The 72,089-nt window shown below is 38.5% G+C and overlaps 2 protein-coding genes across 2 annotated transcripts; one reads left to right on the forward strand and one right to left on the reverse strand.

Moving 5' to 3' along the window:
- Window positions 1-20,278: 20,278 nt before the first annotated feature.
- LOC135466658 (flavohemoprotein-like) lies at window positions 20,279-21,114 on the forward strand. The gene is made up of 2 exons (XM_064744276.1): window positions 20,279-20,393; window positions 20,845-21,114. The coding sequence occupies exons 1-2, from the start codon at window positions 20,286-20,288 to the stop codon at window positions 20,992-20,994; spliced, it is 258 nt and encodes an 85-aa protein (XP_064600346.1). The 5' UTR covers window positions 20,279-20,285; the 3' UTR covers window positions 20,995-21,114.
- Window positions 21,115-22,249: 1,135 nt separating this feature from the next.
- LOC135468230 (triokinase/FMN cyclase-like) lies at window positions 22,250-40,356 on the reverse strand. Its single transcript, XM_064746363.1, has 17 exons — window positions 40,328-40,356; window positions 38,142-38,404; window positions 36,719-36,823; window positions 35,870-36,054; window positions 34,407-34,485; window positions 33,700-33,789; window positions 32,919-32,953; window positions 31,318-31,402; window positions 30,616-30,705; window positions 29,509-29,625; window positions 28,451-28,573; window positions 27,948-28,082; window positions 26,327-26,445; window positions 25,731-25,834; window positions 25,268-25,301; window positions 24,893-24,985; window positions 22,250-23,894 (listed from the first exon to the last, which is right to left on the reverse strand). Exons 2-17 carry the CDS (start codon window positions 38,350-38,352, stop codon window positions 23,736-23,738), a joined length of 1,764 nt encoding a protein of 587 aa, XP_064602433.1. The 5' UTR covers window positions 38,353-38,404; window positions 40,328-40,356; the 3' UTR covers window positions 22,250-23,735.
- Window positions 40,357-72,089: the final 31,733 nt, after the last annotated feature.

Genomic DNA, 72,089 nt, shown 5'->3' on the forward strand with positions numbered 1-72,089 from the left:
ACAGTGAGGGCGGGCGAAAGTATAAATTTCCAGACTACCGACGGTTTTGAACTCGTACCTTTGACACATGTATGATTATTCCAGTTGTACAGTCAGGAGAATATAGCGGTCAGATATAAGTTATCAGCCGGATATAAATAGCAGCACAATGTTTGTTTATTCAACTTTCGAAGCATATTGGTAAATTACAGAGTAAATATACGCTTTAAGTTTGCTCCCTGGAAATTGTACATTTGATTTTCATAGGCAAATAAAGCCACAGACTGGACATGTTGATTTGCTGTGGGAAGATTCCAAAACATTAATAATAGCCCGTCTGTTAGTTTGGGCTGTGTGACCCACATTTCGCAGGCTGGAGTGTCCCCAACAATTCCTGTAGACCTCATATTCCTTTACAATTAAACTGACCAAACAGGTTTGCCATCGCTGTCTGTATTTTGGACAATTGTATCACTTGATGACCTTGTCTAGCCTTCATAGCCCACTATAAATCTTTTCCTACTGGGAAATGACCAACTTACGTAACCGTCCATTAGCCCTTTGTATACTATGTTTGTGAAGAAAACGCATCTATTTATTTATTTGATTGGTGTTTTACGCCTTGATCAAGAATATTTCTCTTATACGACGGCGGCCAACATTATAGTGGGAGGAAACCGGGCACAGCCCGGGGGAAACCCACGACCATCCGCAGGTTTCTGGAATTCCTTCTCACTTATGGCTGGAGAGGAAGCCAACATGAGCTGGACTTGAACTCAGAGCGACCGCATTGGTGAGAGACTCCTGGGTCATTACGCTGTGCTAGCGCGCTAACCGGCTGAGCCACGGAGATCCCCTAAAAACACGTCTATGGGGACTTCAGACAGAACAAACACAAGTGCTAAAGTGTACAGCAAGCGACCATTAAAGATTTCTGTAATAAAACACCTGCATGTTTAATAGTTAATAAAATATGTCTATTTCTTTTAACAATTATATAAATTAGCTAGATGTAATTTTGAAAATGTCTTGTAACAATTTACAGTTTTCGTGGATTGATATGGAATGTTAGTGTTTTCAAGTCATCGATTGTAATGTAATGCATTTATTGGCGTAAAACACCAATCAAATAAATAAATATACAGTTTATGCGGCAATGTTAATTACTTGGACATAGAAATTACATTACACAATTGCAATTGATTTTCAACCTATTTCCTTGGTGTTTAACATCTTTCTCAAGAATATGACGGTGGTCATATGTACAGATAAGAGGAGGAAGCCGGTGTGTCGAGGGTACATCATTGACCTTCGACATACATCCTGACAAACTTCGTGAAATAAAGCCGAGGCCGCAACAGCGAGAGCTGGGAGTGCGTTAGTAGCCTGAGATGGCGTGTTCGAATCTGGCTATCTCTGTTTCGGTCGTGGCCTTAAGTCAGAACGTCTGTTATGTGCCTTGAGAAGGTCGGTGATTTAAACCTGGCAGTGTGGATTACTTCACCCATAAACCGGACACCATCTAGTAAGGAGCAGTCACTTGAGTACGCCGTTAATACTAACCAGTTAATGAATAATTTTGTATTCGAAAGCATACTGTTTAACATGTGGCCAAATGGTAGGTGTAGCAATGCTTAGATTCGTTAACTGCATCACAGAGGAATTTCTTATCGTGACCAAAAACTTGCCACGACATGCAACATGGTTTGCATATAAAGTTTGTCAAAAATGACGACGCATCATGGCACTATATCCCAGGAGGCGTTATTTTCGGCAAAACGTTACGAGAAATTTGAGTTTCGTTTCATAAAATTTACCCCAGCTATTGTGCTGCCATCATATTTACCGGATACATACATTAGAATTACTACTTAGCAGGAGGGTGTATCAGTCAAGGCGTGGATGTTTCTCAAAGGCTCTGCTCGTTTTTCTCTACCAATAAATTTGACCGCTGTCGTACAAGTGAAAAATTCTTGAACGTATCAATTTCATAGTAAATGACTGAATAGTTTACTTGTGGTCCATACTTGCAAAGTTGTGCAGCCTGGTTATTGTGATTTCCACTTGCGAAACCACTGTACAAGTTTAACACAGATGATCCAGTTATTCAGTCAGTCAGTCAGTTAGTCAGTCAGTCAGTCAGTTAATCCGGCAAAAACATGTCTTGAGTTGCATGTATACAACACATACCGTTCAGAGAATATAATGCACTATTAAAGCCAAATCTATCAAAATCAACAACAACAATTTTTATTAGACAGCTGATGGAAAGATAAATCTAAAAAAAAAAAACAAACAAATGTGAAAGGGTGAGCTTGATCTAAAAAACACCAGTAACATATTTTAGTGTTACAGTGACAGTAACATGGAATGTGTACCTCTGTTAGAGGAAGATCAGTGAGTCACCTCAACAGTCTTATCATAGAACTTCAATTTTCTAATTTACATATGTACAAAAAGGGGCAGCAGGTTTTAGCGTACAGTTCATCAGTCTTCAAGCCTTGTCCATGTCCGTTTCCGGTCTTGTAGCCTTTGTAAGGGGGAGCATTTCCTGTAGTTGTGGCGCGGCTGGCAGCGGTTTACTTGGCCTGGTCGGCAGTGTATTCCTTCTGGCCGGCGGTGATCTGGTCTGTCATCCAGCTGTAGAGCTCATTCCAGGCATTTTCCGTGGTTTTGTTGAAGGTAGACACGGTTGATTCCATTTTGTCGTTCATGGCACGTCCCAGGTACTGCAAAAAGGAAAGTACCAGTTTACATAAGCTGGCCCAGAGATTTTTCATTCCAATGGTTTTATGCTGATCACATACTTTGGGTCCACATGATCAAGGAAATTCATACAAAAACTCTTTGCAAAGATGGATGGCGCGAAAAAGAGCTGAGAGTTGAATTTACTTACGGGAAAGTATTCCTGTGGAATGTTGTAGCCCTGGGTGCCATGGCGACCACCAAGCTGCTTCAGGATTGGTACAACGTCTTCCAGATTGTCAAGGTGATCCACGACCATACCCAAGTATTTGATAACTCTAGTCACGTGAAATATCACGCGAGAGTTGTTCTGGAACTGACCAGCAGCGGTTCCTCTGGCGAAGTCGAACTTATCCTTGGTGCGAGGGTACAGCTCGAACAATCTATAAAGATCATAACTTAGACAGTGAAACTTACAAGTGCAAAGGATGGCTTAATGTATCTCAGTTTGTATCAGTTTACTGAGAGATTTACGGAAGAGTTATCGAGAGTATTGACAGCGCAATTCAAGTGATAGCAGTGGTATAAAAATACCATGAGCAGCGACGATAGTAGTGTATATTTGATCCGATTAAATGCGACCTATACAGCATTTAGGATTTGACTCTGGCTGTTAGTTAATTAGTTGAAAAAGTGCAGTCCTGTTAAATTAAAATTTACTAGACGTCACTACTCTAGAATTCTTCAAATGCTGTGTTGTCATTAAGAAAACGGCTAAACAAAAACAATAAAATAGACGAGATTTCGTGAACTTTTGGTAGAATCCTGTTTCCTGGCCGAGCCCATTCCCTTTACTATACAGTCAGCAGCTGTAATAACTTTACCTCAGAAAGAGCTGAATGCCAGTCTCTGTGGGGTCGCCCTTAACATAGGAGGCCCATGATGACCGGATCATGTTCTTTTGACTGTCATCAAGTCGTGGGTATCTTCCTTGTTCCTTGAATCGGATGCACTCGAAGAGCCTGTAGACCAACAAAGCTTTATTATCGCTGATGTTGAGAGTTTAGCACTAAGGATTGATTTCAAGTGCATATGAAGTTTGTTAAAGGAATCGTACCAAGTTAATTTGACATCGAATTAAAATACCTGAAAATACATTAGAAATACATGTATATTAGTTTATGAGTTTTGTGAAACTTTTGAATATTCAGGACAGGTTTAAAAATAATATCAATGTTTAGAAAGTGACCATGTCGATAGGAGCACTTGGTATACTTACTGAAGGAACACAGCCTCGGCTGTTTTTTCAATGTAACTCTGAGACTGAAAGAAAAGCAATGTAAGAAATAAATACATATCCATACATCGTTTTACCCCATATCATGTAGCCATATCGACTAACTGATGCATTCTCAATTTTACCTTTTTAGCATCATTCGTACCCAAAAAGTTACATTCATTATTCAGTAATGTCAAGTTTTTCGTGAGATGAAGAAAAGGCACACTTCATGGAAAACTAATATTTACAGCAAATTTCTCCGGATAAAGTCGCAAACAATGAGAGCTGGACTTACACACTCGGCACACAGGGAACTTTTGCCGTCCAATGCATTATGTTAAACGACTTTTCTAAACTTGTCTTCATTTTTTAAATAAATCCAAAGAAAATTTAATTGCAAGGAGCACTAATCCAGTGACACACGTGCATGCTAACAATTGGTGTCATTAGTTCGGGAATGTTTGCTTTAAAAATGCTGAAAAAAAAATTTAAAAAATGATAGCAAACATGAAGAATATAATACATACCATTTTCCGTTCAATCCGCTGCCCAAGAAAATAGGAAGTGTTCAGTTTGACCCTTGGAGAAGTGAAGTTTATAGGAGATATATCTGTTATATATAGGTTATGCCAGATAGCGGTAGCCACGCCACGCCCACAATCTGGACGACAGACAAATGAAAAAGAGTTTCACTGATGTCTGTCACCCGATATTGACATGCGCGTCAGTAGCCTACACAGGTGGTATGGAGATGAACACAAGTGCAGTGGGGTGTGAAGTATCACGTTTCACTTCATCGCGGAACAATGTCTGTGGCTTAAAGATAAGACAGGTCATTTTTGGAGACACGCTGTGTTTTTGTTCAGTTCCTTTACTTGTTGTGATAATTAGAAAACATAGTGAAGGAAATCTCTGGCATTATAGACATTACAATGAGTTTTTACTTATTTTTGTACTTAAAAAGTTTTTTTCTATAGCCATCTAACAATGCCTTCGCTTTACCATAAATATTGCCTTTATACATAGACCATAAACAAACCCTAGGTGCCTTTTCAGGAATGAATACACAACCTGTCAAGTCTGATTATTTTCATTCATTAGAATAACATATCATTTAAAACAGCAATATTTATATTACTTGAAATTCAAACCGACCTTGACTTGGATCCTCAGAATATAAAATAGTAAATCCTTGCATAAAGTTTTGCAAAGTGAATTGGCAAAGTGCCACAAGTGCTGTCGGCAGAGATTGTATATTATTATCAGTAGAGGTTGTATATCTCACATCACTGTCGGTAGAGGATGTATGCTATATCACTGTCGACAGAGATTGCATGTCATTGTACTATCTGCTGCAGAGATTGCATGTCACTTCACTGTCGACAGAGATTGCGTGTCATATCACTGTGGGCGGAAATTGCATATCACTGTCAGTAGAGGTTGTATATCACTACCGGTAGAGGGTGTATGTCATATCACTGTCGCCAGAGATTGCATGTCACTTTACTGTCGGCAGAGATTGCATGTCACTTCACTGTCGACAGAGATTGCATGTCACTTCACTGTCGACAGAGATTGCATGTCACTTCACTGTCGACGGAGATTGTATATCACTGTCGGCAGATACTGGATGCCATATCACAGTGGAATGAGATTTTTGACTTTGTGCAAATTACTACTAATTTATTTTTTTGTTTGGTTGGTGTTTTACGTCGTATTCAAAAATAATTCACTTAAACGATTGTGGCCACTAATGATGGAATATTATTACTGTGTTACAATCTACTGGGCATGCGCTGTTGTTTATTGATACATAAATATGTATGAGGTTGGAATAATATAAATCTGTGCTTCAAAACACACATTCCTACATCAGCCGTCAACAAAAACGGACGTTTGCTGTCAGTGATCGCAAGACGGAATTAACCATTAAGTTCATTAACATGAACAGTGTTTGGCTCAAAGCACAAAGGACTTGTACATAAATAAAGATGTTTAGACGTCAGTCATTGCTGATATGTTCAGATCGTCACAATTAGAACCGTCTAAATTTACTTTTTCCATAACAATCAATGCTCTTTTTGTTTTGTGTGTTTCTGTTTTGTTGTTGGAAGATTCCAAACACCAGTGAAAACTATTATCTTTCACCCATGTCTCTATGAACCAGATTTCACAGACTGGAGACCTAAGCGTCCAGAAGAGCTACAAACTCCTCAAGGTCTGTAGACACTGCCCTATATAGCAGCACCATGTTTGTGTATTCAACAAAAGTTATAGGTAAATTATGCAGTAAACGTAGCCTTTGATTTTCTGTCATTTGTAATTTTGGTCAGGGAATCGAAGCTATTTGTAGAAACGGATAGTGTTCTTACTCCAAAAAGACAACACAAGTTCGTGTTTTAGTGGCGCCTTTATGACCCACATTTCACGGTCTGGAGAGCTAAGAGTCCCCATCAAGGTGTGTATAGAGACTGACCTGGGCGGAGCATCCTAGCTTTTGTCAGGACTTGTGTCATAACTGTACTACACTTTCTGTTTCCGCACAGTAGAGGCGATCAAACCGGTTTCACTATCGCTGTTTGTTTTCTTGAGAATGGTATTATGCAATAACCCTGTATAGCCTTCACGGACCACTAGTCCATATTCTCGGAAATGCCAACTTACTTCGCGCTCCGTTAATCTTCTGTATACCATGTTTGAGAAAAAGACAAGTGGAGAGGAAACCCGAAAATGATAAATGATAGATAAAATGTTCAGATGACACCTTTTAAAGACTAATTCTAGGTACCTGTATATTTCATAGCACTTTTGAGAAATTTGCCAGGGTCTTGTTTTGCTTCAATTTTTTATATAGATTATAACGTAATTAATTACGTGTAATTTACTCTTAGTGAATGTAGACAGTTCTGAAGTTTGTTTTATTAGAAGTTATTCTGGAATCTTGCACCTCGGACAAGTTGTTATTGATGTGTTTCTTTAGCATTTCTGGTATGGAATTTAAGAGGCAGATAGGAAATACATAATGAAATTGTTAATCGTAAAAAGGCAATATATCCGTTAAAACAATAAAAACAGTAGTCTTCACAAAAGCATGAATCCGAAAATGCAAGTTGCAGAACAAATATATATGGTTTATTCTTTTATATAATTGATTGTTGTTTAACGCCATTGTCAGTAATTTCCCATTATACGTTTGTGGTCAGTGTTAGGAATGGAGGGAAGCAGAGTGCACAAGGTAAACAAGGTAAAGTTACTGACTAACTTTCTCACTGGTAGCTAACCATAAGTATGCACACCATACTGGTGGAAGACAAGGGTTCTTCAGTGGACGTTAGACCTATTGTCACGAAGACTACACAAGCACTGAAAGCGGGGGAATGTACAAATTCATAAACCCAAAGCTGGTTTTGAACCCACACCTTGTGATACTTAGAGATTAAAAAGGCTAGCCACCTATCTGTTTATTTCAATGGGAAAAAAGTACTTGAACAACACTGCAGTGAAATATAACTTATTTCATCCAGGTTTTATTTCAAGCTACAGTATGTTTATCTATTCAACGTACGAAAAGGGTTAAAATTGTACAGCCAGTATAACCTTCAGTTTACTGCCTGTAAATTGTACTTTTGGTGTAGAGTATCGAAGTTCTTTGGAGAAGCAGATTGGGTATGTTGTTTTGATGTTGGAAGTTGCTAAAAAATAAAATAAAAGCTCGTCTTTTCAGTGGGAACTGTGTGGCCCACATTTCACGGTCTGGGGAGCTAAGTGTCGAGATCAGCTATAAACGAACTCCTCTAGAGAATGTCCTTAACGGAGAACCCCGGCCGCTATTGTCCAGGTTACTAACTCTACTAGGCTTTATGATTCTTTGCATGTGTAATTAAGCGGACCAAATATGCTTCACAGTGTTTGTCTCTTTTTTCTCTTTGTCTCAGTACCATTACCTGAGGACATGTACAGCCTTCACGGCCCACCAGTCTTTGTCCTACTGGGAAATGACCAACTTACGTAATCGTCCATTAACCCCCCCGTGCACCAATGTAGCGCAGTAGACAAGACGAGGAGTGGGGTGGGTGTTGCTGGGGGTTGTCAGAAAGAACATTCACAAAATGTCAAGATAGCCAATATTAAAGAACACTCTAGGTAATTGTATGTGTTTAACAGGGCCTTTTACAAAGTTCGATACCTTTTGCTATCCAACATTTGTTATTCTTCGTATGTTTTATAACATGCATATGGAACAGATATAGATATGTCCTTATTTATCCCACGTATTTTACATTTATTTATTTTTTTATTTATTTCTTTATTTATTTATTTATTTGATTTTTGTTTTACGCCCTACTCAAGAATATTTCATTTATACGACGGCGGCCAGCATTATAGTGGGAGGAAACCGGGCAGGGGAAAACCCACGACCATCTGCATGTTTATTTTACATTTAGAATATGTCGACTATTCTGCAATCGGTTTGATGGCAAATGTTCAGTTTGAATAAATATCATGAAGCTGACTGTTGTGGCTTTTTCCAAAGCATTCCTGGTATACATTTTAAACATAAGTTAGAATATAAGCGTCACGTTCGACATTGATATACCACAAGTAGACCATGACGGAACATTTCAAGTTTATAACCGTAAAATCCATTTATAAAGCAACCTACATTCCTCATTTTCCAAAAGAATAAGTAAGAAATAATGTATAAATAGTAAATAAAACTGGTAATATGTAAGACAGGGGCAATCGTCAATTTTCATTGATTGACAGGAAGACATTGACAGGAAAGACAGCCGAATATTATTGGCATGACATTCAGTTCAAATTTTAAACCCCTAGGCCGTGAATAATTTGCACCTTGAACAAAAGTAGAGGCATTACAGTTGAGGCATATGTCAAAGTTGGTAGGTCTGGTTTTTGATATTGATATCTGTGCTGGAATGTTTTCACACCACTCAAGGAATACTGTTTAACATTTGGTTAAATGTTCAGGTGTTTCAATGCTTGGATGCGCTAACTTAACTAAGCCATGTTATGTAAAAATTTCCATCGGTTTGACTCATTGCTGTAAGTGGTTGAAAATTTGGGCTATACAAGAAAGCAATACAGAGTTACCAGCCTGTCTGGTAACATAAAGGTACTCGATGTTTCGTCATTGGGTTTGATTCAGGAAAACGTCTTAAACATGATTTATCTCGTAACTTTTCTCGAAGATGACGTCAAAAAAGTTTTCTTTATGAATATTTGTTTAAGTGACCCTATAGCTCGAGAACTGACAATTCGGGTAGTCTCTCTAGCTGAAATACGCCCTCATACGCATGTATGTAGACAAACAGGTAATTTTATCCAATCAAAATGATCAGAGTAATCTGTCCCTAATGTAATTTCCTCCGGGTGTGAGATGAAACGGTCTGAGAGTTCAACAGAACGTGATAAACGTGATTGTGTTAAAGCGTGTTTGACAATTGAATGTATTACGCCACGCTATGCAGAATAAAGTAAGAGAACGGGGCAATACATGTAAAGAAAAGCAGTCAACAGTTCCAAAATGATGCCACATTTCCAAATAGAGACACAAGAAATGAATTTAATCAATATCGAAAGCGTGTACCATGCTACTTCATAAGTTTTCGTCAATCAAAATCCAGCTTTGGGATAACCTGTTTCTACGGCTCATGTGTCCTTGGTGATAATATGTGGCCGACGACACCCGTGTGGCGACTTGAGGAGTCTTCTAATTACGCTTAACCTGGTTCTAAAAAACATGTATTCATGGTGTTGAGTCACATTGCCAGATTGGATATATGAACAGTTGGAATCAAAGCGCAATTGAGATACATATTTTGTTATCGACAACTGATATTCTAGCGTGGCACACGATCTGTCTAACATGATTGAAAATTGTTGACTTCGCTTTGCATGATTCGGTCCTATTTTCGTTCTTTATAGACTTTCTTGATTTTTTTGGTGGTTTGTGTTATAAGTCTTTTTGTGAAATGGCTTTGCGATTATTGACCTGGAATGTCCTTACTGATTGACGACTGGTATATGAATGTGTGTTTCGACGCAAAGATTCCATTAATATCTTGTGTGCATATCTGTATTCCAAAAGTGAGACAGTTCGTCTCTGGATTGGGCACTAGCCCTCCACGTCTATAAAACTGATCGCCATCATGTGACTGAAATATTTTCAGAGTTCGGCGTTCAACAAGAATGAGGAAATCAATGAAATAAATTAATAAGTAGTTTGTTCATTATGCAACGGTGCGCAGTCTAGATTTCATCACACCCTCGTGATGTGCAAGATATCACCTGTGTTCTTATGATCCATGCTAGGGGCCTCCGTGACCGAGGCGGCTAGCACACCAGCGCGGTACAATGACCCATGAGTCTCTCACCAACACGGTCGTTGTGAGTTCAAGTCCAGCTCATGCTGGCTTCCTCTCCGGCAATGGGTGGAAAGGTCTGGTAGCAACCTGCGGATGGCCGTGGATTTCCTCCGGGCTCTGTTCGGGCTTCATCGGATTATAATACTGGTAGCCGTTGTATAAGTAAAATATTCTTGAGTTCGGCGTGAAACACCAATGAAATAAGAAAATAAATATCAGCCATGCTTATACCAAAGCATTTTAAAGTATGATCAGCCAACCAATCACTCTGTCTATCCATCTAATGTTTGTGAACTGCATGTAATAAACATAACCTCATCAACACAGTGCGACATGAAAGCCAAGTTTAAAAAATCATCAACAACAATTTTATTCGACAGCGGATGGAAAAATATATGCAATACAAACAAAAGTGACCGGGTGAGCTTGATCCAATAACCACCAGTAACATATATTTGCGTTAAAGCGGCAGTAGCAAGGAATTTGCATGTCTGTTAGAGGAAGAAGATCAGCGGGTCAACTTAACACGATAACAATCTGGTCATAGAATTTCTATTTTACATATATACAAACGGGGCAGCGGGTTTTAGCGTACAGTTCATTAATCGTCAAGCCTTGTCCATGTGCGTTTCCGGTCTTGTAGCCTCTGTATGGCGGCGTTTTTCCTGTAGTTGTGGCGCGCGGCTGGCAGCGGTTTACTTGGCCTGGTCGGCAGTGTACTCCTTCTGGCCGGCGGTGATCTGATCTGTCACCCAGGAATACAGCTCATTCCAGGCATTTTTCGTGGTTTTGTTGAAGGTAGACACGGTTGATTCCATTTTATCAGTCATGGCACGTCCCAAGTACTGAAAAACGCAAAGCATCAGAATACATAACTACCAAGTGAATATCCCCAATGGTCTATTGCGGTTTACGAACATTTTTACTTTGCGGCAACATAGTCAAGAAAAATTCATGTAATAAAACAAACTCTTTCCAAGGATGAATAGTAAAAAATTGAGCTCAGAGTTGAATTTACTTACGGGAAAGTATTCTTGTGGAATGTTGTAGCCCTGGGTGCCATGGCGACCACCAAGCTGCTTCAGGATTGGTACAACGTCTTCCAGGTTGTCAAGGTGGTCCACGACCATACCCAAGTATTTGATAACTCTAGTCACGTGGAAGATCACGCGAGAGTTGTTCTGGAACTGACCAGCAGCGGTTCCTCTGGCGAAGGCGAATTTATCCTTGGTATGAGGATGCAACTCAAACAATCTGTAAAGATCATAGAATAAGGACTTAATAAAAGTGTATGAGAGATGCAAAGGCAGAGTCTGAACGTCCGGAATTTCAATTTGACACATCGAGAGGGCATTTAATGGGAATCTTAAAACATAATACAAAACAATGAATGTTCTTTAAAGCCAGGCTTAGTGATGAGTTATGAATGTTCTGAATCATTGTGTATTATTTCAGCCAGCAGCTAATGATAGCATACCTGAGGAAGAGCTGAATGCCAGTCTCCGTGGGGTCCCCCTGAACGTAGGAGGCCCAGGATGACCGGATCATGTTCTTTTGACTGTCATCAAGTCGTGGGTAGCTTCCTTGTTCCTTGAATCGAATGCACTCGAAGAGCCTGTAGACATTCACGAGTCCATTAAGTTTATGAAAGGAGTTTGACGATATCATAGTTTTTCATCAGTGGACAAGGTTGTAAGTATCGTAAAGCTGGTTCCTTTGCGATGTTTTAATGTGATTCTGCATTAAATGTAGTTACAACACAGCATTTGAGTCACTCTAGACTAGAGATATCTAATAAATTTCAATTAACATCAATGGATTCTATTTTACCTAATATCCCTTGGGCAAGCGACCGGATTTCACAGGTATTGTGTGACTATTTGCCATCTATCACCCTCTGACCACTGCTCTGGCTTTACTCTCTATGCTGTAAGATTTTTATTATTTTGAATCTTCAAAGTAAGATCTTAAAACAACTGGCAAAGTGTAGTAACGGACCACTTCTTCGCGGTATACTTACTGAAGGAACACAGCCTCGGCTGTTTTGTCAATGTAACTCTGAGACTGAAAGAAAAGGAATACAAAACATTCATTTTCACGGCTCTACCTCACATTATTGCATTAACTGCTTTATAGTAACTTTGTATAAAAATAACAATAATAATAATAACAACAATAATAGTAATTATTATTATAATAGGAAGAATAATAATAACAAATGGATCGGTATAAACATGAACAGAAGTGTATATGGCTTAGATAGCAGATTTATCTATTTTTGACTATAATATTCAGTATTCTGTCCAGTTCATTGTTAGGTAAAGAACACACAGACTCTCTGGAAAACCATCTTAACTACATGTAAGTACATAGCAAGTAAACTGAGATAATGCCGCAAAGGCAATAATCGAATCCAGAATTCCAAGTGCACACTGCATTTGGTGGTATACTTTCAGTTATGTTTGCCTTAGAAAACAGGAAAATAAAAAAAAAAATAATAAAAATATTGAGAATATGTCAAACATACCATTTTCCGCTCAAATCCGCTGCCCAAGAAAACAGGAAGAGTTCAGTGTGAGACGTTGGAGAAGTGAAGTTGATAGAAGGTAGGCGTCTTAAATAGGGTTTATCAGATGGTTTTAGCCAGGTCCCGCCCATGCTCTGGGTCACAGACAAAAGGTAAAGATTCTCGTTACTGCCAATCACTCCATGACCGCATGCGCATCAAGAGAATAACGAGAGAGTATGGAGGTGAACACATGTGCAGTGGAGCGCGAAGTGTCACGTTTCGCTTCATCGCGGAACAATATAATGCCATCACTGCGGCTTAAAGTTAGGTAATTTCCGTGGACGCAATCTATGTTCAATTCTTTTTACTTATAAAGGCTATATTGGAGATGTGTGGCAAAACCTAAGTCCATATTTACTAATGAAAACAAATTTTCTATCTTCACAAAGTATAGCTTAAAATTATATACTTCAGTAAGTATCAGTCTTGTACCTACATTTCTTAGTTTCCAAAATGATTCTAAAGTTTAACAAACGTTATAATGCGACCTTATATAGGTTTTAGGAGCTTACTCACTTTAAGCGGAAATACATTTACAGACGATCGAAGCTGATATTTTGTGAATGGTAATTTTATCAGCTATTCTAAAATAATAGCAAAATTCGACTGATCGCTTAACTGCCACAAATAGCCGGTATAGTCTCTTTAACTGTGATTAAGTTGGGAGGCGTACTGCTAAGCTGAGGACAATCATCATGACTGCAATTCTGAAAACAGAGATCTGTATAAAATGGGCGATACAAAGTCAAGCAAATACAGCCTGTAACAACTAAAAGGAGACACTTTGGTTGTGCAGAGTTGTATTTAGCCCAGTTTAGAAAAACAAACTTTTTTGTTTTCGTTTCAACGTCCCTTCCACATTATACTACTATACAAATGAAAAATTTGTTTCATATGAAAATATGTGTGGCAGTTTGGTCCAAGGAATATACTTGCCCTAAAAGAATGTTCCATATATTCATTTACTTGTTAAAACATTGCTTACACTTAACTTACACTATACACTGGAGAACAGTGAATACTTTTTTTTGAGGTGCCATGAGAAATAATTAATTTCTGTAATGCAAATATTAGTGTAAAATATCTGTGGAGGTATATTAGGTTAGGTGTTTCGATTATTCATTTTGTAAGAGTATTGAGAGTAGTGAAAACATTAAGTACTTCAGAGGATATTGTATGCAAACTTTCTAGAGTGTGGAGGATATCACACCTCTCGTTCTAGAGATTGTGTGAAACTGAAACCATATCGTTGTAAGTAAAAGCTGCATGTAACTGCACAATATCTCAGTCGGCAGAGATTTTGCGTGAAACCGACACTATATCGTTGTAAGTGAAAGCTGCTTGTAATTGCACCACATCTCTGTCTGCAGAGATTGCGTGTAACTGGCACTACATCGTTGTAAGTAAAAACGGTTTGTAACAATTGAGAGTAGTGAAAACATTAAGTACTTCGGAGGATATTGTATTCAAACTTTCTAGAGTATGGAGGATATCACTCCTGTCGTTTTCGAGAGAGATTGCTTGAAATTGGCACAATATCGTTGTAAGTAAAAACTGCTTGTAACTGCACTATATCTCTGTCTGTAGAGATTGTGTGAAACTGGCACTATATCGTTGTAAGTAAAAACTGCCTGTAACTGCACCATATTTCTGTCGGCAGAGATTGCCTGAAATTCGCACTATATCGTTGTAAGTAGAACCTGCTTGTAACTGCACCATATCTCTGTCTGCAGAGATTGCGTGTGACTGGTACTATATCATTGCAGGTAAAAACTGCCTGTAACTGTACCATATCTGTGTCGACAGAGATTGCGTGTAACTGGCACTGTATCGTTGCAGGTAAAAACTGCTTGTAACACCATAGCTCTGCTTGTAGGGATTGCATGTATAATTGGAGTAATATCGTCATCGGCAAAGTGTTCATTCGACTTCGATATTTTCGTACATATTTACATATCTGGATATTAACGGTGCATTTTCTTCTGAAATATTGCATTATTTACAAAAACCCAATTTTTCAACTGTTTTGTTTATATTTTTTGGACTTTAGGATATTTTAGGTAACTATCTTGAATAAATTGTTTATTCCTGGATTTTTGAAAATCATTAGTGAGGCTGTAGGGTTATTACTATGTACTGAATATTAGAATCTGCAGGAAAATGATATTTATTATTACAGCAATCTTGGACATATGTTGGTGATGTCCGTTCAGTAACATTCACTATCCGGAAAATTCCTTATCATATTACTGAAAACTCATTAAAATCTAAGTCAAAAGACAATTTGGATTAGTCAATGAACAAATATATCCTCGGGCCCTTGAACCTTCTAATGTACTCTTATGTATCATTTCATTTTCTTTAAGTTGTACTTTTGCTACATACAATAGAAGCTGTGTAAGGAACCGGTTTGGACATTTTCTCCTCGGAAGATTCCAAAACACAAGAGGAAGTTCTTCTTTTACTCGGTATTGTGTGACCCCCATTTCACGGTCTGGAGAACTAAGCGCTCAGAATGGTTACAAACTCCCATGCAAGGTTTGTAGAGAATATTTTAGGAGGAGCACTGTGGCTATTGTCAGAACTTCTGTAATAGCTCTACAAGGCTTTATATTCTTGTACAATGAATCGTGTCAAACAGGTTTCCCCATCTATGTCTAGTTTTGGACAATGTCATTATCTGATGGTCCTGTATGGACCCACTAATCCCCATCCTTATGAGAAATGACCAACTTACTTCATCGCCCATTAATCCCATAGGTTAAATTCTCTTACGTACAGCCCGATCACTATCTGCAGTGTATGGGGTAATCTCCTGTCAGATTTACAGAATATTACATGATCACAATGACACAATTCCAAACGCTATCACGGAGCCGATGTACTCTGAACCAATTCTAGAAAAGTTTTAAGGAAATAAAAATAAATTTCACAGTATGAGACGTTTATAAATAGTTTTCAGAAGACCTATAACTTTATGGGCAGTAGAATGTGTTAAAATAAACATATACGGTAATAATTGACTAACGGAACTACTTTCAGAACAGCCGACCTCTGCCAGGATTTAGACATTTGGTGTGACCTATTTTATGTTTTATTTAGATGGGCAAAATATAAGAAAAAGAGCACAACAAGATGGGGACAAACTTGCGGAAGAGCAACAAAGCACACCGGTACCTCGAGATCTCTTTAATATTTGTCAGCTGGGCATTTTATCTTTCATTTGTAAACGTTTTTTTTTCTGAATTTCCCCTTGTCGTACCTTCATCACAGTCATGGGATTGAAGGGGTTAATGGACGGTTGATTTAGTTGGCCATTTTCCAGAAGGACTACCGTGGTCCATGTAGGCTATAGAGCGTCACCAGAAATAGCAATGTCCAAGAAGCAGACAGAGGTGGGGAACCCTGTTGACCAGCTTGATTGTACAATAATATTAAGCTTACAGTAGATAATTAGCTTGGCCCCTGCGCGAGGTCGACACACAAATTCAAATCTAGGTCCTGATCGACAATAGCCAGGGTGCTCTGCCCAGGGGAAGTCTCCACGGCCCTTGAAGAGTTTATCACACAATCCCGACGGAAAGTGTTTTGGCATGTTACAACAACATAAAATAAAAATAAAAACGGTAAAAGCTGTATTGTTTAAAGAGCTTCGGCAGTCAGAAGCAAAATAAAGTACAATTTGCAGGTACACTGGTAAACTGACAGGCAATATTTTCTTTAGATTAAAGGATTCAGTTTTGAAACACTCAGCGTATTATTAATAGTTCACAAGTTTAAATCTGTATTTGTGTCCAATGCACGGACTAAGAATTACTATAAATGTTCTTCATACACATTAAAGCTATGTACTGATTAACATCAGTTTGCTATAAACTATAATGTTCAATACGTCATTGTAATAAAGTTACACTAGTTGTAAAGATTTGCATAGATCCGTTAGCTGAACAAAGTCTACGTGACATTAAACTTAAAATTCAAGAAGTGTAAAAATAAACAGCATGTGCACATGTAATCCCTACTGACAGTCACATGGTGTCAGATACATGCAATTCCTACCGACAGAAAAACGATGTCGCTTACTATACATTCAATCCCTACCCACAGAGATATGGTGTCAGTTACATACAATCCCAACAGACAGAAATATGGTACCAGTTACATACAGAGATCTGATGCCGGGTATATACGATCCCCACCGACACAGACAAGGTGACAGTTACATGTAGGTGCATTCCCTACCAACACCCGTGGAGGAACGGAAGAACTCTAATACTCTGGTTAAAATATCCCCCAAGAAATTGAATGTTTTCATTGTTCTCTATACACTTTTACAAAATGGTGTATGTACCTATATACTGGGTTCTCCGTCGCACTAAACAATATTTCGGTCAAATAAAGACGATTTGCAAATGAATAATGGAAGCTATTACCCTAATACATATCTACACATATATTTCATACGAATATCTGAGTCAACTTTTAAGAAAATGTCATCTGGGAAAAGCATGAGATGCTCTACTATAAATGCTTGCCTACATGGCCTTCCCTGATTACTAAAAACTGACTGTAACAATTCTATGTTCCGTGAATCTTGTTAAAATAGCAACAATACTCTTCACGTGAAAACACTAACTTTTATAAAGTTTTATAAAACATATTTAGAAACGTGAGCAATTTTATAGGAATATAAAGCCAGATTGATTTTCACATTCATTAAACTTTTTAATCCATTTTATAGGCCGGTAAGGTAGATATCAATGTACGATGAACATAGAATTTAAAAAAACCCCTTTTTCTCGCCATTTTCACCCATGGCATGATTGTCCAAAGTTTACCCATCCCCCCTCCTCCCCCATGACGACTGTCTACAAAAATGATCATGGCTATATACAATAGAAACTGTTTAAAGAACCGGTTTGGCCATTTTCTCCTTTTTTTATTGTCGGAAGATTTCAAAACACAAGAAAAAGTCCATCTTTTACTCGGTATTGTGTGACCCACATTTCACGGTCTGGAGAACTAAGTGCTTAGAATGGTTACAAACTCCCATGCAAGGTTTGTAGAGAGGAGGAGCACTGTGGCTATTGTCAGAACTTCTGTAATAGCTCTACAAGGCTTTATATTCTTGTACAATGAATCGTGTCAAACAGGTTTCCCATCTGTGTCTAGTTTTGGACAATTTCATTATCTGATGCCACTGTATGGCTTTGACGGCCCTCTTTTATACGAATATCTGAGTAAACTTTTAAGAAAATTTCATCCAGGCAAAGCAGAAGATGCTCTACTATAAATGCTTGCCTATATGGCAATCACTGATTACGTACAACTGGCTGTAACAATTCTGTTCCGTGAATCTTCTTGAAATTGCAACTATACTCTTCACGTGAAAACACTAACTACAAAGTTTTACAAAACATATTTAGAAACGTGAGCAATAACGTGAGTACAAAACCAGATTGATTTTCACATTTATTAAACTTTTTTATCCACTTTATAGGCCAGTAAAGTCGAAATCAGTGTAAGATGAATATATAATTTAAAAAAACTTTTCTCGACTTTTTCACCCATAGCATGATTGTCCGAAGTTTAACAGCGCCCCCCCCCCCCCCCCGCCCCTCCGGTGCCATCACGCCTGTCTACAAAAATCACATTTCTTATCTTTAAGCCAAAGTTAAGACACTGTTCTGCAATGAAGCGAAACGCGATACTTCACGCTTAACTGCTCTTGCGTTCATCGCCATACCACTCCTATAGGCTCTCGATGCGCATGTCATTATTAGGTCATTGACATCAGCGAGACTCTTTCCTATTTGTCCGCCACAAGCGTAATGGGCGTGGCTTGCCTACACCCATTTAAGATGCTCATTATATAAGTCACCTATCTGCTGTAGTCTTCACTTCTCCATCTGAACTCTTCCTGTTTGCTGGGGTAGCGGGTTGAAACGGAAAAATGGTATGTTTGCTTTATTCGTCATCTCTTTTCTTTATTATTACAGGTATGAATTTTGTTTATTATTTCGTTATGAAAAAATCTTGGAAATGATGCCGCCAAATGTAACGTGTGCAAGCAGGGATCTAAATTAGGGCTCTTATCACCATTAAATTTGTTTGGAATTAATGGGAGATAAAATACGAAAATGAAGCATCTATGTCAGATGAAATACCATTAAAACCTATACAGAAAAACAGTTTGATTTAATTCTTAGAATTAAAAGTAAAATGATTTTAAAGCACAGGATTGGAAAATATTAAAAGAGGGCATGAATGACGCCACATCCAATCGAGATGTTTTTCTTGAAGTAGTTCGTTTCAAGGTTCAACGATTGGCAACGTCTTTCAAAATATGAAAAAGCAGCAACAACCTGGCTTCACAGAACATGATTTATATGAAGTTTAATTGGTAGTGCTCTAATTTCTTTCATTCTGTCTTCCCCGGTACAACTGGTGTGAGGCATACCCATGGACATTAATTCATTTCTTGCATTCTTTTCTTTCAGTCTCAGAGTTACATTGACAAAACCGCAGAGGCTGTGTTCCTTCAGTAAGTATACCAGAAGCTAACACCGACATAATTCATGTCCGAAATTTTTAAAACCTTACGTTCAATATTCAAGTCTTGCAAAACACATAGTGGTATAAGCATGCCCATTTGTTTCAGAATCAAACTAAAATAGTAAAACTCCCTTTCACAAACTTGACGTAGACTTGAAAATAACAAGTGATATGACAGAAAAGTTATTGTTACAGGCACGACCTTAAACCCCAAGCACACATACATATACGTTGAAAATAATGTTCAGTGCTAAACACCAGCGGTAATAGATTTTGTCTCTCTACAGGCTCTTCGAGTGCATCCGATTCAAGGAACAGGGGACATATCCACGCCTTGATGACAGTCAAAAGAACATGATCCGGTCATCCTGGGCCTCCTACGTTCAGGGGGACCCCACGGAGACTGGCATTCAACTCTTTCTGAGGTAAATGGGAGATTAAAATAATACACAAAGGTTCAAAACAGTGACAAAACATCTGTAAAGCTTTTAACAGCCTTTATTGTTTTTCATTATGTTTCAAGCTTTAGGTTTTAAGTAAGATTATTGACGGCTAGTAAATTAAATAGACCAAGTTTCTAAAATGCTGTTTAAGCGATGATACATATCCAAATTCTTCTAATTTCTCATAAAACCCGATTCTTCACTAGTCATGCTGTCTGCATTTGTAAGACAGTTTTACCAACTCCCTACCTGATGATCATTACAGATTGTTCGAGCTGTACCCTCGCACCAAGGACAAGTTCGACTTCGCTAGAGGAACCGCTGCAGGTCAGTTTCAGAACAACTCTCGCGTGATCTTCCACGTGACTAGAGTTATCAAATACTTGGGTATGGTCGTGGACCACCTTGACAACCTGGAAGATGTTGTGCCAATCCTGAAGCAGCTTGGTGGTCGCCATGGCACCCAGGGCTACAACATTCCACAGGAATACTTTCCCGTAAGTAAATTCATCTCTAAACTTCCATCCCTACAATGAGTCTGTTTACTTTGAAAATTGGTCACGATGTTATGGAAAAGTAAATATAAAATTATTTATTTATTGGGTTGGATTTTCACGCGGTACTCAAGAATACTTCAAGAATACTATGGCTGCCCACAATATGGTGGGAAGAAGTCAGGCAGAGACCGTGGGAAAACCCACGACCATCTGGAGGCTGCTGGAAAACCTTCCCGCGTTCGGCAGGAGAGGAAACCAGCATGAAATGGACTCGGACTCACAACAATTGTTGAGAGGTTCGTGGGTTATTGCGCTGCGCTTGGCCGCTAGTCACTAGGTTATGGAGGCCTCAAGTAAATATGAAAGGAATCGACCATATACGTAAATCAAAACAAAGTTTGAGAAAAATGTCGCTGGGTTATTATGTAATCTGGTAATTGCCTTTTTTCAGTACCTGGGACGTGCCATGAACGACAAAATGGAATCAACCGTGTCTACCTTCAACAAAACCACGGAAAATGCCTGGAATGAGCTGTACTCCTGGGTGACAGACCAGATCACCGCCGGCCAGAAGGAATACACTGCCGACCAGGCCAAGTAAACCGTTGCCAGCAGCACCACAACTACAGGAAATGCTCTCCCATACAAAGGCTACAAGACCGGAAACGGACATGGACAAGGCTTGAAAACTAATGAACTGTAGGCCTACGCTAAAACCCGCTGCCCCTTTTGTACATATGTAAATTAGAGAATTGAAATTCTGTGACATGATTGCTCCTCAGTCACAAATGTTTTTTTTTGTTTATTTTTCCATCCGTTGTCGAATAAAGTTGTTATTGTTAATTTTTCAAACTTGGCTTTTATGTTGCATTATGTTCTCTGGGAAGTACCCGTTTTTGTAATAACTGCGATTTAAAACTTTAGATGGACAGGTTCACTGACTGATTAGTTGATTTGTGACAAACTTTAAAATGCTTTGGTATAAGCATGATGTCAGTTTACTTGACTGATGTAATGACTGATGCCAGTAGGGTGAAGAACATAAGTAGCCATTCTATTTCCATCCACGGCCATAAGTGGGAAGGTCTTCCAGCAACCTGCGGATGGTCGTGGGTTTCCCCCGGGCTCTGCCCGGTTTCCTCCCACCATAATGCTGGCCGACGTCGTATAAGTGAAATATTCTTGAGTTCGGCGTAAAACACCAATCAAATAAATATAAATAAATATTTCCATCCATGATGTGTTAATGTAAGTGGTAATTCTCCTTGTGCTTGAGAATATTTCACTTATACGACGGAGGTCAAATTTATATGGGTGATAGATATTGATGGAGGGTACGGAAAATAAGTAGGACAAAATGTCAGTGATGTATTTATGAAACTGACATATTTACCCTGTGCTCAAGAACAATTCAATATCCCCTGCATATAGAGGCTGGTATTTTATGAAAGGGTGTTACTTGACTTCTAAAAAGATTGACCGATCTCAAAAATTTGAATGGACATGCGTTGATCGACTTTTTGGCAATTTCTGATATCCATGCCGTATATGAGTAAGGCGATGGCTACGGGTGATGCTTGGATAAACCAGCAATCGGCTGCACTATCAATGTATGAGGTTTGAATCCTTCAACCCCTGTTTAAAGATTTACGTTTGAAGGTTTCCTAGATAGCAGTAGCTTGGAGGGGTGGGAGTGAAATATTCTTAGATGGCAAAACCGGAAGCATGTAAATGAATGAAGAGCCTTTGATTAAAGGAGTCTGATTGTCTATCTGAACTTGACAATTTTAATGTTAAGACTGAAGTCATTGACGTTTAAATCTGTTTTCTCATACACGTATCAATAGTTTCCCCAACTACTGTTCTGAGTGAAGTAGTCTTGGTTAGTGTGTAAAACAGGAATCATATAAATTAATGAAGAAACTTAAACTGGAGGCGAAATTAGTTTACGAATTCTACAATTTTGATAAATAGACTGTCATCACATTTATAACGCTGACTTGTAAATTTCTTTTCTCATAATGATATGTGTATCAATAATTTTATTGGATGATAAACCAGGAATTCATGATATAAAAGTTTTGTGTGTGATACATGCATATCGCACTCCTTAAATAGGTCAAATAGTATCACTAAGTAGCATACATGGCACTTGTTCCATCGGCAAGTGAAAAAGAAATTTACAAAGTTAGCATTTAAATATGCATAAATTTAGATTACAGGGAGAATATGGCAAATTTTCAATATATCTCAGTGATGTAATAAAATCTGTTCATCTTCATGACAAAAACAAAGTTGCTTAACATACAAATGCGTAATATTTTTGTTCATGTCAGTTTAAAATTTCATACAATTTACACCTTATAAAATAACATCTTGTATTAATGCATGTATAAAGTGCATATAAAAATATCATAAATTTGTTCACATTTTGTTAGTGAATAATCAAAAAAAGAAATTAAAAATACATTGCACATATCATTTTTCTCTGTCTGGGAGAATTGTACCATTGAACAAATTGTCATGAAACCCAATTTACTTGTCCAAATTTAACTGTAATGTAATGTGGTAATGTAAGTGATTTTCACTGGTCTTACAAGGCATAGTGTGCGTATTCGAATAAGCATTTATAGTTTGGCTAAAACTTAAAGTATATGTAAGGACAAAAACACTTGGAGTCAGAAACAGATGAAGTCACACTTCCTGCTAAACAAAATTATTTTTTTAAATCATGTTAACTACAGGCTCAGTTATAATTGTGATGTTGTGAGGCAAAGTATGCAAACAAATAATGCATAGGCCTCATTCCAGGACTACATGTTGTGAGAGAAGTCAAAATTTAAAATGTTATTTAAATGCAAATTTTTAGAGACTGAAAGAGTCAAAATTGGGAACATGTGTTAGGCCAAAGCAAATCTATTAATGGTTTAAAATTCTTCGTTCATTAATCATGCCTAATACTGAAGTTCTGAATTTTAACTTAGGCAATGCATATCACCTTTTGTGTACATGAAAACAAAAGTATGTTGTTTCTACTGTCCTCATGGCTTTGTAACACTCTTTATAAAACTTGTCACAAAGTGTCAAGTGACAAATCAAGGTCTTTGTATTATATTTGAGAACTATGGTGTGTGTAAACTTCCAAAAATAATATTTGAAAACAGAATGACTTGTTAACTTGGGAAAAATCAGAGAGGTATTTCAGAGCATTTGCCTAGCTCCACTTCACTTCACATGCAATAGAAATATATGTTTATGTATATATTCTTGGTCCTGATTGCAAAAAACATGTTGAAGCCCAAACGTAATCAGCCTAAGTATGTTTTGTGGCACTGTGCCCTGTTATTTCCTGTTCTTCAGGGTATCACTGGCTGCCCTCAAGATGATCGCCACGCCACTGGCCCCGGGGTCAGCCTGGGTTAAGTGATCACCACTGACGTAACTAGCTCGACCTGCCTGAGCTCTCATGCCCACAGTGGTCTTAGCACCGGCCTCTGCTGCCTGAAATCACACCAAGTGTGCAGTATTTATTTTTCACTTACATGTGATGGCTGTAAGTTTTACAGGTGGAGGAAACCAGAGTGAGTGGATTGATCCACCGACCTTTGCCAGGAACCTGACAAATATCTTGACTTAAAAATCTCAGCTGAAACAGTGAAAGTTGGATTTGAACTCACAACATCATTGGTCAAGGGCCTAAGACTCAAAGAGAGCAGGTGTTTGAACCAATGGAGTCAGTAAGGCCTCTGTAGGTGCATTTTGAGAATTGTATGATTGCTCCACAATACCTTCACAATTATTTCAGTACTATTATGCTGGCAAAGAGTTGGAATAAGAAAACCCACCAACATTGACCTGCACAAACAGCCTGCAAGACAACTTCCAATATGCATTCTGTTCTTCAGAAGAACACAAATGACTAATTCCTAAATAAACCTTCAAATGTGTTCTCTGCAAGTGACAAATGAAGAAAGTCATATTACAATCATCCTGAATATGTCTGTGGCAAGATCTGGCCTAATAAGCTCTCGGTTCCACAGAAATCTCTCATGGTGAGAGCCATGAGGATTTTGTAGGTAAAGGCAACAAACCATACGAACGTCTCTCACTTCACTTTATACTCGGTGGTTTAAGAGCTTATAGTGGAAGACAAATGACCCTCTTTCCTTCTGTATCATTATGAGTCTACAAAGTACCCCATGGATATTTAATCATGGAATTGATGGGTACATCAGTACCAAAAAGAAATATTAAGGGGTACAACTGCTGTTCATGCAAATCCAGTATAACGCCACATGCTTTCCTGGACTATATTTATAATACCTATAATTATCAAGTCCAGTATAAAGAGACAGCCTTTCCTGGGTTATGTTACTGCTAATTCGCAAGATTTCAGCAGAAGTCAAATAGGTCTTGATGTAGCCACCTAAGCTACATCAGTGATGTTTACTATCACATATGCACTGTAACTTTTCACACCACAATAAACCAGTACCCACCTCTGCCATCTGGGATAGTATTTCAGCGCTACTCTGCGATTCTCCTCCGGCAAGAGCAGCTAGTTTGTCAGCAGCCGGGATTAAGGCGTCTAGCTGAATTTAGCAGGAAACAATAACAAACATTTAATTGAATACTAAAGTCTATAGGTGTTGTCCACTATATATAATACAGGGTTAATCTGACATGCAAGTCTTCCTTGTACTGGCAAAATGAAACATTTAGAGAGGCTTTTTTTTTAAAGAGTCAGAAGAGTTCTTTGGTGCCAAAGACACAATGTGCATGTAACAAAATGATGAACTTATAAAGCCTACTTTCACAATCATATCTGTTATCAAATTTTCTACACCTGCCAGGAGTCAAAGAAGTTTATTTACCAGAGTTCTGTCTCCTTTGCGAGCACCACCGTACCTGTTAATTAAAAAAAATATGATGATGGATGAGCAACTATTACCAGAAAATAACAAAGTACACCAAAACCAAGGATATGCAGAGGGACTCTTTTAAAAATAGTGACTTTAAAAAAATTATAACTTGAAATATTATATTAAATCTCCTCTTCATCGACAGGGTGGTCTCAAATAAATCACAATTACATGTACCAGTATAACATGTACAATGCTACCTCACTCAAACACCATGTCAAGGACACCAGGCATACATGTATGACACCTCAACTGAGTCACAACTTTAAGACACCAGGCCAAACAACCCTTGTGCTGCATGTCATGCCAGGATGTACATGTACCAAAGAATTATAAAGCCAGGGGTTAAATGCTGGGCCTGACCTGACTCAGTCAGCCATTACAATACTGTTATGGTAAGGCCAAATATACTTACGTCTGTATAGCCTTAATACCTTCGGCGATAGCTGAGCTGAAGGACTGTGTGCTGACCCCTGAGGTTAGTGACCGAGAAGCTGCGGTCAAGAACAGGCTGTAAAGCTGAGGTCAAGAACAGGTAATGTTTCAGTCACAGTCTCACAACATGACAAAAGTATGATTGAATTCATTTTGCCTTTTTCACCCCTCCCCATATACATCTTACACAGTGTTGGCAGTCCTCTGGATGACACATAAACGTAGAAGACAAGATAAAAAGCCTATGACTGCATTTACAATACTTATTTTTTTTTTTTAGTTTCATAATTAAAGAGACCATATTTATAGCTTTTGGCCAATGCGGTTGGTGTGAGTTCAGATCCAGCTCATGATAGCTTACTCTCCGGTTGTGGAAAGGTTTTCCAGCAACCTGTGTATAGTTGTGTGTTTTCCCTAGGCTCTGCCTGGTTTCCTCCCACCATAATGCTGGCAGTCAATGTGCAAGTGAAATATTCATGAGTACAGCATGAAAACCAATCAAATAAATCAATAAATTAAAGCTTTTGTTATAAACAGGAACCTGACCTCAAGCCAGCAAATTTTTTAGTAACTTACAGCCCCTGATGATCCACCCATGGTTTTCTCCACCGTCTCAGCCAGAACAACAAACAAGTTTGCTGCGTTACTCATCAAGGGCGGGGGATCTCCACTAGTACCCAACACCTCCAATATTGCTTCAAACAAAATGCAGTTTAAAAAAAAAAAAATTCATGACAATTCAGCAGGGATATTTAAATTAAACTACACTATCCAGACCTGAAACATTAAAACAGCAGAAAGTTTGGACCTCTTCATTATGAGGATAATTAACCTTGCAAACATTGTAGGAGCCTTAGAATCTTATCAGGTGGTATTTGGTATCCTGTTTACATGAATCTTACCTCATGTACCAGATACATATGTGTATAGTACAGTGTATCTCATCTCACTCTCTATTTAACACTGTGCTCATATGTTAAGTCACATCATACACTCTATTTCCATACACCTATTAAGACAGGCATCTATCTCAATCCCAGCATGCATGTATCTTACATTGGGCTACCTCACTAGCTTTAAATACCTTTTGTCACTCACTGTGTACTTACGTATACTTTCTGCAGGCTTATCTCCTGAAGTCACAGCACATTCTCTCCCCCCTCAGTGTGTATCTCACTACGTGCCCTTCTCCTAAGTAATGTAACTCTCTATTCCCTCACAATGTATCTCCTAAAGTCACACCACACTCTGTTCCCTCACAATGTCTCTCCTAAAGTCACACCACATTCTGTTCCTTCACAGTGTATCTCCTAAAGTCACACCACATTCTGTTCCCTCAGAGTTTATCTCCTAAAATCACACCACATTCTGTTTTTCTCACAGTGTATCTCCTAAAGTCACACCACATTCTGGTCCCTCACAGTATATCTCCTAATGTCACACCACATTCTGTTCCGCCACAGTGTCTCTCCTAAAGTCACACCACATTCTGTTCCCTCAGAGTGTATCTCCTAAAGTCACACCACATTCTGTTCTCTCACAGTGTATCTCCTAATGTCACACCATATTCTGTTCCCTCACAGTGTCTCTCGTAAAGTCACACCACATTCTGTTCCCTCAGAGTTTATCTCCTAAAATCACACCACATTCTGTTTTTCTCACAGTGTATCTCCTAAAGTCACACCACATTCTGGTCCCTCACAGTATATCTCCTAATGTCACACCACATTCTGTTCCCCCACAGTGTCTCTCCTAAAGTCACACCACATTCTGTTCCCTCAGAGTGTATCTCCTAAAGTCACACCACATTCTGTTCTCTCACAGTGTATCTCCTAATGTCACACCATATTCTGTTCCCTCACAGTGTCTCTCGTAAAGTCACACCACATTCTGTTCCCTCAGAGTTTATCTCCTAAAATCACACCACATTCTGTTTTTCTCACAGTGTATCTCCTAAAGTCACACCATATTCTGTTCCTTCACAGTGTATCTCCTAATGTCACACCACATTCTGTTCTCTCACAGTGTATTTCCTAATGTCACACCACGTTCTGTTCCTTCACAGTGTATCTCCTAAAGTCACACCACATTCTGTTCTCTCACAGTGTATTTCCTAATGTCACACCATATTCTGTTCCCTCACAGTGTATCTCCTAAAGTCACACCACACTATGCATTCCCTCGCTGTGTACCCTACCTTGTGCCCCTCTCCTGAGGGTTGATCCGCAATCTCCATCCCCACTCTGTTTGTCAAGAGCATTTAGTTCCAACTCGCTGGCAATAAGTATCACACACGCACCCTTCACAGCCTGATACAGATCGGACTGTTGATCTGAAGGAAACAAAGAACATGCTTTATTTTATGTAGTAGATATTGGGAAATTGGCAATTTCACTACCATGGCAACTGCTGAAATGGCCCAATATCAATGTATCCACCAAAAATTAAAACCAAACCATACAGACAGGAGGACAAAGTCACGATATCCTTATACAGCACACCTAATGTCAGCCCTACAAAAAAGACAAGCTCAAAGTAGGCATTCTCAGCCCTGTTGTTCAATTTATTTATTTGATTGAAGTTTCATGCCGTACTCAAGAATACCCAGCAGGAAAGTGAGCGAATGTAGTCATCTCAGAAATGACTTAGAACTAATTACCTTTGAAGACAAAACGCATTAAAGTACATTTGTGTTCAAACCTTTAGATAACTGGACTTCCACAGTGGATTGGTCGCCCTTGTTCTGTACAACTGGGCTCTGCTTGTGAGTGGCTCCTATGGGGTTGTGAGGTAACACCCAGCCTGGGGCTCTTGTGGGGCTATCTGAAATGACAACACAGAGAGTCTATAGTTCCACAAGAGGCCTTGCTGGCTAAAAGAGTTAAAACTCTAGCCAGCTGTACCCATCAGGTGTTTGACCAATGATCAATTTCAGATGCAGCTTTAAACCATGAAGTTTGTCAGGTACCTGGTGGAGGTTTTTGGTTTACTCCAGTAACCTAAAAATCCATGCTAGAAATTAAATAAGTATTGAGCATGGCTAATAAATAAATATAAACTGAAATATTATAGACAGGACAAAGCCCATGTGAAAACCAGGACCTTCCGCACGTTGCTGAAAGACCTTCCCAGATACGGCTGGAGAGGAAGCCAGCATGAGCTACCGCTCAGGAACCACAATGGCGAGAGGCTCCTGGGTTAATGCCCCGCACTAGCACACAAATCATTATCTCAACCATACATACATTGTACATATACAATACATGTCACTGTTTATAACTTATCACTGAGTTCACAACACCAAGATCACTTTCTCTGTTCACAGTTTTGATACTGCATTTGCCACAGCAAAATACAACTGCTCACTCCCGCCAACTTCCCACAACTTGCGTGATTTTGCGCTGGTCTCATAGCTCTCCTATGTTGAAGGTATTAAAGTAACCATTAGACCCGGAAGTGACTGTTATCAATACAGTACGGAAATGTACATACTGTGTTCGGAACTTTTATACATATTAATATCATGCAAAGATTAAAAAAAAAATGTGGGTCTGGCAGCAACCTGCGGATGGCTGTGGGTTTCCCCTGGGCTCTGCCCGGTTTCCTCCCACCATAATGCTGACCGCCGTCGTTTAAGTGAAATATTCCTGAGTATGGCGTAAAACACCAATCAAATAAATAAATAAAAGATGTGTAGAGAGTTTTTGTCTGATGCCAAATGGTCAAATCTACAAACTTTATGTGGAAATATGTTTTACCCAAGCACTGCTTCAGGAAGTCGTTGAGGACCAGAATTGTGATGGAGAACCCAGCCATTTCCAGAGAGCTCATAAACGTCCCGTTATATAGTTGGGTCACGGACACGCCCTTTGTATCTGATTATATGAATAATAGAAAGAAGATGATTCAAACATAGGGTGAAGAAATCCAACCTCTCAGAGTACACAAGTTTTTTTCAGATTTAATGACGTTACTGAAGATAACTGAAATTACAATTTTGAAGTTTCCAGTTACAACATCATTGTAGCATCAGTGCATTTTAACATAGGAGTGCATAAAATAATTAATACTGTCCATTACTGAGGATTTTTATTTCCAGAAAAATGCAGATGAATTTATGGACTTACCTGCTACCTAGGAATATACTAATCTCATCTTCTGACAATTTTCAATACTGTATGTACAAACACTATTGATTTGCCCTAAAGTGATCACCATTATTGGATCATGCTGAGGGCGGAAAAGTTCACTTGCTATGTGCATTTATTCATTTATATATTTATTTCATTGGTGTTTTACGCCGTACTCAAGAATACTTCACTTATACGACGGCGGCCAGCATTATGGTGGGTGGAAACCGGGCAGAGCCTGGAGGAAACCCACGACCATCCGCAGGCTGCCGGCAAACCTTAGCACGTACGACTGGAAAGGAAGCCAGCATGAGCTGGACTTGAACTCACAACGACCGCATTGGTAAGAGACTCCTGGGTCATTACGCTGTGCTAGCACGCTAACCGACTGAGCCTTGGAGGCCCCTGCTATCCACATACATGTACACATACATACTGGATCAAGGTCTGGTTTCATGAAACTTTCTAAGTTCAGCAAATTCCTTAAGTTTGTAGTTTTTTGCGCAAGTCCAACACGGAGTATTTCTTCCAAAAAAAAAAAAACAGCCAAACACTGCATTAGTGTATTATGTTGCTGAAGCAAAACACTTTTGCTAAAGCAAAAAAAAAAATTTCAAAATTTTACGAATCCAAGGCAAGGGATTTAAGTCAGCTAATTCCTTTATACAGCACATGATCAAAATACCTGTACATATAGATACAAACCATGACAGACGCTTCGTTACAAAGTGTTACCTAAGTAGGAATAAGACTCCATGGCTAGAATATTCATTTCCAGGACAGAGGTTCCTCCCAGGTTATTCACCATGCAGGCCACTTCATCCCCTGCAACAAGCAAATTAATAACGATTAAAGTAATTAACAGATCATGGTACAGATCATATCCGAATTGTTTCAACATTATTCTACAACTGTTTCAAACCTAGATCAACATCATACAGATACATTACAGAGAAAGTTAATAACCATATTCAGGAAAGAGTGTCTTTTCCATCAAAATCAGCTGAAAATTCTTCTTCATGTATTAGCTGACCACCATTATTAGTTTTGGTTATTTTGGTCGAAGAATATATAATTTAAAATTCATGATTTCCCTTAATATCAGCCGTAAACTCTCATCCCTGCATATTACAACACTTTGAATACATTCTGACGGCATGACTCATCATCTAGCACAACTGGGGCTTGACCATTATCTATTAAACACAAATTATGTAAGTGTACTAAGAAGTACAACATTACCACAGTTGTCTTGTAAATCCATCAATTCAGCCCATTTTTCACCGCCAAAATGTCAATCTTAAAACAAACTTAAATACACTGTGACATTGACTTTCTACGTTTCGTGAAAAGATTCTAGCGCATCATTCAAGAATGTTTAAAGACTACAAGCAACCGAAAACTCATAACTATAATCAAGAGTTTCAAAGTACTTACCAGATTTGAGTTTTAAGGAAGTCTGATTGGCTGGATTGGTCATGTGATTGATCATAATCTGTACAGCTTCCTTGGCAGATGTTAGCTGATACAACAACAGCACAAATTATCGATACATCCAACATGTAGCTAGTATTACAACACAAACTGTTAAACGTAAGAGATCTTTGTACACTTAACTCAGACCACTAATAAATATCAAAAGTCTTTTAAATAGAAGGCTGCCACTCTGAATTACAACTACACAGCACTGGGGACAAGAAAAACCGTGGATGTCAGATATTTGCCAGATCTGACCATTTAAAGAGGGAGTGAGTGCTTGGGGTTTAACGTCGTATTTAACAATTTTTCAGTCATATGATGATGAAGGAATCCTTAGAGGACCATTTAAAGAGTTTCTGATACAAAGCCTGGCCTTTGTTATTTCTCACATCAGCCAATCAGAATCGGTTCAGTATCTCTTAAAAGTTAAAAGATGCATGAAAAGGAGCTCTAAAACAAAAACTATCATTTAAGGAAACTGAACAAAGTTATGCCAACAACGAAGTTTCATTTTTAGGCATGTCTTAATTGCCCCTCTCATTTATGCATATTTTCCATCAATGATTGATTCAACTTAGTGCCCCATTCCCCATCCCCATTAGGGCTCTCATCACCATACAACTGTTTGACACCTACAATCACTGATTTCAAAACTTCATGCTACTTAATTTCTGGACTGACAGTGTGCCCCTGAGAAACTTCTTTTTTGTACTGTTACACGTTAGGACACATCCTAAACTGCAAAATAAGAAATACAAACCAACAACTTCATGTACAAAATCTCTTGTGAATGAAATTATCATTTATGGTTGAATACTAATGTATATATTTGTATCACACATCAATCCTACACCTTTCTACACACACCTCGGATGTGATCCTCAAGTTCTCACATTACAACCCTCATCAAATTTGAAACAAAAAAAGAAAATGTTTAATGCTTCCAAGAAACGGCAGCACATACTGACCTGCAGTATCATATCAACTCAGACCGTACAGGAAAAAGTAATAAACAATTTCTGAGAGGGAAAACTCTGCAGAACATTTGATCAAAAGCTGATGATGCAGTAACCTGGGTGACCTTTTGTGATGTGCAATAGGGAGTTGAGATGCTGAGGTTTAGGGCAGCTTGTTGCACCTTCTGCAAAGATGGTTCGGGAGTTTTACTGGGTCAGACCTCTTTGAGCGAAAGATGTAATGGGAGACTGTGAGAGAGCTGTGTGAGAGCTGGGCATGGAACAGTGTGACCTAAGACAATCCGACCATGATGGGTGTATAAGTAAGTACAAGTAAGTATATGTACACAACTGGCTCACATCTACAGTACCTGTGTTTGTTGATGACCTGTTTCTAATACGTTCATAGTGAAAATCAAATTCTTCAGTAATAGATGGTGACATGACCTAATGCTTTACCACTCCAAGAATCAGGTTTGTCTAAATTTCATAAAAGATTTGAGGTTGCTTGTAATTACTGAATAAACATGAGTAGGACAGATGTAGATCTGACAGGCATAATTACGTACATGTATATAACTCGGGTAGCTGTAGTATACCTACTTTCATCCTCTTCACTCCAGCCTCGCCATGGATGCCTAAAGAAGAAAATGCACACAAAAATATTAAATTAAAAAATTAGCTATAAAGGATCATAGTTTAAATGTTAGTTAAGTGTTGACGAAAACAATTGTGAATACATAAATAAAGTTTTATTTATTAAATTGATTCAATGAAAAAAGAAAACTGATTCTTACAACATCCTTTTCTGAGCCTGTGTTCTTCTGAATATGTAAAACTAACATTAAAGGATAGAGGAAAAGAGTATACAAACGAAGAGTATGGTTTTAGGTAATATGAAGAGAGATATGACAAAAGAAAACAAATGAGAAATATACTTTATTTATTTTTGAGGCATATTTTTTTATATTTTCCTATTATATTCCTAACCCCTCTATTTCATGTACACTGTCTGTCAATGGTCAGGAATATTTGGAAATGATGTACTATGAACATACTGGGAATGCTGGACCAGCTTAGCACCCCCAATTCGCCCCCCCCCCCCCCCCCGCAAACCCCACTTCACCCTTAAACAAAAGTTCTCTTAATAGCTATCACCACTGACATCCTCACAACACTCTACTTAATATCCTGACTGACCCTTAGGAAAACTGTAGTTTAAAGCCATATTTACACCTAAAAAAGAAAGCTTTTCACTACTTCTGTGTTTTGCGCTTATAGGCCGCATCCTAAACTGCATATTAGGAAATAAAAAAAAACAAACAAGTATTTCATGTATCCCTTAAACTGAGGGAGTGAACTACATGTATCGTGCTGTGCTCACCCAGCCCGAGCTCCATCTCATCTGCTGCCAGGCTGAAGGAAGGGCCAGAGCCTGGTACACTACATGGGGTCAAGCTTAGCCCGATTGTCCCTAAACAGAAAGAGGCAAAACACATTCACATCATCATTATTGATCATCAGGCTCCATAACATTTATTTATTTGCTGATTCATTTGCTTGGTGCTTCACACCCTGCTTAAGAATATTTCACTTGTAAAAAAGGTGACCAGCATTATGGTGGGGGGAAATTAGGCAGAACTGGTGGGGGGGACCTATGATCATTTGCAGGTTGATGCCAGACCTTCCCATGTACGGTCAAGGAGGAAGCCTGCCCGAGCTGGACTATCACCGATCGTTAATCTTTAGGCCATGGAGGTTTATTCATAACAACCTCAAGGTTGTCAAACTAAATTCAGTTTTACTGTGCTTTGAAAACTGGGTAAGGCGTCTCAGTGAAGCAGTTCTACATAAAAGAGCAGTGGAAATTCGTCCTGCAACAAGGAGGCACATTACATGCACTGTAAGGATTCCTTCGTCATTATATGACTGAAAAATTGTTAAGTGTGACATTAAACCCCAAGCACTCACTCACTCACTCACTCTGAAATAGAAATAATACACGTCAAGGGAAAATGAAAATTGTATCTGCAAAATTATGTCAAAGTTTACATACCTATACCTGTACATGTATGTCAAACAAAAACTTACCCATCTGCCTAATAGACTCTTTCAGGCTTGTCACAATCTCTTCAAGAGGCTTTCCCTGCTCAGCCATAGCTCCTGCTAACTACAACAACAACACTATCAGAACAAGCAAAAATTGGTTTACACTCATTACACTAAAGTCAGACGGAAAACTTTGCCACCAATGACCATGGTTCTTGTATTGCAGTCTGTGTATATGTTATTGTTGAAGAATTTGATTGGACACAGGATCATTCATTATTACTCATCAGCCACCAATCTCATGAATACAGCCACAGAAGAGATTTGGGATTGCTAGAGATACATGTAGTGTAATACACTGTATGTCACCTAAAGTTTAGCATTTTTCAAGTGATCTCATCACTTTGACAGGCCGCTTTGGTGGCCTCATGGCTTAAACGGACAGACCCGGGGTCATACCAAAGACTTTAAAATTGGTACTGGCAGCTGCCTCCCTTGATGCTCAGCACTAAGTGGTTAGAGCAAGGAAGCAGGACTGGTTGACCCAGTGTCTGTATAATGTGAGTCAGGTGGAGTCTCATGTCTAGTGATTTCGACTTGATACTTCAGAGGCAGCAGAATTTTGGTGGCATGGACTCGACCTGCCACAAGAAGACAGTACATGCACACACACCTAATGACACCTCATTGCCATATGACTGAAAAATTTGTGTTTTTTAATAAAGTTTGATAAAAAAAAAAAACAAAATGTTAGTGTGGAACAAAATTTAGCTGTGACAACTCCAGGTTTTGAACAAAGGACATCAGAGTCAGGCCCCTAATCCTCAACACGACATCTCATCCATACAGACAATTACTATGACTTAAAAAAAAAGACAATAAATAATATACTCTAAATTCACAATATTTTTGCATATGAAAACGCAACCTTAAGTGTAATTTAAGCACCTTTGTACTTTTTGATTTAAAAGTATATTGCTTGGGCTGGTACAATTTCTACACTTCAGAATATTGCCCTCAGAATACGTTTGAATAAACATCTGCAAACACGTAAAAAGTTGAAGATTGACAGTAACCCAAGTTTTTTAGGAAGAGGGGTGAAAACAGATCTCAACGGTCACAACCATTTTAATCTCATGTCCTTGGTAACTCAATAAATCATTTATAATCTGGAATTCTTGTGAGGCCATAGAATGTGTTATGTAAATGGAACCCAAATCAAGATGTTGTGTCATTCCTGCCTCTAGATCATATGGTTAAAAGGCAAATCATGGTGAGGTAAGCAGAAATAGCTGTGTTCCTGAGTTTTAGAAAACACGTAGGCACTTTCCATTTATTCAATCTATGGGATTTTCCTCACTTTGAACTTCAATATCTCAGACTCAGTTATGCAAAGTCACAAAGACAAAAAGTTATGCTTTTTAGACTTCATACGGATTACTTGATCAGTGGAGATATACATTTAGTTTGCAGTTTTCTTTTACAGCACTTGCTATCAGACAAACCTTGTGGGCAATGACAGTACCACAGAGTCCACGTCGGCCCGCAGTCTTGTCCGCGGAAGCTAAGGCACAATCCTCATCAACGATCACCATGCCCACTTTATACCCCTCATTCTGAGCCCGTTCAGCAGCCAGACCAAAGTTCAATCTATCTCCTGTGTAATTCTTCACTATCAAAAGCGTACCAGCTGAAATCAAACATAAATAGCATTATCACAGTTCAGTACCCAAAATTTTGCTTGATATTTTGCGTAAATGTCAACTGACAGAATTATGGTGGGGAGGAAAATGGGCTAAAACTCATTGGGTGAAAAGTTTTCAATGTACTGCTGTGCATGTTGTTAGTTTGTACAAACATGCTGACGTCCTAGGGTATAAATGTCACCAAGTGGAGTAAACAGGCAGTTGTGTTGATTTATGTCATGTCAACTAATGTCTGGCGACGACATGACATAAAGTCTTACTATTTGACGTACATGTATAACATTGAATGCACATTCAAGGGAAGTAACTATGTAATCTGGAATTCTACTCTCTTATGAAGGGTGCCACAAAACAGAAAATTTATTTTCTCTCTTTATAACAGCTCTTCATAATCATAAAAAACTGTTAGATAACAACTTTTCATTTTTTCCAGAAACTACTGACAGACAGCAAAAATATGCTTGTACTTTTGCAACAGCTTAGTCATAACACTTATATATGTATTTCTTGCAGTATTTTTTCTAGCAAATTTAACATGTTGATGGTGCAAATGTAAAAGTGCATACTGCACCTAGATGACAGATCTCTATGAGCATTTCTTGAAATTTACCCAGTCACCGAATACAAAAAGGTTTCCTTAATTCTCACCTCTACTTCCAACTGTTCTTATTGCAGCCAGTATATCAGCTGGTGGAGGGGATGTGAACACAGACCCTGCCACCACGGCACTTAACATGCCCTTCCCCACGTAGCCTGTCAGCACAATAAGCAACAAGCATCCAGTAAAATAAACATGGCAGAAAATCTCCATAACCTAATTTAACGGTTTTGAGTCCAGAAACCTTAAAAACGTATCAGAATCTGCTTTGCATTGGTTATACTAATAATAGCTTTGGGGAATTTCACTTTGGCTCAGTTGGTAGATTTATTTTATTTATTTATTTGATCAGCTGAATTTGATCACCATCAGCTGAAATTTTTCCCTTGGAAAAATATGATGGAAGTCAGTTTTATGGGCGGAACAACCTGGAGTAAAGCACCGATGTTTGGCAAGTTGCTGGTGTAGATATTCACATGAGTGGAAGACAAGAAGTCTTAACAAACATTAGACTTTGCAAACGGTGATGCAAACGCTCTTGACCGTATAATGTACCCACACCTCATGTGAAAGCGATAAAACACAAGCGCCTTAACTTCTCAGCCATGCCCTACTCCATTAGTTATAGTCGAGAACTGGATTTCGGATGTGGAGGTCAAAGATCAAACTCTGACGTGACCCACTTGAAAGGTACGAAATCCTTCAACCCTTATCAGGCCATGCTCACCAATCCGGTTCCATGTAGCATGGGCCTGTGGATGTGGAGGCGACTTAATAGATAGAGGATTTAAGCAGAAGGAGAGCAATACAGGTAGGACTAGCTTTCCAGTCTCAATGGGAATTTTCTTTTAGCTCAACTGACTGAGTACTGGGCTTCAGATAGTGGGGTCAGAGATTAAGTCTGAGAGTGACCCAAGGAATAAATCTTTCAGCCACTACAAGTCTATATATATACAATACGTCAATCCTTGATTTGATTTGGTTTGATTGGTGTTTTATGCCGTACTCAAAAATATTTCACTTATACGATGGCGGCCAGCATTATGGTGGGAGGAAACCCACCACTATCCGCAGGTTGCTGAACAGACCTTCCCACGTACGTAAATCCTTGAACCTTGAAAACAAAACATTAGTTTTCACCATTATAGTGTGTGTAAGAATCTGAGATGCAGTAACAAACAGCATTTCAGCCAGGATTTTTTTTCTTCTTTTGGGGGTGGGCAAGCATTATATGTTTCAATTACTAAATTGATTTACTATGATTCTTCAATCTTTTAGCATGTTTGCAAGGTGTCTATTCAAGCATATCCTGAAGACATCATTCTGTGATACTTTTTGTGAAGCCCTGAAATTGGCCAGCCCAACCAATGTAGTTTGGTCTCCAAAATCAGATTAAAAATGTGAATAAATTGCATTGTGTTTCATCAATGCAAAAAGGTTGAGGAATTGTGTTCATGAGCCAGGTCATCTTACCAGCATGAGCAGGTTCATGTCCAGAGCCCCCACCACTGACCAGGGTCACCTTTCCCTCACTGATGACCTCACTAATGTCTGACCTGACCACCACCCTGTGAGAGTCCAGCACTTGGACACCAGCATGACAACGCACAAACCCTTCCAAACTCTCATCCACACAGCGATCAACACAGTTGATCAACTTCTTCCCAACCTGGCCTGTGCTCATCTTTGTTGACTGGCTCACAAGGGATTATAATTTACAACTGTAACCAGGTCGTCTGAAATCATAAGATTGTTTCCTTTGTTTATTTGATTTGTCTTTGACTCAAGAGATTTTTTTCACTTACATAATGCAGGTGGGTGGTGAAAACCGGGGTGCTGGGAGTAAACAACCCCAAATTACCTAGTATTAGTCAAACACCCTTAGGTCAGTTTCATGAAGTGTTAAGTAGCCCCCAGCTACAAAGTACACTTCAAGTCTCTATGACACAGGTTGTCATAGTAGTTAAGGGCTTTCATACAGTAGCTAAATGAGCTTCATGAAACTGACCTTTGACTTAAAGACTGCAATTGGTTAGGGAATGATACTTTGAAGCCAAAGACCTTTAAAAATCGAAGTACGCATCACTAAATAGAACGCTTAAAACTATACATAAATATACTGTCATTTATTTTTTTTAGATTTTTGTCAAGAGGGTTAAAGACGCTCACACATTTGAATTCTAAGGTGGGCTTTATGGACCATACTATCAGAATTTAGGAACTCTTAACTCACAGGAAGTTTTTCAACTCTAATAACAATACTGAACGTTGGAATAACTCTTTTTTTACCCATGGATAAAAGATTTCTGATAAAAGATTCCCCAAAATTCCTTCCTTCTGGCAAACATCAGGAAAAAAGGTGATGTGATGTCAGAGTTCCTAGATACTGTCAGCATGGCTCATAAAGCCCACCTTACTAATTCAAACATTTGAATGCCTTTCAACATTATTAAAACAATCTGAAAAAATAATTGAAAGCATTTTTACTCGTAGTATCTTTCAGCTGTCTGTATGATGAACCTTACTTCACATTTTAGCTTTCTTTCACTTTAACCCAAATACAATCAAACTTCTGCATTTCAATAAAAATAACTAATAAAATATAATCCTTTCAGATTATATGTGGAATACAAACTATAATACTGTAGGTGTATATGAGCCATCAGATCTTTGGGAGGAGGGTGCAGAGTTAAGAGTCAAGCCCATGTATACATGTAGGTTACTTTATTTCACCTTTTCAGCTTTTTCAAGAGACACATTTTCATTGGGCCACTTAAGAGCATTCTGTGATTTTGATTAATCTTTTTTTCACAAAAACTTAAGTCTTCATCAAAAATATCATTATAAGGTCTTTATGTGCTTCTGAAGGTACATTTTTCCATACCAAACGGTGAAATACAGTATCCATGCAGCAAGTATTTATCATCGACCTTGTATGTAAAACTACCATTTCTTCTGCAATTATTCTTTCATGTCTGTGGGTTACTTGTTTTAATCTGATAATCTTTCCCGTATTGTACATTACCATGGTGTTTATTTAGACATATTTTGAAGGCCCTTTTGCTGTAGAAACTGGTGGACAATGCTTTTATCTGGTCTTAATTTAAAAATAGTTTTCCTGGTGCTTTGAAATATAAGTTTAACAATTATTTTTAAAAAATGCATCTTTATGAATGTCTGTGTAAAATACAATTGCATGGAGTGAACTAAGGACACCCACAGGTGGTTGGGTGGGAAGGGGTGTGTGGCTGGAGGGAGGGGTAGTGTATGATACTCAAGTTGGTACTGGGTGGTACGGTACACAATGGGAAAGAAGTGAACTCGACACTGCATAAAGTATGCATTATGACATAGACCCGAAGGAAAACGAGACATTCACTGTAAGTCACATACGGTGCTATGATGTGTGACACAATTGTACAATGTCTTTTAGTTAAGTTAGTTTCGGTTTCAAAATCCTCATATCCCTAACCCTAGGGTCGATGTTCGCATAACTTAATTATCAGACTTATACTGAAAAGTAAGAGGTTGTCAGAAAACGACAGTCAACATTTTCATATTACTGAAGAATCCGTGGACTTGTGAATATATAATGATGATGTACATTTGTTATAACATGGGAGAAAACACAAGTAAACTAGCTGAAATCTGAAACTAACATTACTACCCGCCCTTTGGCCGATCCTTAACATCCGGTTAAAGATCTTGCATGGGAGATAATTTGATCGCCAATGGGATCAAGGGGGACAACTATACTTGTACATAGTGTGAAGGCGTATATACTCTCCAAACATTGTAAAAGCCTGGTCAGAAATGCAAATAAATGCCCAGTGGGTAATCCAGGTCTACAAAAGAAAAGAAAAGAAAAGAAAGAAAGAAAGAAAGAAAGAAAGAAATAAATACGCCCCAAACTCTTTAAATGAAATGAGAAAACTTTTTCCGTCTAATACTAGTAACTGCCACTTTATTAAACGATTTTGCCTGCTCATTTTAATTCTTTTTTAAATTTTTATTTAAAATACCGTGATCCATCCATACATTGGTAGGAAAAGCTTATCTAACATTCACAGCTCAGTTTTGCATGACTTAATAAGTGATTTAAGTGTAGATGATAACTGGAGAGAAAAGAACCCCCACACATGTCATTTACATGGCGGACAGATAATAACACTCAGTCAAGGACTGATTTTTTGGCTTGTATCATTGGGAATTTCAAAGTTTGTGAAATCTACAGGAACAAAGCCCAGTATAAAAAGTGATCATAAGCTGATATTCTGTTCTTTCTGCCTTAAAACATCAAGATCACTAAATTTTTGTAAATTTAATAATACACTCTTGAACGACAATGTCTTTACACACCAAGTGACAGATATGCTGTCCGAATTAAAAGATACCGGTACTCAGTATGACTGGGTTTCTACTCATTCATGGGAATGAATCAAATATAAAGTAATAACTGTTGCAATTCAGTTTTGTAAGGAAATGTCAGTTAACAGGAAAAAACAATGAGCAAGATTTAGTGAAACCACTTACAGTTATTCACAGGCAGATGGTCTCCATCTGTTAAAATGTAAAAGCAATTCGAGCAAATGTATGAAAAATAAAAGCTCAAGGTGCAATGTTTAGATCTAGTATACGATGGGCAGAAAAAGGGGAAAGATCCCCAAATACTTCTTTAATATAGAAAAATCCTGTGCCAACAAAAAAAGCGATATTGGAACTCGCTGATGATGTTAGTGTTGAAAAACAAGTCCCCATGAAATCCTGTTAGAATTATGCTAGTTTTATTCCAATTTATATTCTTCAAAACATGACAGAGACCATAATTTTGATGATAATTTTGACTGTTGGTAACTAAAAGGCCCCTTCGGTCTCGGAAACTGGAAACCATGCCCTTGATTCACCCTTTAGAGAAGATGAATTTCTTGATGAAAAGTCTTCCCAGTCGAACAAATCCCCTGGTTCTGATGGACTGACAAATGAATTTTACAAACACTTTTGGGCTGACTTGAAGCAGTTTTATTTGAATTCAGTACATTATTGATTTGATAATAGTGATCTGAGTGTAAATCAAAAGAGAGATATAATAATGCTTATTGAAAAAAAACTGGAAAGGGCTCTAGTTACCTGAAGACTTGGTGCCCTGTCACTTTGCTAAACACATATTACAAGATACTTACAAATATGACTGCAAGCCTAATCAAAATGGCCATAATACATATTATACATGAAACACAAACTGGCTTTGTTAAAGGGAGATACACAGGTGAAAGCGTGTGATTCTTGTTGGATTTATTAGATAGCTATGAAAATTGTGGATTTTTGACTTTTTATTAACTTTGAAAATGTGTCTGACTCCGTAGAATTTCAGTTTCTGGAGAGAGCTCTGAAGGTATTCAGTTTTAATGAGAACATGTGCAAATGGACAAGGCATTTTTACAGTGGAACGTCAAGTTGTGTTGTTAATAAAGGTCGGTCTAGGAATTGGTTCAATAATTCAAGAGAACTCAAACAAGGCTGTCCATCATGACCTTACCTATTCATAAGATTTGCTGAGATTATCAAAATCAAATTAAGGAGTGTGTCACATATGGAAGAAATAATGAATGATACATGAGGGCATTATTTATTTATTTGATTGGTGTTTTACGCCGTACTCCAGAATATTTCACTTAAACGACGGTGGCCAGCATTATGGTGGGTGGAAACCGGGCAGAGCCCGCGGGAAACCCACGACCATCTGTAGACCTTCCCAAGTACGGCCGGAGAGGAAGACAGCACGAGCTGGACTTGAACTCACAGCGACCGCATTGGTGTCTACTTTGCAGATGGTGTCTATTAAAGGTGTCTACTTTGTAGATGACTCAACATTAGCATTAAGAAATGCTAGTTGAGTTGAATCGCATGTATTTTTGTAAGGGTATTGAAACATTAAGTGGTCTCAAAGTTAACACTCAAAAAACTAACCTCTTGAGAATAAGTAATAAATCCAAGCTTTCAAGCAATAAGTATTTCTTTCCCATTGTTAAGGAAACTGTTTATCTGGGAATTAAATTTTCCCGAGACTACAATTGATTGCAAAGGAAAATTTAAATCCCAATATTAAGAAATTAATGACACAGCTACAAATATGGTCTGGTCGAGCAGGTATTATTTTTGTAAGAGATGTTATATATGAACATGGGAATGTTAAACCACTAAATGTTTTGGCAAATAAATTTCAGCTTTCTTATAAAAATAAAAATTATAAATTGTGGAAATCTCTGGAAAGAGCTTTGACCAAAATCCCTCGCACTGATAAATAATCAGAAAATACTGATAGGCCAGAAGTGTTGCTTGTCATCCCAAAAATAAATGATACTAGCTTAGATGACTGTAAAATCTACAAGCTCCTTGTCGAAAAATATTCCACCTAAGTTGATGTTAAGAATATACCTGATAATTTTCTTGTCACTAACGATTTATCGTGGACTCTGACTTAACAAGGTTAGTGTAAATAACAAAGTTCAGTCTATGCAGTTTAAACTGCCACATTGTGTTTATCCATGTAACAGTTATTTGTTCTCATTAACAGTTTTGGAATATCTTACCTGTATCTGGTGTGACCAGATAGATAGTAACGTACACAATATATATATATATATATATATATATATATATATATATATATATATATATATATATATATATATATATATATATATATAAATTTATATATAAAACTTTTGCCTCTTGTACGCTAAACATATGTATATATATATATTGTGACGGGGCGAGACCATATTACCTATGTCCTGCCACCACTGACACATGACACCCCCACCCAGTCACATTATACTGATAATATAATTAAAGACACCAGGATACACAATAAAACCAGAGCAGTGACGACTGTATGATAGCTGACAAATGGTCACACCTAACCTAGGAAAAAATACAGTGATGTTCAATGCAATTTATAAGACGTCACTGGTCTAGAATTACGGTGCACAAATTGCTATGTATTTTAACACCTCGGCAAAAGGGGACCAGGTCTCCGGGATGCTTACAGTTTACTAGCACAGTCCGGGACAACAAGCCCTGTTTCCTTGTTCTAACCTCTCAGTGTTGAGCGCCAGCCCGAGATGGTTAGCAAGGCGCAGTGACCCAGGAGCCTCTCACCAACGTGGTCGCTGTGAGTTCAAGTCCAGCTCATGCTGGTTTCCTCTCCGGACGTCCGTGGGAAGGTCTGCCGGCCCCCCCTGCATGGCCGTGGGTTTCCCCCGGGCTCTGCCCGGCTTGCTCCCACCATAATGCTGGAAGCCGTCGTATAAGTGAAATATTCTTGAGTACGGCGTAAGACACCAATGAAATAAATAAATAAATAAATAAATAAATAAATAAAAGTGTTTGGTATCACCCGACTCGGATTGATTCCAGGCTCCCTTCTTCGATTCGGGCGCCACAGGATATTGTGTTATCTAGTACTTCTGACTTGTTGGTGAGAAATGAATTTTGCAAATTGAACAAAATAAACCAGAATAGATTTTACATTACACTCTACGGAAATGGATATTTAACTCACTTCTGATGGTACCATAAACACACAACGTATGGAGCCCCAGCTCACGCATAGGCCTATGCGGTATGCAGTTATGTCCGTGATAACATCCAACCCCTACCCCCACCAAACCTTCCCTCCGACACACACACGCACACACGCACACACACACGCACACACACACACACACAATCACCCTAACTGCCAACTCCACCCGTCGCCACCCCACCCACAATGACCAAACAACAGAAATATAAGAACGATGTACTTGCTACTTGTTAATTGCCATGGCCTATCACTAACGAACTGAGGGGTTTTGGATACAAACATTCTACTCGCTTAAAAACGTAGAAGGCGTAATATCGTAGCAAACAGGAGGAGATGACCTAGTTTCTAGGATTTTTTACCTCCCTTATTCCGCCCAACACCTGAAGTCGAGCGCAATTTACGGCCAATGTTACGCTGCAGCTATTTAAGACATCTCCTGTCAGTGTCCATAAATGCTATGTTGTCAAACGTATTCCTCTCACCACAATGCTCGTCACCGTAGTATAATTGAAATATTCTTGATATTCTTGAAGACAAAATAAATAAATAAATAAATAAGTCAAACTGTTTAACACTGTTCAAATTTTAAGCTAGCTTATGAGGCGAGTATATCTCTTCACTAATTCTTAGACGAGATCAGAGCTGTTGAGAACAAATAGGTCAGTCATGAACTAAGTGTACCGTATCTCCTGTTCATAATCATATTTTCCTTTATTGTTGTTTGCTCATCCGTCAACCGTTAAGTCAATGATTGAACGCATGACTGACAGTCAGCTTCGCTCATACATTTGTATAACTAGGGATGAAAACACCTTCCTGCTTTTCCACACCTCCACACATCCTACCTTTGAACAATTATCGTCCCGCACTAAAGTCTTCCAAAGAGTCCTTAAAAGTAAATAGTATAGCACAGCGTATTAACCATGTCAGTGCAATATTTTAGTATCCATTTCTTTTCTTATGAGATGTGTAGTTCACTCTTGTTTTTATTTTTCGTGTAATTTCTTGACTGTTTTGTGCTAACTGCTGTTATGTTATGTACGTCTGTGATACATTTCGTGTTGTATGCAAAATGATTCGATGGACAAGAGCCGAGGAGAAATAAGAAGAAATATATTTGTAAACTATGTTTCGTGTTATCAATATATCCTTAACAAAGTATTAGCGTCAGAAGAGGAAAGTTGTTTTAATGAGGTGAAGGTCATGACTGAGTGGTTAGTACTAGTGCTCTGTGGGCTGAAGATACTTTCCTCCTCAGTATGGTTATCGCTCGCAGCCATTTACATGTACATGCTCAAATCAGTCATAAAATCTGAATCTTTTAACACAGTTTTTACACTCGAGAGAGTAGCCAAACAGGGGTCAAGCGTTTGCGTTGTTTTTTTTATAAGAAAAGAGCGATGGTATATATAAGAATGAATAATTAACGCTGAGGAAGATTACAGTTCCACGAAATCATTTATCTCTGTGATCTTTTCCAACCAGCGTAAGTAAATAATGTGAATTGCACGCAACAATTTGATAAATACATAACGATGAATAGGAAAAAACAAAACAACTATAGAAATGACTCAGACCTCCGCCATATCTCAATGTACACATTCACGAACTAAAGACAGACATGAAATACTCTGCTTTTCTGTCCTTTGCATCTGTGATGAAGAATTGTTTAAGAAAAACCCTGGACAGGGTCCATACGGAAATACTGTAAATTCTAATGGATTGGACCATAGTTCAAGGCCATCCTGTGCACACAATTTTCGCCAAATGCGTGCTTAACGTAGTTGCTCACGGATATATCGACAGAGAGACAGACAGACAGCCTCTTTGGCGGAGGTATAACATATATCCGGCAGCAGCACTGTGTATAGGTGTATGATAGCCCGGTAGAGAAATCAGACGAATCATACTGGTAATTCGATGGAATAAAAGGCTGGGTTTGCACACTACTGACACCCATTTCAAACCCGTTTCCGAGACCCATTTCCACGTGACACCCGAGGTCACATTGGTTCACCACACACACATCAGTTTAGCCTGACACGGTTTGAGCTCAGCGATTCTGAAAATCGCGTGTGCAGCCACCCGTGCTACAAACTAAGTGAGTAAGGAAGATCTTTGCTGTCTATTTTGAAATTTATCTTTCAGGGATTGCGAAGGATTCCCAGTTCTTCGCATCTGATAAATTTGCCTGAATCGTTTCCAAAATGTTTATAATGTACGTGTATTGGACTAATGCATCAAAATAGACATTCGTAAGTAAGAAAGTATATTAAGTATGCAATTAGGGCGGATTCATGTAAAAAGAATCAGTCAACAGTTTTCATTGATGTTGGGAAGACGTAAAGAATGTTCTAGTCAAGTGAATGGAATCAGTATCAAAATGGTGTATCATGTTAATTTATAAGTTGTCGGTATTCAAAATATTTATTGGAGTGGTGTTTTACGCCGTACTCAAGAATATTTCACTTATACGACGGTGGCCAGCATTATGGTGGGTGGAAACCGGGCAGAGCCCGGGGGAGACACACGACCATCCGTAGGTTGTTGCCAGACCTTCCCACGGACGGCCGGAGAGGAAGCCAGCGTGAGCTGGACTTGAACTCATAGCGACCGCATTGGTGAGAGGCTCCTGGGTCATTAAGCTGCTCTAGAGCGCTAACTAAAAGAGCCACGGAGGCCCCTATTCAAAATATGTATCTCAGTTGCGCTTTGACTACTTCTATTCGTATAAAACGTAGCGATCTAACTCAATCCGACGAATATACAGCCCCTAGCCCTGGGTTAAGAGGAACTAGACGCTGAGATTCTGGACATTCTATCCATATTTACTTACAAGATCATTATATTCATTATATTCAAATTTAAGAAAATTAGAGTGAATGCGATTCATGACAAAACCGTGGTACACCAGTTTTTGCAGTAATAACTTGTGACGTTGGTTGAACTTTATAAAGACACGCATGTATACAAATTTCGTTTTTAGCAGGGGCAGGATATAATTTACTAGAATGTGTTATTTGACAATGCAAAAGGTTCATTGTTTAATGTTTAGAATTTTGCTCTTTTCCGTTAATGCAAGGGCCATTTCGCTTTATGACCTTGAGTACTATGCTTGGTAGATTTTAAATGTCGTACAAGTGCATGCGTGTGTACACTAAATATTAACATTTGTTCATTGTTTTAAAACCACGCTATTAATAAATAACGTGAAATTAAGAATTTTTCATTCTTCTGTGCCTAAATGTTACAAATTCTCAGCATTCTTGTCTGCATACTTAAGCCGCAAAAGGAATATCTCGTAAGTATAATACACAGAATCAGATGGGATCAGTGAAATATTTTTCAACCAAATAAACATAAATAAATAAACCATTATTGTTAATTTAAAGGAATTTTGTCATAAGCCTTCGATCAACACCATAATACATAAAAAGATACATAAATGAGATAAGAATTCTGGATTTATTTATTTATTTCTTTGATTTGTGTTTTACGCCGCACTCAAGAATATTTCATTTATACACACCGGCGACCAGTATTATGGCGGAATAAGAATTCTTGAGTGAGTGAGTGAGTGCTTGGGGTTTAACGTTTAACATATGACGACGAAGGAATCATTAGGGTGCATGCACGTGTAATGTGCCTCCTTGTTGCAGGACGGATTTCCACCGCTCTTTTATTTAGTGCTGCATCACTGAGACGACTTACCGAAGGCAAGTAAGCCGCCCCGCCCGAGCCATTATACTGATACGGGTCAACCAGTCGTTGCACTATCCCCTTCATGCTGAACGCCAAGCGAGGAAGTTACAACTTCCTCTTTTAAAGTCTTAGGTGTGACTCGACCAAGGATTGATCCTGATCTACCGGTCCCAAGCGGACGCATCTACCAACTGTGCTATCCGGGCCGGTCTAGAATTCTTGAAGACGATCACTAGTCAAGCGCTTGTAATTAAAAAAATAGTTTTAAATCATGGGTTGGACAAGTGTTAGTCAATATGTAAGTGTCGAGTAGCAGCACAATGGCACTCATTTACTAGGAAAGACAACGAATAATATAACTTTAGTTCCTACAGTGTATGTTATTACCTTAGCAAAATATGCCCATACATGGATTTTAAGGAATGAGTGTTTAATTAATTGAACTTGTCTATTTTGCTTATAACAGATAATAGTGGAAAATGTCTTGAAAAGAAAAAACATCACCTCGTCGGTATACTGAAAGTCATCCCGATATATAGCAGAAGTGGAGAAAAGTATGAACTGGATTCGAACTCTCAACCTCGACATTCACGAACAAGTTGGAGCAAAAATCCTCAGAGGGGTAATGCCGTAGGTCTATTGTCAGCTACCTCCTAATTGTGTGGAAGACCTGATGTTTGAACGACAAAGATGATTGACATGTATTGCTGGGGACTTGGTATACCTGACTGTGAGGTCATTGGTTCGATACCCGGAGTGATCTAAGGAAATGTCTTTCACTAGAGTCTGTGCTATATCCGGAAAGTATAATCCTCAGTGACAGTAACTGATTGTTTGGCTTTCTGGAGCTCTTCCATCTCTTCACGCATTTGTCTTAGGTTAAGAGACGCATGCTTCAAGGCATAAATCAGGCACGGTGAAAGATATAAACAAAACTGGTATTTAGTCCACGTATTTCAGCTATTTTGTAGGCCGACCCGACTACACTGTGGCGACTAGACCACTGTGTCAATTAAGGTGCACATACCGCTTTTTGGCAAAAAACACAAGAAAACTTTTTTTTATTTATCTGCTAAGTGATTTAAAACATTGCTGTGAGGCTAACTGTCATTTATTACAGGAAACCGCGGTAAAGCGAGTAGTTCTAGTTATAAGCACATTGTCTACTGATCGGTAACGGAAATTCTTTTCTTTTCCATCAGTTTCATCAAGTAGGCCTATTAGTCTTCTTTCCTGTTTTTCTTTCTTGGTATTTTGTAACATTTGAACAATTTAGTCACATCACTGTGGTGCGGCTTAATGATCTGCACCACTCAATCCGGTGAACCAGTGAAGATGGTTTCGATAACAGCACTTGTGAAAATTAACTTTTAATCTAAAGGCACAGACAGATTTCAGATTTATTTGATGTGACCTCGAAATTCTGTACTCTGTGCCACTTTTTCATCTCTCCCATGCAGGTTTTACTATTTTTCCATAAAAGTCATCTAAGTGAAATATTCTTGAAGACAGCGTAAATATATAAAACAAATAAATACATAATGAAAATATATTGGCTACTTATTTCCGTATTTTCAATGGTTTGCTTTCTGGTTCCTATCACCACACTCGCGATGCACTCGATGTACACGATGCCACTTGTCTTCTTATCAATCCATTTCATTACTTCTATCAGTTAAACTGGTTATGGTTGAATTTGATATACTACACTATAAAGAGAACAAAGCACAACATCAAAGACCAGTTAAAAAAAAAACAACGATTTAATTCGACAGCGGATGGAAAAAGTAAACAACCAACAAATGTGACCGGGTGAGCTTCATCTAAAAAACCAAGTGTAGCATATATTCGTGTTACAGCGGCCGTAACAATTACACATCTGTTAGAGGAAAAAGATCAGCGGGTCACTTCAACACGGGATAACAATCTGGTCATAGAATTTCAATTTTCTAATTACATATGTACAAAAGGGGCAGCGGGTTTTAGCGTACAGTTCATTACTCTTCAAGCCTAGTCCATGTCCGTTTCCGGTCTTGTTGCCTTTGTATTGGGGAAGCATTTCCTGTAGTTGTGTGCTGCTGCTGGCAGCGGTTTACTTGGCCTGGTCGGCAGTGTACTCCTTCTGGCCGGCGGTGATCTGGTCTGTCACCAGCCAAATAGCTCATTCCAGGCATCCTCCGTGGCTCGGTTGTAGGAGGCCACAGTCGTTCCCATTTTGTCGTTCATGGCGCGTCCCAGGTACTGCAAAGGGGAAAGTACTAGAATGCGCCGGTATTCAGTTATTTTCCTCTCTAAAGCTTGTTGCGATTTAAGCAGATATTTCATTACTTTCATATTTAACAGGGTGTCAAGACGATCGTGAACAATTTAAAAACAAAATCTTTGTATGGATGGATTGTTGCTGATAGAGCTGATAGTGGAATTTACTTACAGGAAAGTATTCCTGTGGAATGTTGTAGCCTTGGGTGCCATGGCGACCACCAAGCTGCTTCAGGGATTGGTACAACATCTTCCAGGTTGTCAAGGTGGTCCACGACAATACCCAAGTATTTGATAACTCTAGTCACGTGGAAGATCACGCGAGAGTTGTTCTGGAACTGACCCGCAGCGGTTCCTCTGGCGAAGTCGAACTTGTCCTTGGTGCGAGGGTACAGATCGAATAATCTATAACAAGGGGTTGGTAAAACTATCTGAGAAGTGCAAAGGCAGCTGACTAGTCTAAATATGTATGAATTTCAAGTTGACAAGTAGAGAAATATCATTAAAACATGATGTCGCTATGTTTCATGGCTTAAGAGCGTTGTTTATTATTACAACCTGTTCTTAATAATCTTACCTGAGGAATAGTTGAATGCCAGTCTCCGTGGGGTCGCCCTGAACATAGGCTGCCCACGATGACCGGATCAAGTTCTTTTGACGGTCATCAAGTCGTGGGTATCTCCCCTGTTCCTTGAATCGGACGCACTCAAAGAGGCCTGTAGACAGAGAAAGCCTTATTACCGCTGGCGTTTACAGTTTAGTTGATTAATTTATTTGACTGGTCTATAAGCTACAGTATGTACTCATGTCTTTTTCAGTCGTACGATGGCTGTACAGGAAAACCAAAGTGACCAGAAAAAAACGCCCTATGACAGGCATTATTAAGCATTATTTTAAAGTGTACAAGTTTGTGAGGGAAATTTTACAGCGTTGATTTAATCTCCAAAGACAAAATGTTGCTTAAATAAGTTTATAAATTTGCAAGACATATATATTCAAGATAAGGTTTTAAAACAGTTGTAAGTTACTACTGTGGTGTTAGCACGTGGTATACTTACTGCAGGAAGACTGCCTCGGCTGTTTTGTCAATGTAACTCTGAGACTGAGAGACAAACAATGCAAGATGTACATTACTATTCATGGGTAATACAGATTCAGATCTGCCACACGTAATAACACATAGTCTAACGCATGCAAAACGTTACTTTATCAAAAGCGTCTGAAGCCTAAGCTATATTCTCCCTGTAGCAGTGGCAGCTGTGAACTAATGTAAACATGCATAGAAGGGTATAATGGGCTGGCTGGGTTGAATAATGAATATATCCCTCTTTTTTCATGTTAGTTGCGTGTTGCCGACTTTAGTGTTCAATTAAGTCAAGGAAAGGCCGTGAGACTGGCATACATTAAGATTATTAAAAGTGATAAAAACCCTAATTCAGAAACCTGCGTGAATGCCACATATGGTGGAATTATTTCGGATATGTTTGTGTGTATATGTATATATATATGAAAAAACACAAGAAATTATTACAAATAATAATTAAAAAAGCATGAAGACTGAAACAAACGTACCATTTTCCGCTCAAATCCGCTGCCCAAGAAAATAGGAAGTGTTCTGTCTGACCCCTTGGAGAAGTAACGACGGCAGCAAGGTAGGTGTCTTATATAGGACATCTCAGATCGGAGTAGCCACGCCCATCTTTTAAGTGACAGACTTAACATCAGTTTCTCTGCTGTCAGTCACCAGATAATGTCATGCGCAACGGAAGCCTATAGTATAGAGAAGAACACAAAAGCCGTGGAGCGTGAAGCACTCCCTTTCGCTTCATCGCGGAACAATATCATCACTGTAGTATAAAGATAATAAAGGTCATTTTTTGTAGACGGAGACTTTGCTCAAGCTTTGATATAACAGGGTGATGCGGGGAATGGGGAGTTTGGGGAGGGGGTTGCAAATTGGTACGGTTAAGCTTTGGACAATTATCATGACCTCGACACTGAACACACAAACTAAGCCCCGGATGAAAAAGGGGAGAAAAAGCAGATTGTAGTAAAGTGAATCGCTAAATCAACTTTATAACGATGTCTACGCCTGTCAATCCAGTGTTGTACTTCAATGCTGAACATATATTGTCGATCAGTAAAATCTTTTTATACGCATCATTAAAATAGTCCCCCAGGACCACTCTCTTTCTTGTGAGTATAAGATAGACTGTAAATATCTGAGCTGCCAGCAAACTGAATACATAAGTCCCGTAAACACTTCAGAATCTACATACTACATGACTGAAACTCCCGAGCTTTCTTTGAAGTCTCAAACACACAACTTTCAGAACTCGGCGAAAAACTGGATGCTGCGTAAACATAGACAAGGCGGTCCAGATGTAGTTTGTAACCAGAAGGGTGCAGTATGGATGAGTGATATATTCGAGGTGGGTTTAAGTTTAAAAATACATTTCACTGCAATTCACTGAATACGCTCCAAAATCGATGAGTAACTGTAAGAGACAGACTTGTGAACTGAAAGACAAGTGCGACCAAATAAAGCATTATTTATTTATTTGATTGGTGTTTTACGCCGTATGATGGCGGCCAGAATTATTGTGGGAGGAAAGCGGACAGAGTCCAGGAGAAACCCACCACCATCGGCAAATTGCTGGCAGACCTGCCCACTTACGGCCTGGAGAAGAAGCCAGCTTGAGCTGGACCCACGGCAACCTTATTGGTGAAAATAAGGCATTGGTGAAATACTTTTAGTGCAACTAACTTTCCAAAAAAAAAAAAAACTGCAAGAAAACTGTGGAGAAAGGGTTCATGTTAGTGTTAATCTTATCTACAACACACTAAATATTAAACCAATCAAGATTATAGTCAATTTTAACTCCAAGAAGTTTTTCTCATTTGACATTTCATAAAAACTCTGCTTAAGAAACTGATTTTGAGTTCAGCGAAATTTAGATGACGTCTTTCCTCTTTTTAGCATTGTAATGAGTTTCATTTTGTTGACAGAAGACCAGTGACTAGTTAAAGTTATTTATTTATTTATTTATTAGATTGATGTTTTGGGCCGTATACAAGAATATTTGACTAATACGATGGCGAACAACATTATGGTGAGAGGAAACCGGACAGAACCGGAGGGAAACCCACGACCATTCGCAGGCTGGTGACCGATCTTCTCACGTACAGCATGAGTTGTTGAAGTTTTGATTTGTAAGGTTATGAAGAATTACATGAAAATGTTTTATCACCCTTAAAGGTTGTTTTAAATAATCTGAGATGGTGTTGTTTTGTAAAGGAGGTGCGAGTGCTGTTCGTGGACTGCTGATTCCCCCCTCTCACCACCACTGTTCTTCGCTCTCACCATCACTGTTCTTCGCTCTCACCATCACTGTTCTTCACTCTCACCATCACTGTTCTTCGCTCTCACCATCACTGTTCTTCACTCTCACCATCACTGTTCTTCGCTCTCACGATGAATTCATGGGTTTTTGTTAACAATATATGGTCAATGTTCGTGCAGTGTTTTCACAATATAACGTTCGTTGAGGTCCGCTTGTCGTCCACCAGTATATGTGTTATCAGCTCGTCTAACGTTGGAACGTTTTTCAGTATCCAAATAAATAAATAAATAGATAAATAAATAGATAAATAAAACAAGTACATAAATAATGAATAGAATAGGGCCAAGGATCGACCCCTGGGCGACACCTACAGAAACAGTTGCCATATCAGAGCTGCTCTCCTACAAGCAAAGATATTAATATTGTATTCTCTTTCTTTATTAAATTGAAAGAATGACAATGGTGAGATCAATATAGCCATACAATTGTGGTTTAGACAAACAATGTATTACGGTTTATCGGATGAGATAAGATCAAGGAAAACGGGTGCTCCTTGATTATCATATTGATACCCTTAACCCAAGAATTATTTAGCGATTAAGAGCTACCTCACAGGAATGATCCGAACGAAATCCTGCATAACTGTTATGAGGCAAATTGTTGGGCTCCATTTACATTATGAAACCAGCGCATATATCCCAAGATTATTAAATTCGATCCTACGATATGGTCCATTGAAGATATTTAAATTACCAAAAATGCTTTAAAACTATTTCACTGTTTCCACGTCACAAGTATTGCTTGAATTTAAGTTAGATCCAATGAATCAAGAATCTTACGAGTTTATGTGGACAACTGGTGGTATACTTGTCGGAATATGGCGGTATCCGGCTTCCACGTTATATCACGAAGTTGCTTACAGAGCTGTTGAAGGAACTTGTGCGATACACCTCTGTTGTTAGGAAAACAAATGTATATGTTGATTTGGATTTTTTTTTAACTTTGGACTTTTGTGGTAACAGTTGTGCAGACAATGATTAACTCGTTTTCTGGTTTTGAGCTTCATAGTTGAAATAAACGATGTATACCTAAGAAAGCATACCATAAATGGCACTAGAGGGGGATGTCATTTTACCCATCATTTCTAATGTTGCAAACTTATAACGATTTACTGAATGTTGCAATCTACAGGGAAATGATATCCATCAGTGTATTAATCTAGTAAGTATGAGGTTACTAATGATATCAGTCAGACACGAAATTTCATTAATCAGAATGGTTATTATTGTATTTTGAAAACTCTAACTTTCTGAAATTATCTAGCAGATTGCTGGTCATACAAAGTATATAAAATATTTTGATATGTCAGTCAAAAATACTACTTTTGGACGCTGACCCTTGAACCATCGAATCTGCACTATATTTAGCCGATCATTGTGCTCCGTGCAAGTTGTACTTTTTGCCGTACACAATGGCTTGGACAGGTTTTTTCGTTCCTTGGAAGATTCACAAACAGTTGTTTCACTCAGGTATATGTGACCGACATGTATGTGTCTGGAGGGCTAAGGCTCCAGAACAGGTACAAACAAACTCTTCAAGGTCATTAGAGACTGCCTGGGCAGAGGACCATGGTTATTTTCAGGACTGCTTCATATACATGTGCAGTCAAGCAGCTGGTCAAACAGGTTTCCACATCTTGTCTGTTTGCTGGACAATGGTAGTATCTGATGGCGCTGTAGCCTTCACGGCCCGCTAGTTGTGCTCCTGCTGTGAGATGACCAGCTCCGTGAGCGTCTGTGATCCTTCTTTATACATTGTTTGTGAAGCATAGAAGTGGAGGTGGGGGGTGGGGGGGGGGGGGCTAACATTTAGAAGCAGCATGAACAAACGATTGATGAAATGTCCAACTGACTAATCGATTGAATCCGTTTTTTTTTCAGCACTCAGAAGTTTGCCCCCGTCTTCCTTTGGATCATCTGTTATAAAATAGTCTTGGTGTATTAAAACATAAAACTGCTTCATATTTGGTAAACTCTCGACTTGGGAAAATGTCTGCTTTGCCAATATCAGTTCAATCATAATAAGTAAGTTCATTTTGCCAGATATGATTTTCAAAATATCTGACAGTTGTGTCGTTTTTCAAATTATTTCTTGTGGGTTACTTAAAAGCCGGGGGTGGTGTGTGTGTGTGGTGGGGGGTGGGGGGTGGTGGGGGGAGCTCATATATAAGTAGTCTATTGTGGAATGGAAATCACATCCATTTCGGCAATACTCAGCTCTTACAGACGTCTTTAACATGAAGAGTACGTATGTATAGTGAAAAAGGTATGTTATCATCAGAAAGAAGACTTCAAATGGAATCTCAGCTGAACATATGATGAAGAACATGTGTATATGTATATATCGTTACTCCAATAAAAAAGACCTTGAAAAATACCGCGTTCAAATATAGCTTTTTTACATGTTTACAAGACATCATCAAACCTTATCAAAGATTATCATTCATTCCTGTACAAAACGTGTCATTTTTGTCTTGCCTCCACAAAGAAATGTCATAAATGTTTTCATTTGAGGCGATGGTCTTTGTATGCGAGTCCTTGCTGAAGAGATTTATTGTCCTCACGGCTATTGACGTCACGATGACGTATGCAATAACTCGACTGACAGACTGTAGAGAATACACTGTAACGAAACCTGTTCACCAAAGCAAATCATACTGTTTTCCCCGTGAGGTCGTGGAGCTGGGATAGTTGTATAGCTGTAATTAACCACACGGCTTAATTCAGGTGCATGTATTAATTCGCACTACCATTGCTTTTTAACCTGTAAATACAATTTTTTCAGCAATGTATTGCAACAAGGGCTACAGGGATTACACCAGTGGACAAATGCATCACATAGTGTCTAGTATCATAATGTTCTGAACTATTCTGAAGTAATGAGCACGCCAGAGAATATATAGCTTGTTTATTTGACGGCTGTATCTAAATCCACCTGGGTCTTGGGCCCACTGGGTATCATTGTTAATGACGTCGACATTAACGGTTGCAAATAAAGATCATTTCAGATATATTGGTACATGTATTTGCACACTTTTACAATAGAGCGCTACATGAGTTTGCAACTTGTTTTGTATTCTATATATGTAATAACTCACATTACTGGCACATTGAAAGCTGATTGAAGTATCATCCCTTTGCGTGCCATCGGCCTCTTTTATTTTTTACTATACATGTAAGCATAATCTGTAGGTCTACACACGAATTCGTTTGCTTTTATTTCTTTCTGATTATGATCCGTTAACACCACGGAGCTTGTTGTGTTGAATCTCCTTTGATGGGAGATATACTAATGTTTGTAGTAACGCACGTGTTTCCTTTGATGTTCTAGAAGAGATCTACAAGATCACTTGTTTTCACCGAAGCATTTACATGGCGACGCTTCAATTATCTCATGTAGAACTCATCGGTCTGTATTCAGTGAAGCGTGACCATGTTTTATGCTACACAGATATATGCCGACAAAGCAATCTGTACCCACAGCATAAAGTATTTCACATTACATCTAGTAGTAACTTCTGTCAAAATTATAAGAAAATGCAATAATCTATATACTCTGTATCAGTGGAACTTAGTCATGGATATGTGTCATGCAAATCACGATCAAAACCTCTTAGTAGTATTATTGTACAGCTAAAGAAGGTTAAGTTTTCCTAACGCTCAAAACTTTCCTAACGCTCGTACGACAAAACCCAAGCACTCACTCACTCACTCCTAACGCTCGCTTGATGATGTGAATAATTCTAATCTATAGAAGAATGTGACCGCTATGCAAAACTGCACATACAAGACAATATAAGAACGATAGTCATGCATAATAAAGACTATTTTGTTCTGTGCATATAAAACTATACGTTTAGTTTATAGGGTATCTGTAAACAGATTGTGCGATGAATGATATAGGCGCCTGAAACCTTTCAATAGGGCTTACAGCACAAAAGGTTTTCTCGCAATAACTGCAATAACTGAGTCTGACACTGGTTGTAAGCGACGTTACATCCGTCTATGTTCACAACATCCAACTCTGCATGGGACGTATTATGACTATTCCAGTTTCTCACGCACCGCAAAGTCCCTGTTTCCATGTAGCATTTCAAGTTTTTCTGTAGGTGTCCCACAGGGGTCAATTCTTAGCCCTATTGCTTGATATAAAATCATGCGATGAGAACAAAGTCTCCAGCTTAACATAATAAGCTTGACACAACTGACAAACGTAACATCTTCATCCCGATGAAAAAAAGTCGTCTCAGACCATAACTTATTTATTTATCTGATTGGTGCTTTACGCCCTTCTCAAGAATATTTTACGAATACGACGGCGGCCAGCATTATGGCGGGAGGTGAACCTGGCAGAGTCCAGGGGAAACCCATGACCATCCGCAGGTTTTGTAAAGGGCTAAAATGCAATCCCTTAAAATATAGTACAAATATGTGCAAAGGTATGAGTCAGCTTGGCAGTGACCTCTTCACCAAAGTGAATGTTAAATGTAGAGAGCAAAATCTACGAGGATTAGATCTCACCCCGACAGCGGATTTCATTACATTTAATCCATTTCAGTTGCTAATGGACGACAAATTCTACCTATTTTTCATAACAAATGTGATTTAATCAGTTTAGGTTAATAATACGATACATTTATTAAAAATGGGTATTTTTTTTTTCCATCAAAGAAAAAAATCCAACAGTACCTAGCCTGTACTGAAGTGACAATGGTTCTTCCTATAGCACTCAGATCCGCGCCCTCTGCGTCTTCCGCAGGGCCTTGGAGGTGGCTGTTTTGTTATCACCGCGACATTGACCCTGCAGGTAAGCTGTCTGTGAACGTTGTCTAGATTCGGCATTATCTGAGTTGCTTATCACAGGAAGGTCTTAACATCGACATACTCACAGTGGTGCGTCACTGAAGTGCCATGACGAGGACACCAAATATGAGGCGCCACAGAATTCGAGTATACTACTACAGGAGTGACCTATCATAGCACACCGTCCACGCCTTTATTTTGGCTGCCAGTGAACAAAGCACTTAAGGTCGCCAATTTTTGAGTTCAAAAATCGTCTGACAAATCTTGCTATTGAAATCTTCTTTTGCAGTTCTCTTTCATGATTTAGATAAAGGGATTTACATCATATTTGTTTCTCGTTTAATTTTGTGTAGATTATGCTATAGATTGTCAAAATACCGCACAGTGTTAATCTGAGCCTATTACCATGCTTACCGCACAGCGTTAATCTTAACCTATTGCTGAATTTACCATACAACATTAATGTGAACATATTGCCATGGTTACCACACAGCGTTAATCTGAACATATTGCCATGGTTACCACACAGCGTTAATCTGAACATATTGCCATGGTTACCACACAGCGTTAATCTGAACATATTGCCGTGATTATTGCACTGAACCTATTCTCATGATTACCACAACACTATAACTTGAATCTGCTGTCATGGTTACCATATTGCGTTAACCTTAACCTGAACCGAACGAGAGTTAAAGCTGTCCAAAGACTAGAGGCTACTTCAGATGTCATATGCATTTATCATCTGTTTTTGTTTTTGCATTTCAATAACCCTTGACATTTATTCAGCTGAACGCCCTTAAATTAACTAGAAATGTCACTGAGCCGAAATGAAAGATTAATATTGTGCCCCAAGGTATGTTCTTTTCCCCTGATCTGGGAGCGGGCCGTTATCTAGCGGTTAAAGATGCTTGCGTTTCTATCACTGGGGCTCTCGATGAGCGCTTTGGATTGATCATTTGAAGACTTCCCACGTTCTCACTTTTTGTGGGGCCCTGTTGACAAAAAGCCGTCGACGACACTCGTGTATAACGCCTATTCAAGATCACCTGTCTTCCACCAATAAGTGATTACGTCGCATGAGAGCCATCGTATGAGCGAAAATTGTTGAAAATTGTTATGGCGTGAATTCATCAAAAAAATAAATAAACACAAAACGAACTGACCCTTAATGTGAATATGACCCATTGTGTGTAAAACTCCTTTTCCTGTTAAACACCTTAAATGAAATAGGCAAAGCCTAAGCCAGAAAATAGTGAGTAGGCCCACATATACATCTACATAATTTTAGGCAAATTGATAGTTAAAATATTATCTACATTTATAGAAGCTGAAACACTAAACAAAGAATTTGTCAAATATGTATTAATATTGTTGTATGTGGTACATTTCTCCATTCTTTAATCTGTAGGTTCTTTCAACCCTGTCCTCGTCATATGACTGAAAAATTGTTAAGAACCCCAAGCATTCACTCACCCTTTAAACCCTGCCTGCCAATCTATTATCAGAGAAAAGTCTTTCACTTATAATTGGCTGTTCCATCAGTCTCACACGTTTCTACAGCATGCAAAATTAAAATGGGTACGACAAGGGAAAAAAAACAATAATTTGAGAATCATTTTTTTATTTATTTGATTGATGCTTTATGCCGTACACATGAATATTTCCCTTTATACGACGGCGGCTAACATGATGGTGGGAGGAAACCAGACAGAGCCCGGGGGAAACCAACGACCGTCTGCAGGATGTTTGCAGACCTTCCCACGTAGGGTCGGAGATGCGGTAGATTTCTAGTAAATGTATGACTTGTATGAAATAAACCTGGGGAGCACGTAAATCTCATGCACTGAAATATTAATTTGTGGTAGGCTGTGAACTCAAGCCTGTAACACACATGTTAAGGTACCACCCCTTATAGATCAGTCTGGATGGTGTTATGTCTTAAACTTTTGTGGGTGATACTCTTTTCTAGAAAGTAGAATTATATATCAACAGTGATTACTTCCATGTTTGTAGCTCTAACACAAAACTATGATATCCTTAAATTGCACGTTAATATTAATTCTTTAGATACAGGGAGCATACGTAAACTGTGAATGAAATTGAAGAATGTGGTGCAAATCTGTAAAAAGACTTTCTTATAGACTGGATTGGTAGGTATCTTTCTTGACAAATGTTATTCACAATACACAGTGGCTGGTAGGCTATCTAGGTTGTATGGTGAATGGTTTTCTCGAGGTACTGTAACTGGTTTCATTGGCCCATAAAATTGACCAACACCATGCAAGTGGGCAAATTTTATGTACAGCATAAAAATAATTGCATAAAACAATTGAAAAAGAATTTAACAAAAGGTACCCCATAAATTCCCTGCATGTGCAAAATATATACAATTTAACAAGAGTTTATATTGAGAACATTGCAACCTCTGACCTTACTGACCATGTGGCATAAACCAGAGATACATGTGTACACTTCAAAAAGATTTTATTATTTAAGTTATAACTATTTGTCATATGTAAGTGTTTGTTATTTGATTTCAAAATCTGTAATGTATATGGCTCATACAATTAAACAAACAAACAAACAAACAAACAAACAAAAAGAAACAGGAAGTAGGAGATGAAAACAAGTTTGTAAGAAAATGAAATACGTGTATATTATTTATACTTATTATATAATGGGTGTATTTGATTGATTTATTTATTTGATTGAAGTTTTATGCTGTACCGAAGAATGTTTGACTACGGCAATGGCCAGCATTATGACGGAAAAAAACCCGGAAATTTGTCTGAAATTATATTGAAATTCAGCATTTTATTATAAATAAATTCAATAAATAAATTCAATAGAGAAACAAAATAAATCTTAAACATATAACGGTTGGCCTATAGGCCTACATGTAGAAATGCCGATATCACAATCTCTTTCATGAACCTCATGTCTGAAAGTTATTATTATTATCGTTATTTACACTTCATTTGCTGCACCATGCATTATTCGTTGTAGGCCTGCATCTTCTCATGTCTCTACTTCTTTCGGATAACTATTTATTCATTTTATCAATACAGTGTGATGTAGCTGAAAAACAATTGCTATAATGTCATAGACAACAGGATATGGTAAAAGTAACCAAAAAATTCGATTTAATTTCTTTTGCCTATGTCCGCCGATGAGAGGCCTGTGAACGTCTTATGGCGTAAGCTACGATGTGTACTGTAATTACCTTAACAATAAATAAATAAATAAAAGGAGCAGTAACTTTGTAACTAATAATTGGTGAGAAAAATATCTAGTAAAACTTGCCATTCCAAAAAGATCAGTTTACTTTCAAACAGACTGTGCGGATCGCAGATTTGCATGGGATTTTGATTGCTAGGGTACCTTGACGATGAAACTTTTTCGCGCCTTCGCTATTCGGACGTACGCCAACTTCGGCTACATGTAAAAGTGGCAAAGAAAGAAAACGCTGTTTAAAGGATTAACGGTGATTGTGTGTTACATGGCAGTGAAAATCATAAACGTGCAAATAATTTTTAGACTCTGGTTCGAATGACACTTTCTTTCCATAATTGTTTCAACATGTCCGCTACCATGAAAACCGGAAGTTCGGCGGCCATATTTACCGTGTCTGACGAATACGACGGAAAAAAGAATTTAATATACACTTTACCTATAGGCCTCTTTTCGCTCGGCTCTGCCTTAGGCCACGCCTCCCTACGTTTGGTATAAATGGATTTTTATAAATGGGTATTATCTGACCACCTGATAATGGATTAGCCATAAAGTATTTGTTTGCTTTATTTTCATATTTGTTTGAGACGAATGTTTTGAGGCGAATCATTCTATTGATGACCACTTAGTTATAAATGTACAACAGCTATCGATGTAAGATTGGGGTTTCACTGCCACGCTACGACTATCTGACCCTTAGGCAATGATGTCGCGCATTCGAATCCAGCTCTCGCGGTTTCAGCTATGGTATAAAGCCAAGAGGCTTGTCAGACAGCTGACGTGAGTGGTTGATGAACCCCGGGAGCTTCGGCTTCCTAGGCCCAAAAACGTGACCACCGTTATATAAGTCGAAAATTCTTACGCACGACATTTAGCACCAGTTAAGTAAACCATAATATACACAACTCTCAAAATACATGCAACCCTTATAACAGTCTTTACTGCCACGTTTGGGTCTCCTCCTACCCAGGTATTTTTGTATGTTGTTTGAGCAAGTTTGCCTTCTGCATGGGATAAGTGGAATATAGAATTTAAATTAAGGCGTTTAATCGACTACTTTTCCATCTTTCTAATATTTTAAATAAACATGATAAAAAATATAAGTAAACAAAAGCCTTTGTGTGACATCTACACCCAGGTGTGTGCTAATCAGTGGATAGGTCAGTTATTCATATCAACCAAAAACAGTCAACCATTCAATCAATTGATTAATCAATCGAATCAAATTGCTTTTGAGGAATATATTCATCAAGCTGCCTGTCAACAAATGAAGGAATCAATGATGGTGGTTTCCTTTCATTTTGTTATCAACTGATCAAGCAATATATCGCCACTCTTTCATGCCAGTCAATAAATTAATAAATCAGTCAGCCAATTTCCTCAAATCAATCAATCAATGAATAAAATCGTACCGTATAGTTTAAATATGTTGATATTACATCTTTCGTAAAACGTCAGGCAAAGGTCAAAAACACAAATCTGGACAATGGTCATAGACTTTTAATGTAGAAAATGAAACTGTACAATGCTGCCCTTTATGTACATATGTACAAACATATAAATCTACCTTAGGAAATAACAGGTACCGCTGTCGAAGCTTAGAAAAGGAAGGGAGGAAAAGGACACGTTTATTCGCTGATCCACATCGAGGTCGGGGTCAAGGTCAAGGTCGAGGTCAGGATCCGGTCAAGGTTACTGTTAGTGTGGACTGGGTTTGCAGCTTACAGCGTCTTTCCCATGGCGGCGACGAACTCTGTTAACAAACAGTCGGGTATATAAAGGTCGTGTTAAGAGACAACAGTAACAATGGCAGAGAAGAATTTTTTTATTACTACTACATGGGGCTATAATTGAAATAAAGACTTGTTTTGAAGTACAACACACAGGTGAATAGCGATGATTACACGCTCCAAGTACGAACTAGGCAATGCTGCATTTAGAATCAAGATTGACAAAAAGGTCAACCTCAAGCGAAGACGTACTCATTATTGACACATGAAAAACTCTAAATACTGTGTCTGTTTGATTCTTGTGTATGTGTTGACCACCTGCCATACCGATGACATGTTAATGTGAATGGAAAACGTAAAGACACGACGCTAAAACACTATTAAACCTATATCTGTAATGGATGTGCCTGAGCACCAACGCGAACGCGTTTTGTTTTATTAAAGCAATTACATGATTTACAAAGAACACTCGTTAAGTGCTAAAACACGAATCAGTCTGCCGTTCCGGTTCGGTAATATACGTTTAATACCCTTAGTTAATAACATTGCCCATAAATCTATGTTTATTATTATTGCCCTCCTGTAGGTCATTGGGGTTTTGTACCTCGTGATAAGTTTTTGACAGCTGATGTGTTATACATATTAAGTTGTAAAACGTGTATACAGCTCGGGAAATATTGCCGTTAAACAGCTGGGCCTGTACCACTTGTAATCAGTCTGTAATGGCCTAAGGATATAATGACAGGATTAACAGCTATACAGTATCTGTCACACGGTAAAATCTTTCCGTTTGGTCTGAGAAAACATTGTTTCAGATATGAACACAAGTCATGTCAAAAGTTGGTAATTTACACCTGAAATGACCAATCTAATTTTAGTGCTACTGTTACCCGCATAATGCAGAGTATTGCGTGTCATGATGTTATCAACCAGCGACTAGCCCTTGGGGTATAACATTACCGAAGAAGAACAATACAAAGCAAGTTTAATTACACAGTGACAGTTGATTACAAGACCTCATATCACATGACAAACACACTGAAAAAATCTCACGATGGGCAATTTAGGCCTGTTAAATGTTATAGTCTGTGTAACTGTTTGTCTGTTTGTTTTCCCACTTGTTTGTTTATCTGTTTGGGTGTTTTCCTTATAGTCCATTTGCTTGTGGCTTTCACTAACTGTAAATTTTGCTGTGTATAGTGTTGTGAAAGAAAAGTATAATTCCAGAAAAGGAGCAGTCCAGGAACATATTAGAGCAGTCGCGGGACAAACTTTGTAGCCTAATGCTTCAGTTTTAAATATGCTGTTAAAATATACTTACCATATAGATTTGACAGATTAAGTCACGACTAAAACTTTTCCTTTATCGTCTATACCATCAGATATCTCAGTGTTATTACATTTTTTTATATAAAATTAAATATAGTGAATACAGTAAAAGCTTTGTCCCATTTTACATAGATTGCAATAGACCCGTCTTATACCCATGTACCGCATTCTCGTTTTCTCTACCGATAATGCTGATAGTCAACACTTTTCAGTATGGTTTTAAACATCAGTCAAATCATTCATTAGAGTATCCTAAACTCTTCTGAATAGCAGAAAAAACCTGGCCAAAAACAAATTGTAAAAAGCCAATCTTACCTGCGTAGTCGATGGTGCCACTGTTGTCTATGTCCACAGCCCTGAACAAGGCGTCCACATCAGCGTCCACTCTGAGCTTCTCGAACACGTACCGGATATCCTGCTTGGAGAGGAAACCGGTTCCACTCTTGTCGTAAATTCGAAAAGCCTCGCGATACTCCGTATCCACGTTCCTCAGCTGCTGGAATGTGGCCACGTAATCAATGAACGCTTGGAAAGTGACGCCGCGAGCTGAAAAGCAGAAAACGGCTACATTATTTATCTATTTATTTATTTATTTGATTGGTGTTTTACGTCGTACTCAAGAATATTTCACTTATACGACGGCGGCCAGCATTATGGTGGGTGGAAACCCGGGGGAAACCCACGACCATCCGCAGGTTGCTGCATGACCTTTCCACGTACGGCCGGAGAGGAAGCCAGCATGAGATGGACTTGAACTCACAGCGACCGGATTGGTGAGAGACTGTTAAGTCATCACGCTGCGCTAGCGCGCTAACCAAAAGGCTACATTAAAAACTGATGCAAAAAAAGTTAACATAAGCAAAGGGTCAAACGACACGCTCACACGATTTAGAACAAAGATTTCACACAGTATGATCTGAGGAATTCTGCATTTTTGATTTCAAGCTCAATCCATGCAGAAGAAATCTTTGTTTTTCCCTCTTAAGAAGAAGTGGTTGTAAAAATACAGGAATGTGCAACCTTGCAACAACAACGCTCAATTTACCATGTACTTATTGCCCCTTAAACAAGCCGAATTAATGGCGATGTAACCCGAATACACCCTGGATATCACATATGATGACAAATGTAAAAAAGCTGGCTTTCTTTTCAGATAACTTACAGTCAACACTGATGGCATCTATGATTTGAGAGATTTCCGAATCCGTGGGATCCCGACCAAGTCTCACGAGAAGAGAGTTCAGCTCACGGCGACCAATCAGGCCGTTCACAGCGGTGCGGTTAAACCAGCTGACAAAACCTGCACGGATAAATGGTAAAACAGTTCTAAATCAACTAACGACAGATAGGGAACAATAATGTTCTGGAAAGTTGATGTCGTCTAACACACAGGCCCATTTTTAAGTGAACTGTCTGTGTTAAAATACAGCATGACAAAAATGACAAACAAACTTACATCGAAGTGGTTAAAATATTGCACTTCCACAAAGTTGCAAAAAATATGATGTTCGTGAAATTCCGAGAAAAGATTGCAAATGTTAGGCTTATAAGAATAGGTCCACCTACCGCCGTACTGGGCTGGGGAAATCTTCGAGACAGACTGAAACCCAAAGAACAGATAAAGTAATTGTCGTTTGATAGGAGCATCCCTAAATTGTTGCCGAGCACTTTACTGATTTCTAGATTCTGACTAAATAAATTTCATACCTTCAGATTAAAAAAAAAACAAAACAAACAAAACAAAAAAAAAAAGATTCATGAAACAATGATATGTAGCGACGTACAAACTATGTACATTATTTAGATAGATAGATATATGTATATATTAATTAATACTTAAATGGACATGAAATATGCAACAGAGGGCTCACCATGCTTAATTACTGATGGAGTGGGACAGTTTCTGTTTCGGAGAAGCTCTTCGCACTCAGCCTAGGGCTCTCTGCTGCTGACACATGGTACTACCGGAGCTTATTTATACCGTGTCGAGTACCTCGGGGTTAGAAGGTGAACGCAGAATTCATACATGTAGACAAAACCACTGGAGCATGTCCACAGCTAGGAGTCGACTTTAAAAGCTGTAAATTTGACTTCGTGTTTAAGTTAAGAATGTAACTATTACTATGCATAATAAAGGTCAAAGTTCACTGCCATTTATTATGTGGCAGGCTCCTACGATTCCATTGGTGGATGGTGTAATTTTTATCATTTACATTGCAGGCTTTAAAGGTAATTTTCATGAGAAACAATGCACTGCTCATTTTTGAATTTGATTATAATAAAGGCCGTCTGCAATTAATAGTAGTCGTGTGTTAAATGCATCTTTTTATCACTGGGTTTCATCTCAAAACTTGGATCTGTATGCAAATACGGATTTCCGTTTTATGTGGTAGAAATCAGCTTTAAGAGATATATCAATTTTTTTTCATAACTTGGAGTACCAGATTTTAGAAACTCTTTGCACAGCAAATTACTTGTCATTCATGTCTTCTTCAAGTGTATTTAGATAGTCAGCAGTTCTTTTAAATACTGCATAAAAATGAAATTTATTTACAGCGCATAGTATTAAAGTTATTAAAAGAGTCTACTCTTCCGTTGCCCTTTAGATTTGCAGTTTAGTCTTTACCACTAGGAATTATTGCCATGCAATTTCATCTCTTGTGTATGTCTTAAAGGTACAGCACCATTCTTTCACGTGTGCAACGTACAGGCGACTTCATAAATAATTCCTTCACATGACAAGTTAAGAAAAGCGGAAACTATTGTTTTACCACATTTAAGTTCTTAACACATATGATCTATTAACTTATACATATTTTGATGAAATTAATTTTTGACATTAATCAAGCTGAGATTTTAAAAGTTTTATTTATACTATGGCTGCCTTTCTCATAACATTTCATGCATGTTGTGCGTCATGTTGTGTGAATTGTGTTGTGTGAGTCACGTCTATCCACAACAAGTAATATCGAGAGCTATACATTGCATGATAACGGCATGGTCAAGACTAGAACTAGAAAATATGCAGCGTCATGCGGGAAAGTGTGAACTTGAAAAGATTCGTGTTAGAAACAAGGACGAGTTTGCAATCGATACATCATCCTGGAAAACATCGATGTTGTGTTGCAATCAGATCGCTCGTTAAATGAATTGCCAATATTAAGAGATATACTCTCTTATTAATGAGACTAAAACCTATGATAATTATCATAATCTATGCGTGGCAACAGACATTCGTATGCCTTCTGTCAACCCATAAGGACATTCCATGTCAATAATAGGAAGGGCAATTGACAAAAGACGTATAACACAAACCACCAAAGAATTAAGAAAATAGAACGAATTCTGGCAAAGAGAAGCAGTCAACAGTGTTCAGTGATGTTGGAAAGACGCAAGGTATGTTCTAGGCGACTGAGTGAAATCGGTAGTCAAATCATATACCATGCTAGAATATCAGCTGTTGATAGCAAAATATGTATCTCGGTTGCGCATTGATTGCAACTTTTCATATATCCAACGTGGCGATCTAATTAATTAACGAGTGAGTGAGTGAGTGCTTGGGGTTTAACGTCGTACTCAACAATTTTTCAGTCATGTGACGACGAAGGAATCATTAGGGTGCATGTACGTGTAATGTGCCTCCTTGTTGCAGGACGAATTTCCACCGCTCTTTTATTTAGTGCTGCTTCACTGAGACGACTTACCGAAGGCAAGTAAGCCGCGCCGCCCGAGCCATTATACTGATACGGGTCAACCAGTCGTTGCGCTATCCCCTTCATGCTGAACGCCAAGCGAGGAAGTTACAACTTCCTCTTTTAAAGTCTTAGGTGTGACTCGATCAAGGATTGATCCTGGATCTACCGATCCCGAAGCGGACGCTCTACCAAATTAATTAACGATGAATACACCGCCCTAACCCTGGGTTAAGCGGAATTAGACACAATCATGAAGCAGAGCGCTAGAGTTTGAGAACGCCCTGTCTGTATTCACTTACAAGAGAGCGTTTTGATGGAATAACCTTGATACACTAGTTTTTGCAGTAAGAACTTGTGACGTTGATTAAAATTGTCACACAACACACATGACCTTACAAATGCTACAAGGCGATGTAGACGCTACATGCAGGACCCTTCGGTATATTGCTTTCCCAGTAAGGATAATACAAACTGTCAAAATTAAAACTGTCAAAATTAAAACTGTCCCTCCTGTTATACTGTCTGCGGGTCTTTCTGTTGGTTTACTAAATATTCCCGAGGCCTGGTCCTTCGCACTGTTTTAATGTGATTGTATGTTAAATGTGATGATAACACAGCATTTTGAGTATTTATAGACCAGTAACGTCTAATAAATTGCAATTAACATCGCTGCATTTTTTTTACCTAATTCTGCTTAAGTAATGGTACTAGGGGGCGTGTAAATTGCTACTATGCTTTCACATGAACAGGTAGATTAAAACCCTGACCGAGGTAAACTGACAAGAGGTCATATTTCACCGGTTACGTGGGACCATTTGTCAGCTATCAGATTGTTGTCGCTGCTCTGAATTTACTCTCTATACTGTTCGTCTTTAATTATTTTGTACAAATATAGTTCCAGATAAGATGTTCCATCTGGGCAGTCTGTGGTTTCCTTTAAATCCAGCCAAGATGGGTAAATTTCATTCAGTGCTTTTGCTATATGTGCATTGTTCAAAACTAGCACATCATCAATATGCCGTTTAATGAATGAAAAAGATCACCCTTTTAATTTCCCCCTAGCATAGAATCACGAATGGTTTTTTTGCTATTCAAGAAAAAAAAACAAAGAAGAAAAAAAAAACAAAGAATGAAAAGGACTCATCAATTCTTATGACTTAAAGCGGCAGTTGAACTAGCATAAGGTAGAATTGAACACGCGACCTCATTGAAACGTTTCATTCGGATGAGCCACGAGTAAGCCTCTAAGTAATTATATTTAATGAGGGCTATTTGGCTATTCACTATACTAATATAAAAAATGCAGCACGCATGGACAGTAAAATCGGACCAGCAACGACAATTTGATAGTCGTTAAATGCTCAAACATAACCGGTGAAACACGGCCTCTTGTCATTTTACGTCGTATAGGGTTTTATTCTAATTGTTCAGGTATGCGCTTTAGCTGTAGCAACAGACGCCCTCTAGTATCATGGCTTAAGTAGAATTAGGTAACAAAATGCAATGATGCTACATGCAATTACAATATGTTAGACGTCACTGGAGAATTTTCATGCATTTATCAGTGGTTTGTAGGATGAGTGATACAAGGACGCAGTTAAGTTGGATAAGTGAGTAACACTCGATCTGGAAATATCCTTTGAAATGTCAATCCCATCACTACTCGCATATAAAATATGATTTGAAAAGAAGTGGATGTGTTTTTTGAAACTCGAAACTTTTCAGGCTACTCCTAATTGCATGTAGGGAGATTTAATCCATGTTTTTATTCGTATTAATAGAATAACACTTTACTGCTTTGTTGCTGTGTGTTTTTGAATGCACTTTCCGCCACCGTTTTTGGTTGGTCGATTTGACCGGTCTAACCTCTGGGTCACTCTATTTTACGCGCGGTGTTGTTTACGTCTAGCAGCACCAGAGCCCATTGTGAACATGGCACTTTTAAGAAAGAGTGTGTATAATAAAATCCTCACAATGTCTATTACATTGAAGACGAACTATTTTCAATAGCTTTAATAAATCGTCTGAGGATGTGCCCAGTTTATGGCCAAAAATATAACCTGCTGTTAACGCTACGGGGCGTTGGGATCAAAGAATGAGAACATGGGATTTCTGTTGCCTAGCACATCATGTGATGTCAACTTTTTGGGATGTCGTATTTTGTGTGACCTGTTTGACCTCTAACTTTAAAAGCATGTTCCACAAGGTCATTTCACCATTGGATTCACGCCTGTCTCTTGTATTAAATTACAAAAATACATTGATGTACGCATGCCCTGGAGTACTTTCAGCCTTCTTTCAGTCTCCATCACTTAGTAACGCCTGGATGGTCACACTAAACTTTTATCCTTTTAGAAGGGAAAGGCGTATATTTGTCTTTTATATGCTGCATACCTGTCCTGTACATTCTAAAATGCCAAATTTACAGAGTACTATCATTACCGATACTTGAAACATATGGAAGGACCCCGTGACGATGTCAGTAAATATCACAGTGTACAGTAGTTCTCATCTCTCATTATACTGAATAAAATAGGCATCGACTCCATTCAGCATGAAAATCGTTGGAAGAACTGTAGATGAGGTATTGAACTTATAATAAACTATATTAACTTTGTGAATAGATTTACCTGACGTCTCACATAAGCTCATCTAATTGGCGTCAGAGTGTGGTTACAGAAAGAAGCTGTAGTGTTTGTCAACCACTCCATTTGTCACCCGAGGACCAACTTACATGAATATTAAACACACCAATGACGAAGATGACTTGCATCATTTACACCAGCATCATCATATCGAGCCCAGTTATATTGTTTAAAAATAGCTATTGATGTTGGAGACAAGGAAATTTGATGATATGGTTTATTTTATTCTGCAATATTGTAAATTTAGGTTTGTGCAATTCCTGAAAAATAAGTTGTTCTTGTTTTAGCCATTCTTTTATACACTTTCTTAATGAATTCCATCTGTAAGTGAGAGTTGCAAACACATACTTTCAAGAAAGGACACAAGACTGTGCTAACGCTCATAGGCGCAGCAAATACTGTAACTGGGCGAAGGTTTTCCACATGAATCTAAAACAAAGTCTTCACTTTTCACTTTCCTTTGTGTGTTTGGACGGCACAAGATTTTGCACATGCACCTTACAACGACACAGAGTGGCCCTATATTTTTGTACATGTGCATGCGGTTTGCATGCGAGGAAATTTCACTTGCAGATACCTAACTGCGTATGAATACCATATTGAATGGTATGGATGATCTACCCGATATGCTTTATTTGGTCGCTATCAGCCACCATACATGTTGTTATGTTGGTCACATTCACTTTATATTGTACATACGAAAATGAACGTCACAAAGCTGATGTCGATTTGTAAATGTTGCGGCTAATTCGAAACATGTTCATACTTTATCATCCAATTTGAAATCGCGCAACTGAAAGAAAGTTATACAATGGCTTAGACGAGTACTCCCAATACTTTTGGTGATTTGGTCTTTTACCCAGTGCTCAACAATATTTCACTTATACCACCCGAGCCATCATTAGTGTTGGATGAAACCGGGCAGGCCGGGTGGAAACCCATGACCGTCCATAGGTTGGTGGCAGATCTTACCACTTACGACCAGAGAGGAAGCCAGCATGAGCTGGACCTGAATTGATAGCGCTCACATTGG

Source organism: Liolophura sinensis, chromosome 6 (assembly GCF_032854445.1).
Source record: "Liolophura sinensis isolate JHLJ2023 chromosome 6, CUHK_Ljap_v2, whole genome shotgun sequence".
Taxonomy (NCBI): domain Eukaryota; kingdom Metazoa; phylum Mollusca; class Polyplacophora; order Chitonida; family Chitonidae; genus Liolophura; species Liolophura sinensis.

What these genes read in the sequence shown, in the direction of transcription:
- LOC135466658 (XM_064744276.1), top strand. Translation starts at nt 20,286, where the DNA reads ATGGTCGTGGACCACCTTGACAACCTGGAAGATGTTGTGCCAATCCTG. An exon ending in TTCCACAGGAATACTTTCCC is followed by an intron (nt 20,394 to 20,844) that starts GTAAGTAAATTC and finishes GCCTTTTTTCAG; the next exon opens with TACCTGGGACGTGCCATGAA.
- LOC135468230 (XM_064746363.1), bottom strand. Translation starts at nt 38,352, where the DNA reads ATGAGCACAGGCCAGGTTGGGAAGAAGTTGATCAACTGTGTTGATCGC. An exon ending in TTCCTTAAAACTCAAATCTG is followed by an intron (nt 30,706 to 31,317) that starts GTAAGTACTTTG and finishes TGCTTGTTGCAG; the next exon opens with GGGATGAAGTGGCCTGCATG. An exon ending in GGAGTCTTATTCCTACTTAG is followed by an intron (nt 29,626 to 30,615) that starts GTAACACTTTGT and finishes TCATATAATCAG; the next exon opens with ATACAAAGGGCGTGTCCGTG.